The 68,362-nt window shown below is 59.4% G+C and overlaps 2 protein-coding genes across 5 annotated transcripts; one reads left to right on the top strand and one right to left on the bottom strand.

Annotated features, from left to right (window-relative positions):
• Positions 1 to 2,201: 2,201 nt before the first annotated feature.
• On the top strand, positions 2,202 to 13,838 carry MEX3D (mex-3 RNA binding family member D). 4 transcript variants are annotated; one of them, XM_059869829.1, is made up of 4 exons: positions 3,527 to 5,135; positions 5,570 to 5,684; positions 5,889 to 6,108; positions 12,449 to 13,838. In XM_059869829.1, exons 3-4 carry the CDS (start codon positions 5,985 to 5,987, stop codon positions 13,699 to 13,701), a joined length of 1,377 nt encoding a protein of 458 aa, XP_059725812.1. In that variant the 5' UTR covers positions 3,527 to 5,135; positions 5,570 to 5,684; positions 5,889 to 5,984; the 3' UTR covers positions 13,702 to 13,838. The 4 variants fall into 4 exon arrangements, with proteins under 4 accessions (XP_059725809.1, XP_059725812.1, XP_059725811.1 ...); XM_059869828.1 differs by having other exon boundaries at positions 5,853 to 6,108; XM_059869827.1 differs by having other exon boundaries at positions 5,570 to 6,108.
• Positions 13,839 to 29,328: 15,490 nt separating this feature from the next.
• UNC13A (unc-13 homolog A) lies at positions 29,329 to 67,149 on the bottom strand. The gene is made up of 42 exons (XM_059870004.1): positions 67,074 to 67,149; positions 62,186 to 62,215; positions 61,744 to 61,843; positions 61,404 to 61,521; positions 61,099 to 61,222; positions 60,853 to 60,926; positions 60,719 to 60,773; positions 59,983 to 60,018; positions 59,238 to 59,448; positions 56,703 to 57,320; positions 54,987 to 55,080; positions 53,985 to 54,031; positions 52,822 to 52,900; positions 51,199 to 51,270; positions 50,695 to 50,914; positions 49,936 to 50,163; positions 49,612 to 49,753; positions 48,430 to 48,599; positions 47,872 to 47,987; positions 47,605 to 47,768; positions 46,727 to 46,889; positions 44,584 to 44,652; positions 44,383 to 44,472; positions 44,100 to 44,234; positions 43,696 to 43,829; positions 43,174 to 43,259; positions 42,813 to 42,939; positions 42,636 to 42,732; positions 42,369 to 42,512; positions 41,143 to 41,226; positions 40,848 to 40,925; positions 40,488 to 40,576; positions 40,218 to 40,370; positions 39,976 to 40,099; positions 36,750 to 36,788; positions 35,755 to 35,784; positions 34,617 to 34,673; positions 34,390 to 34,470; positions 34,121 to 34,268; positions 31,635 to 31,727; positions 31,399 to 31,558; positions 29,329 to 31,140 (listed from the first exon to the last, which is right to left on the bottom strand). Exons 1-42 carry the CDS (start codon positions 67,093 to 67,095, stop codon positions 30,852 to 30,854), a joined length of 5,190 nt encoding a protein of 1,729 aa, XP_059725987.1. The 5' UTR covers positions 67,096 to 67,149; the 3' UTR covers positions 29,329 to 30,851.
• Positions 67,150 to 68,362: the final 1,213 nt, after the last annotated feature.

Here is a 68,362-nt window from a genome sequence, read left to right as displayed (position 1 = left end):
AGGGTGGGGCTGTTGGGGTGGCTGTGCAGGGCCAGGGTTCCCTGTGAGTCCATTCCAAACTGGTATATTCAAGGATTCCAGCAATAATGCTCCAGCCTGCCAGCTCTCTGAACAGCTCATGGCATGGAGAAGGCAGGTCTGGAGTGGGAGGATTCCCAGGGCTGTGCTGATGCTGTTGGATCTGTGTAAACAGAGGAATTGGGATGGATATGGACACATCTCCATGAAATTGAGCTTTTTGGGGGAAAGCAGAAGTTATTCAGCTTTCTCTGCAACAGCCACAGAAGGAAAGGGCTGGTGGGAGTTCACAGCTGAGTCCTCTGGAGAGAAAGCAGGAGGAGAGGAAGAAGAGGCAAAGCAGGAAGAGAAGCAGCTTGTTAACTGTTTTCATTAAACTTTCTAGCATCTGGAAGATTATGAGTTAGTTGTCAGGTGAGAGGAGGGGAAAGAATTAAGGAGACAGTTCCTGGTGGCTGTTACCTTGCTGGAAAGATCCCACAGAAGTTTCAGGTGTCCTTTTCAAAGTATCAGAATGTGTGTCTGTCCATAGAAGAGTCACCAGCTTGGAAGCACAGAGCCAGCCCATGTGGCTTGTTTTGGGGCCATGGAGAAGCAAGAGTTAAAGTTTCCTGGGATCTGAAATGGGAACAGAGTGGGTGGATTGAAGGGGGGGTTTCTAGCCCAGACACTGATGGTTCCTGCAATTAAAAACAATCCCAAGCCAAACGGTTGAATTAATCCCAAAGACAGTGATTGGGAAAGACAATTCTGTGTAAATGGAGAAAATTAAACTTGAGTGTGATGTGGAGTGGGAATGTCTGGGCATGTGGGGTCTTGGGGGAGCTGGGAATTGGTCTGTGGTTTTTCCAGGGAAGGAGTGTGCTGGCCCAGCACTCTTAGGGAAGGTTTTCTGAAGTCCTGGCTGTGTAAGGGCCCTGTAAAGCCCTGGTCCAGCTGGGACAACGCGGTTGGAGGCTGCCTGGCAGTGAGCCATGGGGAGACATCCACGGCAGCAGGGACCTGCTGTGGTGACCTGGTGGGGAGGGTGATGGGGATCCCTGGACTCGGGGTATCCAGGCACCTGAGGGGTTTGTGGCTCTGTCCGGCAGAACCTGGTGACGCTGCTGAGGGGAGCTGCAGAACAGGGGCTTGGAACCGGACAGTCCCTTCCACCCCGGAGTGCTCGGGGACCCTGCGGAATAACCCTGTGAAATAAGCTGAAGATCCAAGGGGAAAGGGTGGGGGAAAAGACAGAGTTGATGTTTTTCTAAGTTTAGTAACTCGGCGAGAAGGAGGAATCCAGCGGTCCTGGTGCGGGGCTGTGCCACATCTCTGTCCCCGAGTGCCTGGGAGGGGCGGGGGGAGCGGCTGCTCGGTACCGGGAGGAGCTGCCGCCGCTCCGGTCCCTGCGGTGCCGAGCGGTACCCACTGACCTGCTCGCTGCTCTCTGCCGAGGGACGGCGGCAGCGGTGGCACTGCCGGGCTGTCCCCTCGGTGCCCAGTGCCTCCCGCCTCCCTCGGTTTCGGCGGCGCTTTTCAGGCACTCAGCTCCGCTCCGCGATGGGAACAGCCGTGTCTGAGCTGCGGATGGGGGAGGGCGGCGGTGCCGTGCCCCGGGAACGCTCGTGGCCCCGGGGCTGCTCGAACCCCTCGGGATGATCGACACCCCGTGATAGTCGAGATCCCCTTCGGATGCCCGGACGCTCTCGGGATGCTCGGAACCATCTGCGTTGCTGGAGTGTCTCTGGGATGCACAGTACCCCCTGCAATTTTAGGAGACCCCTCCGGGCACGCTCGGATCCTTCCCGGGATATTCAGAGCTCCCCTGGGATGCACAGAACGCCCCAGAGATGCTTGGACCGCTCCTCTCCCCCTGCGATGCTAAGGGCCCCCTTCCCCCCACGCTCGGACCTCCCCCGAATGCTCGGACCCCTCCGGGCTGCTCAGAACCCCCCAAATGCTCGGACCCCCCCCCCCAAATTCCCGGACCCATCGCCCGGGTGGCGGCTCCGCGGGGAGGGCGGGGCGCAGAAGGGCGTGGCTCGGTGGGCGGGGCTGCGGCGGGGAGGGCCCCGGGCCGGAGGGCGGGGCCGTGGCGCGCATGCGCGCGGTGGGCGCGGGCCGGCCCATCGCCGGGCGGGGCGGGGGGCGCAGGGAGGCGGCGGCGGCGGCCCCGGGCAGCGGCACCGCCCCGGCCCCGGCCCGCTGCGCTCCGCGCCCGCTCCGCGCCATGCCCGGCTCCATGTACCAGCCCGAGCCCGGGCAGCCGGCCCGCGGCCCGCCGCGCTGCCTCACCCTGCTCAGCCCGCCGCCGCCCGCCGGGCAGGACCTGCCGCCGGAGCCCGAGCCCGGCCGGGAGCGGGAGGGGCCGCCGGCGCAGGGCGAAGCCGCCGCGCTGAGGTTCGCCCTGGACCAGCTCTCGCTGCTGGGGCTGGAGGGCGCGGAGGAGCCGGCGGGGGGCGCGGGGCCGGGCGGCCTAAGGGAGCGGGAGCGCGGCGGCGGCGGCTCCCCGGTGCCGGCCCCCGCCCCGGCCGCGGGCGCCTTCGGCAGCCTGGCCCCGCCGCTGGGGCCGCCCGCGCTGCTGCCCGAGCCGCCGGCGAGCAGGAAGAAGAGCGTGAACATGACCGAGTGCGTGCCCGTGCCCAGCTCCGAGCACGTCGCCGAGATCGTGGGCCGGCAAGGTAACGAGGCGTGGGGACACGGCGGGACACGGGCACCCTCCTCCCTCGCGCCGCCCGCCGCGATTTGGGGCAGTCTCGGGGCTTTGTCTCCCTGCGGAGGCGGAAACTTAACGGCGACAGATCCGCGGCCCCGAAAGTCGGCCGCGGGTCCCGGGAGCTGCGCTCCGCTCCGGTCCCAGCGAACTGCCTGGAAATAGCAATTAAACTCCATCGGCCCGGGTGGGATAACGCCGGCTGCCCACGGAAAGTTCCCGGGAGCCACGCGAGTCCGTGGGAGCTGCCAGGACACGGAGCGAGGCGAGAGCTTCGCTTTCATTGTAGTTGTGCCTCTGCCCCCTCCCCTCAAGCTCCGTATCTCAGACCCGGCGTGTAAACGGTGCCCCTTATCTCAGACTTCCTTTACAAATCCTACTGATAAATCCGATATAAATGGTCATTAACCCGCTCGTTTGTGGTGGCCGGAGCTCCGCAGGCGGCCCTGGAGCCCCTCGCACCCACCTGTCACAAAGGGACGCCCCAGCCCCCGTCGGGTGGGTGTGCCTGGAGTGGGCTTTGTCTCCAGGACGTACCAAATAAACCAAACTTTCACCTGGAAAAATCAAAAAGAAAAGACCCAGGGCGGAGGATTTAAGGGAAAAAAAAGGAAAAGGAAGGGAGCTGCTGCCTGCAGGGATCCCGGCAGGAATCCCCTGGCAGGGAGCATGACCTCCGGGCTGTTTTGCCCTTGTGGGGTCTGGCACCCCAGCCCTGCCCTCGCCCGGCGGCTCCCAGCCCTCCGTGCCCGGAGGGCTGCAGGTGGGGGTCGGGGGGCTTTTTTTCCAGGGGGGAAGCGGGGAACTGGGCAGCCTCATTGTTCTCTTTGTTAGCCAGAGCCATGCTGTGATGAGCGCGGTGACATCATGCTCTGCGCTTCCCATTGGCCTGCGCTGCCTCCCAGCCGGCCCCGCTTCCCGGCCTCCCAACTTTCCATGCACCCCTCTGCGGTCCCGCCGCCCCGGCCGGGGGTCACCCCGGCTGCCGGACCCCGCCGGGCCCGGCGAGCGCCGGGGCAGAGCCGCGGAGCGGAGCGTGGCACCGCACCCTGCTCCCGGGGATTCTCCTCCTCCTTCTCCTCCTCCTCCTCCTCCTCCTCCTCCCGGGCTGGATGAGACCTGGATTTGGTGGCCGAGCCGCCGGGCTCAGCCGAGCCGCGGGGTGAAGCAGAACCTGTGCCGGAGCTGGGTTCTGCTGGGAGCCCGCTGGTTCTGCCGGGGAAGGGCTGCGTTTGGCCCGGGAGCTGCCGGTCGGTGCCTTCCTTGCCCTGGGTGTTTTTCGGTGTTGTGAGACCCCGGTGCTGCCCTTCCAGCACCCCGAGGAGTTCGGGGCTCAGCCAGGTACCTGCCCAAACACCTCGGTGGAGTTTGGGTGCTCGCTAAGCTTCACGGGCTTATGAAACTTACGGAAAAAAATACTGCCAAAGAAATGATTATATTGGCTTGAGGAGGGCTGCTCGAGGGGCATCGTGTGGGCCTGGAGGTGACCTGGGGCCAGCTGTGAGCTGGAGCTCCCTGTTGCAGCCGCAGCCCCTGGGCAGGAACTGCCCTCTCCAGGGGCTTCCCTTTGTGTTTCCTGCCCCTCTCCTCTCTTGGCCTGCCGGGATGCTGGGAGGCCCCCCCAGTCTGGGGGCCTTGCACTGGGTTTTTGCTGAGGAAGGGCACTCAGCACCCTTGGTTCCACTGTGGGACGGGCAGTGGGCAGCACGGGGCTGGCAGCAGTGGCTTTGTGCTCCAGCTGCTCTCTGTGCCACTGGCAGCTGGAGCACAGCAGGGATGCTCAGGTGTAGCCTGAGCAATATTGAGTTTATTCGAGTAGAGCCCTTCTCACTCACCCTGTGCTGCTCTCCCTCCAGACCTTCTGGTTCCCAGGGCCCCCCTGCGAGTCTCCCACAGTTTTGGGAGCCCCGTGGCAGTGAGGTCTGGCTGTAGAGCTGAGCCTTGGGGTGTTTGGCTGGACCACCATCATCATGGTGACAAAATGTGCCCTGCTGGTGACACTGCACAGCTGGGTTGGGTCACCCAGACCATGTTCCTGTCACTCTTGTCTTTTCCCTCACTGCCCAGCCTGGTCGTGACCCAGGAAGCAGAAATTTGTGATGCTGCCACGCCTGGAACATGGGAAGGGATGAAGATGTGCATCTTGGGTGCCGTGGAAGGGGCTGGAGTCGGGATAAGGCTCAGGATCTCAACTTGGGGTTCTGTTGGGACCCGTCCTGCTTTGCCCAGACCTGGCTGCTGTGGCAAGTGGGGACCAGGGAGGTCCTGGCAGCCAGGACCAGCACACGGATGTCCTGTCCTGTGCAGGCTGAGATGGGACACAGGCACTTGGACACAACTTCTCCTACTTCTTTTCTTCAGTTTCTCCCCTTCAGATGCCCTAATTTAACCCTTTCACAAAGGAGCAGCAGCAGCCCATCAGGTAAATCTTTGTTCTCTAAATCAAATTGTTGTTTTCTTCCCTGAGCTGGAGGAGTTTTTGTCACGAGCCCATGTCTGGATTGGCATCAGTGCCACCACGGAGCAGCATCTGCCTGCCAAGATCTGGTGCCCCTCTCCCCCCTGCCCACATGGCTGGGGTGGGATTCCCTGGCTGTGCCTTTGCCTGCCAGCCTGGTCATGACTCCTGCTGTGGGAGAGACTGGAAAAAGTGCTGTGGCACTGGCTGGAGCAGCGTGGGCTCCTCTTGCCATCCAGCAGAGAGAGCCTTGGGGATAACAGGAGTCACCAGGAGCACGGGGCAGGTGTTGGAGCTGCCCTAACTCTGGCATGTGGTCTCTGTGCTGCTGTGGATTCCTGCTGTGCCAGCTTTGGAGGGGCATTTCCAGCAGTGTCTGCTCTTCCCTCCCACACCAGGTGCCTCCCAATGGATGGAGCCACAGCTCCTCTCCCCATCTGTGACACCTGGGGACTGTCACAGCTCTACAGAAGGAAAGTTGCTGTTTATAGAAGATGCTGGGATGCCTGAAGGGTAAATCCAGGAAAGGATGGCACATGGCACCTCTCCTCACTGCTGGAGTGTGGCTGGCATTCCAGTGCGGAGAGGATGCACAGGGTGACCGTGGGCCCCTCTGTGCCAGCCTGGGCACCTGTAACCTTGCCATGGGTCACAGGAGTGCAAGGAATCCTCTCATTTCAGAGCCCTGGGTTGCTGCTCTCTGTTTTCTCCTGCCAGGTGCCATGTCCCTGGAGGCACCTGGCACATCTTCCTGGCTGCCTCCTCCCAGATGGGTTGTAGCAGAGCTGGGAACTCCTGAGCTTGGTCACACAGATGGATGTGGTTGCTGAAGGATCTGCCTGTGCATCTGAGAGCTGGCACTGGCTGCACACTGTGTCCCAAGGAGAGGAGCCCAGTCTCCCTGTCCCTCTCTTCAGTGTCTGCAGAAGAAGCCAAGGTGTGATGTGCTGGCTTCCTGCAGCAGGGCTGCAGGGATGAGCTTGTTCCTATGTGCAGATTTGGGAAGGAGCACTCAGCAAGGGGAGAGGAGCTGTGCTGGAGGTGCAGCCTTTACTCCTCCACACCTGACCCCTCTCCTTACCCATCCTGTTCCATCTGCTGGGGACCAAGGGGACCAGGAGCTCCAGAACTCTGGATCAGAGGCCAGGAGATGCTGCAGAGCTGGGGAAGAGGAAGAGCCATGGGTGAGGCACCAGAGGATTCCTGAGTTTGTGACAGACACCATCCTCCTGCCTGGTGCCTTCAGAGGCTGCTCCAGAAAAGCTCTGCTGGTGCTTTTGGGGTTTTACCAGCTCAGAGCTGGGCACTGCCAGCACAGACCTCCTTGGTCAAGCAGAGATGTGGTCTGGAAGGGGATGAGCTGGCTCTGTCCTCCTCGTGGCAGGAGGCACCTGATGTGGGAGCAGAGGCTGCCCAGGCTGAGCTGGGATCAGGGCATGGATGAGCTGCGTGGGATCCATCACCGGAGCACAGAGGATGGAGAGGCCCTTCCCAGCCCTCTCTCCCAGTGTTGTACTGCTTCTCATGGGCTCTTGCAGTGGTCTCAGCCCTGATCTGTCTGGGGCTTCTCACAGAGAGCCAAGTTTTCTGTGGTGATGCCAAGTGAGGATGTCCAGGGAGAGCAGCTGCCTTTCCTGCCTCCATCAGCACATTATCCTGGGGAGAATTCCCTGGGTTCTGTTCCTTGTCAGAAATTACCCATGTCCCATCCCAAGGGCTGGTGGGATGGGTTCACCCAGGGCAGTTCTGCAGAGTGAAAAGAAATGGGAGCTGTATGGGATGGGGAGAGGGTGAAAGAGGAGGAGGGCATGGAGCTGAGACAGAGTTTGGGAGGAGTGTCCTGCTCATCCCCCAGTGGGGCTGTCCCTGCAGGCACAGCTGAGTGTGGTGGCACAGGGGGCTGTCACTTGGGGGACACCTCTGGAATGCTTGGGTTTGCTAGCAGCTGAGTGTGGCCATTGGGTGTCAGGATGAGTTTGTGCCCTCAGGGACTCGGAGCTCCACCAGAGATGGAACTGCAGCTGAGCCACTCTCACCCAGGCTCTGGTGTTAACAAAGGGCTGCTGGGGCTAAAGCATCCCTGGGTCTGTGCCCTGTGTCCTCTGGTTTGGGGCTGGTTTTATTTGGATCTTTAGAGCAACTTGGGTGGAGACTTGCAGCAGTCTGGCACTTAGTTCTGCTCTGCAGCCCTTGGCCAGGGGAATGTGTGGGTGCCACCTGCTGCTGCTGGGCTGAGCTCTGGCACTGCCAGGGCTGGGAGCTCACTGGCACTTGCAGGCAGCTCCAGGTCCTTTCCACAGCCCCCTCGGGCATGACCCTGGTCCTGCAGCAGCTTCACAGGGATGTGGCCACCCAGGGTGGAGTGACAGTGTGCTGGGGTGGAGGGAGATGGAGGTTTGCAGGGGCTCATCTGAAATGTCTTGTGCTGGTCCAGATCATTCCAAGGACAAGAAAGATGTGGAGCTGCTGGAGCCAGGCCAGAGGAGGCCACGGAGATGCTGCAAGGGCTGGAGCCCCTCTGCTCTGGAGCCAGGCTGGGAGAGCTGGGGGTGCTCCCCTGGACAAGAGAAGGCTCCAGGGAGAGCTCAGAGCCCCTGGCAGGGCCTGAAGGGGCTCCAGGAGAGCTGGAGAGGGACTGGGGACAAGGCCTGGAGGGACAGGACCCAGGGAATGGCTCCCACTGCCAGAGGGCAGGGCTGGATGGGAACTTGGGCAGGAATTGTTCCCTGGCAGGGTGGGCAGGCCCTGGCCCAGGGTGCCCAGAGCAGCTGGGGCTGCCCCTGGATCCGGGGCAGTGCCCAAGGCCAGGCTGGATGAGTTTTGGAGCCACCTGGGACAGTGGGAGGTGTCCCTGGCCATGGCAGAGGTGGAACAAGATCAGCTCTAAGGTCCTTTTCAACCCAACCCATTCCATGATTCCCCAGCTGCAGTTGCTGGTTAAATCCCAGTTTGCAGTTCAAGTCCATCTGGCTCTGGGGGCTCAGCCATGAGGTGCCACCCTGTGCTGCAGGACAGGGGTGTCCTGCTGGGAGCTGGTGTCACCTGTCCCCGGTGTCCCAGAGCCATCACTCGCTGTGCCAGTGTTAAACACTGCCCTGGATGCAGCCTGGGCAGTGCCCATCCTGCCTGCTCTGAGTCTGGGACCTTTGGGGAGTCCCTGTGGCCGGGGGTGTCTCAGGAGGAGTTTGGGCCTGGGGACAGGGCGGGACAGATTGGTCCCTTGGTGTGTCCCACTGCTGGAGATGGTCTCGGGCAGTTCCTGGTGCTGGTGCCAGCACAGCCTCAGGCAGTGCCTCCCTTTCCAGCCTTTCCTGCCATGGTTCTGGGACAGGCAGGGGTGACCCCCCCCCCACCCCCACCCCAGACCTGCCACGTCCTCTCCTTCCCCTCCCCTGGGAAACCCAGCTCCCACCCCAGCTGTGTTTGGTGCCATCCATGGTCCTGGCAGCATCCAGCAGCCACGGGCTGGGGGCATTTTTCCTGTGCTGCTGGTTTGAGGAGGGTGGAACTGGCCAAGCCAGGCACCCTTTGATTTCTGTCCAAGGTTTCTGGCTTTGTCCCTGTGAAGAGCTCACAGGAGCAGCCAGACAAACTCTTCCTCTCTTTGGTGCTGCCATGGCATGGTTTGGGTCCCTCTGGTGCTGCTGGTGGGATGGAGTGGGGTGAACAGGAGGAGCCTCACTGGGCCATGTCCCCGTGGGATGTGCCTCCTGAGGGGCTTCTGTGTGCAGCTCCTGGAGCTGCCAGTGGCTTTGCATCCTGAAACTGCCACTTGCTGAGGACTGGGTTGGATCTCAGGGAAAGGGCTGGGCACTGCCCAGGCTCCCCAGGGAATGGTGGCAAGGCTGCCAGAGCTCCAGGAGTGTTTGGACAGCGCTCCCAGGGCTGCTCAGGGTGGGGGTGTTGGGGTGGCTGTGCAGGGACAGGGGCTGGGATCAGTGGTCCCTGTGAGTCCCTTCCAAGCTGAGATATTCCATGGTTCTGTGATGCTGCAGAGGATGAAGGGACCTTGGTTGGGCATGAGGGTGGTGCCTGTGGGAGGCACAGCAGAGCCTCCTCCCACTGCCCTGGGCTTGTCCTTGCCCAGCAGTGGAGCAGGGGCAGATCCTACAGCAGGCGCCAGGATAAATCTGGGAGGGGAACGTGGGAGTTGCAGGTGCCTCTCCCAAGACAGCCCTGTAGGAGCTGGCACATGGTAATGGCTTCAGTAAATGTCACCTTCGATGGTTCTGCCCTGCCCCAGTCCCTGGGCCATTGCTGTACTGTGTGTCCCAGCCATAAATCCATCTGCCAGGGCTTGGTGGTGCCAAAGAGCCTGGCTGTGACACCACCCGGTGTGACACCACTTACTGTGACAGTTTTCTTCTTGTCATCCCCAAGGCTTGGCACCCTGAGATTGCAGCACACCTGGGGCTGCAGGAGCAGCACAGCTCCTGTTCCCCCTCTGCTCTGCTGGAGAGCCTGGATTGATTTGCCTGCTTGGGACAGACCTGATTCAACTTCTTGTGCCATTCCAGCCCTGGCTGAGTCACAGAATCCCAGAATGCTTTGGGTTGGAGGGGATGTTAAAGCTCATCCAGTGCCACCCCTGCCATGGCAGGGACACCTCCCACTGTCCCAGGCTGCTCCAAGCTCTGTCCAGCCTGGCCTTGGGCACTGCCAGGGATCCAGGGGCAGCCACAGCTGCTCTGGGCAGCCTCTTTCACTGTAGTGGGTTTCCTCTGGCTGGTTCCAGGCACCCACCAAAGCTGCTCCATCACTGCCCTCCACAAGTGGGCAGGGGAGAGAAAATACAGCAGAGGGTTACTGGGTTGAGATAAGGGCAGGGAGAAATCCCTCACTAAGTATGGACAAGGGCAAAACAGACTCAACTTGGGGGTACTAATTGAATTTATTATTTACAAAATCAGAGCAGGACCATGAGAAGTAAAATAAATCTTTGAAATACCTTCCCCTTACCCCTCTCTCCTTCCTGGGCTCTCCCTCTACCCTCCAACAGTGCAAGGAGGTGGGAATGGGGATCACAGTCATTTCATCCCAAATTGTTCCTGCTGCTGCTCAGGGAGAAGAGTTGGAGTCCTGCCCCAGTGTGGGGTCCCTCCCAGGGGACACAGGTCTCCACACCCTGTCCCAGCCTGGGCCCCCTCAGGGTCCCAAGTGCTTCCAGCAGAGCTGCTCCAGCGTGGGCTCCTCTCTCCACAGGTCTGCAGTCCCTGCCAAGACCCTGCTCCAGCTCAGGCTTCCCTCAGGCTCACAGCCTTCCTTGGGCATGCCCCTGCTCCCCGTGGGCTCCTCCTGGGGCTGCGGGTGCATCTACACCCCTGTGGACTTCCATGGCCTTCACCATGGTTTCCCTGGAGGCCACAGGGGAATCTCAGCTCCTGCCCCTCCTCCTGCCCGGCCCTGGGTGTCTGCAGAGCTGCTTCTATCAGCTTCTAACCCTGCTCTGCTCTAGACCCAATTACAGCTGCTCAAGACCTTTCTTCCTTCTTAAACCCATGATCCCAAGGTGTCCCTACCATCTTTGCTGGGCTGGGCCTTGGCCAGTGCCAGGTCCATGCTGGAGCTGGCTGGAATTGCCTCTGCTGGAGACGGGAAGCTTCTGGCTTACAGAAACCACCCCTGTAACCTCGCTGCTACCAAAGCCTGGCTACAGAAACCCAACTCCTCACCCTGCCAGGGAACAATTCCTGCCCAAGTTCCCATCCAGCCCTGCCCTCTGGCAGTGGGAGCCATTCCCTGGGTCCTGTCCCTCCAGGCCTTGTCCCCAGTCCCTCTCCAGCTCTCCTGCAGCCCTTTCAGGCCCTGCCAGGGGCTCTGAGCTCTCCCTGGAGCCTTCTCTTGTCCAGGTGAGCACCCCCAGCTCTCCCAGCATGGCTCCAGAGCAGAGGGGCTCCAGCCCTTGCAGCATCTCTGGACTCTGCATCTTTCATGTGCTGAGGCCCTTCAGCCTTCTAGGCCTTTCCTTCTCCAGCCTCACAGCTGGAAGAGCAGCCCTGCCCTTCCTCAGGGAGCATCTGGGAAGAGGAGGAGGGGAAGGAGTGCCCTGAGCCAGCCAGGCCCTTGCAGCTGCTTGGCTGTGCCCGGAGGAGCCGAGCTGTTTATCCACAGGGATCTGCAGCAGCCTTTGCCATGGCCAGGGACAAGCCCAGGGCTCCAGTGGAGCCCCCTCCATCCCTGCTGGCTCCTAGCTTTGTGCTGGATGCCCTGCAAAGCTCAGGGCTGGCAGGGGACAGAGTGGTCCCTCACTGCTGTGTGCCAGTGGTCACTGAGCTCAGCTTGGTTAAGCTGTGCCTGGTTTGCAGGGACTTAATTGAGAGTGGATGCATTTAGGGCTGGGGGTGCAGGGAGTGGGGCTGGCTGGCAGCCACAGACTGCTCCTCAGTGGGGCAGAGCAAAGGGGCCCTGGAGGAGAGCTGAGCCAATTGCAGCCCCAGAGGAGTGCAGGAGCCTTTGGCTGGACGATGCTGCCAGGACCAAGGCCAGAGCCCAGGGCTGTGCTCAGGGTTGCATGGGGCCGAGGCAGAGCTGCAGCCCCATCTTGCAATCCCAAAGCCAGCCGTGGGCAGCTCTGCCTGCTGAGTCACGTTCCTCCTGCAGGGGAAGCAGGACTTTCCAGAACAGGCAGAGCAGGAGCCCTGGGAACACCCCTGCCCCAGCCCAGGCACGGGGGATCCCTCCCGTGGGACAGGGAGGGGAGGGGATGGTCGTGTCCCCCACCTGGGGAAGGTCCAGCTCCCCTGTCCCTCCAGGAGTGCATCCAGGGCTGTTCCTCAGATTCAGCTGCTGGCTCAGAGGTGTCAGGCTCAGGACCTGCAGGATCCAAACAGCCTTTTCCTTTCTTTCCATCTTGACATCTTTATTCTCTTTGTACCTCCTTAAACACCTCTGGAGTGAATCCAGCTTCTCACCCTGGCCCTGATGGTGCCCCATGGCTGCCTGCCCTGGCATCTCTGCCCATGGCTGTCACAGCCCTCTGGAGCAGGGCTGCAGGCTGCATTCTGCTGATCCCCAACCCCTGAGGGGCAGAGCAGTGCCAGAAGCTGGGAGAAGCCAGGGCAGCCCCCCAGCACTAAACTATGAGCCCCTATCTGCCTTGGAGGCAGAAGGGACCCCGTTCTCCAAGGGTGTCCATGGTGCAGGTGCAGAGCCAGAGGGACCTGCTGGTTCCTGCTGGTTCCTGCTGGTCCACTGTGTCCCCACCCTGGGTGAGCAGAGGGTCGCCGTGAGGCCCCAGCATTGATGTGTCATTTTTCCCCTTTCTCCTTGCCCTGCAGGCTGCAAAATCAAAGCCCTGCGTGCCAAGACCAACACGTACATCAAGACACCGGTCAGGGGCGAGGAGCCCGTGTTCATCGTCACCGGCAGGAAGGAGGACGTGGAGATGGCCAAGCGCGAGATCCTCTCGGCCGCCGAGCACTTCTCCATGATCCGGGCCACGCGCAACAAAGTCAACGGGCTGACGGGGGCCTTGCAGGGGCCCCCCAGCCTGCCGGGCCAGACCACCATCCAGGTGAGGGTCCCCTACCGCGTGGTGGGGCTGGTGGTGGGACCCAAGGGCGCCACCATCAAGCGCATCCAGCAGCAGACGCACACCTACATCGTGACGCCCAGCCGGGACAAGGAGCCCGTGTTCGAGGTGACGGGCATGCCCGAGAACGTGGACCGGGCGCGCGAGGAGATCGAGGCACACATCACCATGAGGACAGGCTCCTTCATCGATGTCAACGCCGACAACGACTTCCACTCCAACGGCACCGACGTCTGCCTCGACCTGCAGGGCGGCGCGGCCGCCCCGTGGGCCAAGGCCCCGCACCCCGCCCAGCGCCCCTCGGCCGCGCTGCGCAACGACAGCCTCAGCTCCCTGGGCAGCGGCTCCACCGAGTCCTTCTACAGCGGGCGCATGGCGGCCGCCAGCCCCACCAGCCCCTACAGCACCTTCAGCGAGCCCCCGGCCCCGCTGGGCTCCGACGAGTGCGACTTCGGCTTCGACTTCTTGGCCCTCGACCTCACCACGCCCACCACCACCATCTGGTCGCCCTTCGAGCGCTCGGGCAACCCCCTGCAGGCCTTCAGCAGCTGCTCCTCCATCAACAGCTCGCAGAGACGCAACAGCGGCCCAGCCACGCCGCGCCACTCGCCCACGCTGCCCGAGAGCGGGGCGGCGGGGCTGGAGCACCCCTCGGCACGGCGCATCCCCAGCGACCCCGCCGGCGCCCTGGCCTGGCTGCCCGCCCAGGGCTCGCTCTCCTCCTTCTCCAACAGCACCGGCTACTCCTCCTCCTCCTCGCTGCCCGGCAGCATCTCGGCTGCCTCAGGCTCGCCCACCGACTCCAGCAGCTCGGACGGGCACCGCAAGAGCTCCCGGGAGTGCATGGTGTGCCTGGAGAGCGAGGTGATGGCCGCGCTGGTGCCCTGCGGCCACAACCTGTTCTGCATGGAGTGCGCCCTGCGCATCTGCGGCCGGGCGCAGCCGCAGTGCCCCGCGTGCCACGTGCCCGCCACCCAAGCCATCCACATCTTCTCCTAGCCCGGGGGCTCGCCCGGGGCCCCCCCTCCACCCCAACACCACGGCGTTTTAAGGACTTTCTACTGTTGAAATCGAGCTTTTTATTTAATACCAGATGCGATGGGCGCAGGGGCGGGAGGGGGGAGAGGCAGCGGCAGCTGGAGGCGCAGAGGGCGCGGCGGGGCGGGGGGAGGCCGAGCGGGGGGTCGGGAGGGTGGGGGCCAAGGGGCCGAGAAGAAGAAGAAGAAGAAGATGAGGATGAGGAAAGAGGGGCGTGAATTCTGCGAGGAGGAAACTCCGATGTTTACAGAATAGCTTTAACTCTTCACCTGGCTGTGGGGCTGGGGAGGGAGCCCGGCTGTTCTCCACCAGTCCTTCCCAAATACCAGTATTCCGTTTGCAAACTGAAATAACCAGAAAGAAAAGGTCCGGTTGCACTTTTTATTTTAGGACACGCAAGGGTTGTCTTTTATTTTTTTAAAATCATTCTATTATTATTATAATAATTTTTTGTGGTTCTTTTTGTATGTAGGTTGGTTTTTTTTTTTGATGATTCTCAGTGGTTCTATAATTTTTTTTTTTTTTCCCTAATGCAGGTCTATCTTGTATTTTGCCAATGTGAAAACTGCCCAGAAATGTGTGATGTGAGGTCAGGAGGTCATGGAATAAAGGGGGCACAGTTAACACATCATGTCACAAAAACCAGACAGATTTCTATCTCCGTTTTATTTTGGGGTTACTTTGGAGGGTTCTTTTGGGGCTTTTTTTTTCTTTTTCTTTTTTTAGGTTTCTTTGTTTTTGTTTTATTTTTTTATTTTTTACCTCTTTATGTATATGTAGGGAATTTATAGGAAAATATGTACTTTATTGAATAAATTTTAAAAACTAAAATATATTTTATTTTAAAAAGAAAATAACGGACCTTTAACCTTACATGGCTAAAGTACTGATTATATATTTGCTGAGCTGACTTGACGGTTATGAAAATTGTATCAAGAGTTTTATTTTTTGACTTCAAAGCCTTCTTAATAAAGACTTTTTACTATATATGAATCCTTGTGCTAGCCAGTGTCTCCCTGCCTGGAGCCTCTTGGTACCTGTTCACATTTCCTTGGGCCCAGGGAGAAGGTGCCAGCCCCGGGGGCAGGAGCAGGAGCAGAGGGGAGATCTGCCACCTCCCACAGGTGGGTTTGTCCCTGCCCAGACTGGGTGATCCTTCTCTGTCTCTGGCCTTCTCCTTGTCCCCACAGATGTTCCTGCTCCCAGTCCCAAAATCTATCCTTGCCCAGCATGGGCAGCAGGGGAGGGGGGGATTCTGCCCCTGTGCTCAGGTGAGACCCCACCTGCAGAGCTGCCCCAGCCCTGGGCAACAGCAGCAGGAGGACGTGGAGCTGCTGGAGCCAGGCCAGAGGAGGCCACGGAGATGCTGCAAGGGCTGGAGCCCCTCTGCTCTGGAGCCAGGCTGGGAGAGCTGGGGGTGCTCCCCTGGACAAGAGAAGGCTCCAGGGAGAGCTCAGAGCCCCTGGCAGGGCCTGAAGGGGCTCCAGGAGAGCTGGAGAGGGACTGGGGACAAGGCATGGAGGGACAGGACATAGGGAATGGCTTCCACTGCCAGAGGGCAGGGCTGGATGGGATCTTGGGCAGGAATTGTTCCCTGGCAGGGTGGGCAGGCCCTGGCTGTAGGTGCCCAGAGCAGCTGGGGCTGCCCCTGGATCCCTGGCAGTGCCCAAGGCCAGGCTGGACAGGGCTGGGAGCGGCCTGGGACAGTGGGAGGTGTCCCTGCCATGGCAGGGGTGGCACTGGATGAGCTTTGAGGTCCCTCCCAACCCAAACCATTGTCCATGCTCGTGATTACTCACCTCACTTGGACACCCTTGTCCCAGCTGTCACTCTGTCCCCGCTGTCCCCACCCTCTGTGGCAGCAGGGTTTCACTCTGGCCCTGCAGGGCTGGCCAGGCCCCTCAGGCCCTGTGTGGGGACAGCAGGGACCTGCTGCCAGCAGCACCCAGGGCTGAGGGGACACAGGGGCCGTGGCAAACGGGGATCTGCACACAGTGACACCCCTGGAGAGTGGCACCCACGGGCAGTGGGGACACCCGGGGTCCTGGAGCCCGAGCAGGGTGAGGGTGACCTGGAGTCCCTGCCATGAGGGGAGGGGGCCGTGCTCTGGCGGCCTTGCAGTGTCCTGCACCCCTGGAAGGACCTGGAGGGGCCCTGGGTGCCCTTCAGTGGGGACAGATTTGGGGGATCCCAAACAGGAGAGGTCTTTGACTGGCCTCGAGGAGATCTTGGGGTGTCCCAGGCAGGAGGGACGGAGAGTTTGGGGTGTCCCGAGTCGGGGGCGCCTGATGAGGCTTCTTTGTACGCCCCGAAGGAGCTCTTGGGGTGTCCCGAATCCGGGGCACCGAGGTGCCCGAGCTGGGAGGGGTCTTGGTGGGTCCAGCCCCAGAACCCCCAGGGCGGGGAATATAATCCCCTCCACCTCCAATTAGCGGCAATTAACGGCTAATTAAAGAGCGGCAGGTGGGGCAGGGGGAGTGATGACCTTTGAGGTTTACCCTTTTTTTCTTTTATATATTCTCTGTATCCTTTGCACATACAGCTGTTGATCTGCAGCTTCATGCTGTAGCTTAGTTTCACACTTTTCCCAGGCAGAAAGACAAAACTTCCAGGACCTCTGTGCTGGAACTCTGGCTGATGAGAATCACAGACTTTCTGTGTTCAAAGGCACAGACCCCCAAGAGGACATTGCATTTGACCTGAGGCTGTGGAGAAGACTTCCAAAATTCAATTCTCGAACTAAGATTATGAGTACATAGTTTGAATAGAAGTGTGCACTATCATGTGATAGAAAACTTAAAGTTTTAGAATATAGTAATATATATATATATATATATATAACTAAGATAAAAGTTTTAAGTCAGTAGTCTTCTTAACCTTCTTCTTCATGGGTTTGGGTGGTTTTGTGTAATTAGACAGGAAAGTCCACATAGATGATTAGTTATTAGATTAAAAGTAAAAAAGTAAAAATAATTTAAGTGTTATTTCTTAATTAGATAGTTTTTCCTTAAAAGACCTTGCAGAAATAAATACAGAGCCATTTTACAGCTTGTTCATGAAATACTGTAGAACTCACAACTTCTAAGACTGTAATATAGATGAGAACTAATAAACATCTGAGTTCAAACACAAAATAGCCTCTCAAATGCTTCCACTCCCAACCCTAACCCAGGCAGAAAAGAAACAAAAAAAAAAACAACACCTGTTGGTTTGGCTGTCTTGGTTTTACTTAGAAGGTTGAAACCCAAACAGGGATCTTATCCTAAGGGAGTAACCTCCAAGGTGCTAGATCTGGGGAATTACTTCACCAGGGGTTTCTAATTGGAGGGTTCTTGTCAGATATTCTAATTGTAGAATCCATAAAAACTGTCCATGGGTCAGGCCCAGTGTGCATCTTCAGCCTTTTCCACCTTTGTTGAGTTTGTGCACCTGAGGTTCCTCATACAAAGGTACCCTTTGATCCCTCTGGTTGTGTCTGATTTGTGTTTTTAGGGGCAGAGAAAAAGGCATCAGGAGCACTGGCAGCAGCAGTGGGGGCGGTCAGACCCCATGGCTCTGAGGGGCTCAGGGGTCCCACCCACGGTGCTCGGGAGGGAGCTGGAGGGGCTTCACCCCTTCTTGTGGGTCTGGGGGGCTCATTTCTGACCTGGGGGGCTCCACACCCCGCAGCTGTAGGGGCTGTGGGGGCTTGGGTGTCCCCTGGGTCACCTCTGGGCTGCTCAGCCTGTTGGCCTGTGGCACCTTGCAGGGGGCTCAACACAGGTGAGAAGAGAGTCTTGTGTCACCTGAGCACCCACCTGTGCTGCTGCTGGCCCTGCTCACCCTCTGCCCTGGGGCTGGGCTGGAGCTGCTCCAGCTCTGCCCACCACGGACCAAGAGCAGGCACAGGATGGGGCCTGGCTCTGCCCTTGTGCTGGTGTGGCCAGAGATGAGGGATGCCTTGTGAGGGCTGAGCTAGAACTGAAACTGGACAGAGCTAAAGGATAAAGCATGGATTTATTAGGAGGCCTCAACAGATCCACCTTGGGCAGCACAAGAGCACAGCCAGGGCTGCACCCAAGATGAACCAAAATGGTCCCAAAATGCTCAACCGGGCACGGGGTCTCTCCCTGGGATCAGTTCTGCCACATTTGCACCTTGCAGTTCATTGTCCAATTCCAGCCCCAGCCCATCCAGTCCCATCCTTCTTGTTTTTCTCTCTCCAGCCCACGGGGTTTGTGCTCTTGGGCTGAGATTTGGATCATTTGTCCTTGGTCCCCAGCTGGAGCAGGAATTGTTTTGTCTCCCTGCTCTGTGCACGGAGCTCACCATCCCATAATATGAACCCAGACCCAAACACTAAAGCAGCACAGAATGTGAAAAATAGAAAAGCTCAAACCTGAGGCATCAGAGGGAGCCCTCACCTGCCCACAGGTGTCACTGAGTCTGAGCAGCTGGAGCTGTTCAGGATCCTGCTGCCATCCTGTCCTTGGGACACACGGTGACCAGAGGGCAGCACCAGCGTGGGGACAGCTGTGCTTGGAGGGAGGAGAGGACTTGATGCCACCCCAAACTGTCCCCAGAGCTGCACCAGGCCAGGCCTCAGTGACCAGGACTGTCCCTTTCCAGCCAGGCAGCAAGGCCCTGGGGCTACTCTGTGCTCTGCTGGAGGTGTCCCAGGCTGGCTCTGCCACCCCAAAATGTCACTGACCTTGGTGACACCACTGTCCAGGCAGCAGGTGCTGCATGCCCGGGGTGCCCTGGCCAAGGACAGGCACAATCAGGTCTTCAGCTGGATGGTGAGGCATGTGAGAAACGACTGCTCACTTTGTAAAATCATAAAGGTTTGTTAAAACTTGAAAAAAAATTCAACAAAAGGACTAAATTAGGAAAAATTACAGTGTTGGGAGCCCCCGTGACCATCAGCCATGTGCTCCTCTTCAAGATGGATGCTCTGCCTTTTGTACTTCTAGCTCATCCTAAAGTCTTGTCAGTCAGGTCCTTCCTCGCTGTCCAGGGGTGCAGATCGCTTTCTTACACCTTGATTAGAGCTCAGGTGTTGCCATAGTAACGAGCCAACCCTCCCAAATGCCCCAAGGACCAAGGCCATCCCATGACAACAATGAGGGGGAGGACACATTGCAGTAACACAACCATACATCTACAAAACTTCTCTGAACACACACACAATGTTCACCCTTCACTGTGAGAGCCACCAGCTCATCACTCATCTCCAACAGGAGGGTCAGCCCTGCCCTGTGGTCACTGAAGGGTCCTCCACTGGCCTCCTGGACATCTGTGGGCAAGAGCATCTCCCCAATCTCCTGGGCTGCCTGAAAGGACTTGGTCCCTGTCCTGCTCCAGCTGGAACTCAGCCATGCCTGTCCCTGCAGTGGGCACAGCTGGGTGCCTGGGGTGGCTCTGCCTGGGAGGTGCCTTACTCTGGTCTCTGCTGCCCACAGGTTTGAGATGTATGAGCACAACAGCTTTGAGCAGTTCTGCATCAGCTGCACCAACGAGAACCTCCAGGAGTATTTTAACCTGGTGGGAATCGCCCAGGGGTGTCCCCAGGGGTGTCCCTTTGCTGTGAGCCACTGAGGGAGAGCCTTGCATGTCCCTGCTGATTTTGTGCTCTGTGTCCATCGTGGCTGTGCTTCAGCCCCTGCAAGCCCAGGGCTCAGCACTCACTGCTCTCCCCAGAGTGCTCCACACAAAGGGCTGCTCAGGGCTCCTGTGGAAATCAAGGTGCTGCTTGGGGGCTGAGCACCTTTGTCCCCTCCTGGCCACTTCTGATTTCCTGTCTCTGCCTTCCAGCTGGATCAGGAAGAGAATGTAACTGAGGGGATCCCTTGGTGTTTGTCACCTTCTGGGACAGCCGTGCCTGGAGCTCCTCCAGGGCCAGCCTGGCATCCTGGACCTGCTGAATGGGGAGGGCAAGGGGGATGAAGGCTGCTGTGACCACCCAGAGCCCCCCAGGGCCCCCTCTGACCCGTTTGCTTTCCAGATGCCTCAAGGCAGTGATGGGAGCTGGGCTCGGGAGCTGGGCCCAGGAGCTTTCCCAGACCCACCTCAGCAGCTCCCACTTCCAGAAACACAAGTGCCTCATGGATGCTTTCCTTGTGTCCCACTTTGCTGGATAGGCAGGGAATGCTGTGTGTGTGGTGGGCTGGGCAGAGGCTCTACACAAGCGGTGCCCTGTCTGGAGACCATGGTGGCACCTTCTGCACCCTCCCAGGGTGGGAGGTGGATCCTGCTGGGCTGAAACTCCTCATCTGAGGGTAAAACTATGGAAACTGTGAGCTGCTTCCCATCAGCAGCCTCACAGCAGGGCAAGAGAAGCCGTGTGGCCAGCAGCACTTCTGACTGCAGGGACATTTCCCAGGTGCTTGGGCTGTGTCTGAGCAGAGCTCTGCACCAAACTGCTCTGGGAAGCTGCAGGCTGGGGCTGTGTGGGTGCTGTGTGCTGCCAGTGACCAGCACTGTGATGGTTTGTGGAGGAGAACAGGGATGCTTCTCCTCAGGAGCTGGTGGGGCTGCTGTGAGCCAGGTGAGATCTCAGCCTGGTGGGATCCCCTGGGCAGGTGCTGAGCAGGCAAAGCTGGCTGGGCTGTGGGAGCCTGGCAGGGACTGACAGGGCAGGAGGTAAATCCCTGTGTGCAGCCCCACGCAGAGCTGGCCTTGGTCAGGGTACCCTGAGAGCAGAGTCCTTGAATGTCCTGGCTGGGAAGGGACCAAAGGCATCAAGTGCAGCCCCTGGCCCTGCACAGCCACCCCAACAATCCACCCTGAGAGCTCCTGGGGGAGCTCCCAGCCTTGGGGCCGGGACCATTCCCTCGGGAGCCTGGGCAGTGCCCAGCACCCTTGGGGGGAAGAGCCTTTCCCTGAGCCCCATGCCAAGCCCGGGCACAGCTCCAGCCATCTGTGTGTGTGTCAGGAGCTGAGGGTGCTCCCCACTGCATTCCCCTTGCTTCGCCTCCCCCTTTTTGGGATCCACCTTGGCCATGTCCCTGCTCAGAGCCCTCAAGGTTCTTGCTGCTTCCATGTCTGTAAGGTGTTGTTTCTCCTCTCCACCCTCCATGCACCTGGCAGAAGGTAAAGAGCACCTGGGAAGGTTCTGGAGCTCACCTGGGAAGGTGCACAGGGCTCTTCCTGGGGCAGGGAGCAGGTGGGGCACAGCTGGATGCAGCACATCTGGGCTTGTCTCTGGATGGGTGGGTTGTGGGGCTGTGGATCTTGGTGGTGGCTCTGCAGGGACTGCCTGGCTCCCACAGCTCTCTCTGGGCACTCTGCCCTCCTCACCAAGATCTTCCTGGAGGACAGGGATGTCCCCATGTCCTGATCAGGCTGCTCTGGCCACAGGTCCCTCCCCAGGAGCCAAAAGAGCAAGAAGTCCCTCTCCACCAGGAGCTCTGTGTGCCCTGGGGAGCTCCTTGAGCCCCCAGGGGCTCCTGCTGGCCCTCAGCCCCCTGTACCTTGTCCCCTGCAGGTCAAAGCCTCCCTGAGGGGGCTGATGGAGGAGCTGGGCAGCACCACCCCTACATCCACAGCATCAACCCCCACAGTGGGAAAGAGCCCTTTGTGTGAGAGCCTGGCTGCAGGGATGGGGATGGGGAACTGCTGGGGCCCTGCAGCCTCCTCACTCTCTGTCTCTCTTGCACTGCATGGTTTGGGGTGTGCCAGGCTGGCCAGGACCTGCTCTGGATCAGCACCTCTGTGCCCCAGGCTTGACTCCAGGCAAGTGGTGGAGCAGCTCTGAGCCTGTGGGGTCCTGGGGACCATCCAGATCAGCATCTTAGGACACGCTCCAGGTATTCCCTACCCCAGAGCACCCTGGTGCTGTCCCCTCTGCAGCTGTGACACCACTGACCCCCCTCTGCCCCCACAGATGGATGTACCAGAGTTCTTGGAGAGGGACAGGTCTGTGGTGAGCAGAGAGGAGCTGAAGGGCACCAGCATGAACCTGCAGCACTGTCCCTGGGAGACTGCTTCAAGTGAAGCTCCTGCTTTGGGGGTGCAGCTGTGGCAGCAGACCATCCCCTGCAGGTGCTTTCCCTGTGTGCTGGTGCCCAGTGAGACACAGAACTGGGTGAGCTGGGGATGAACTCTGCCTCTAGGGAGCCTGAATGGGAAGGATCCCTCCTGGAGGAGCCTGGGGATGCTGTCCTGGCACTGACTCTCCCTGTGCTGCAGGACCCCAGCAAGTACAGGTGTGGGAAGCCCAAGGTGATTTTGTGGGCTGGCCAGGTGTCTTAGGCTGGAAGATGTTCGTGGGGGTGTGTTCTATTCCCATCTGTCAGAGCTGGGGCAGTTCTCCTCTGTCCATGGGGCAGTTTTCTTTATCTCTCCCACAGCCAACCCTCCCTCCAGGAGATCTCTGCTGTCCATGGCCAGTGAGTGTCCCTGCAGGGCTGATCAAATTCCAGCATCCCATGGGGAGATGCTCCACCCAGGGGAGGAGCCAAGCATTCCTACCTGGATCCAATCTGACGTGGGAACAGCACAGCAGCCTTTGCCCACTGCATTCCCAGAGGAGCAGCTTTCTGCTCCCCTGCATTCCCAGAGGGAGAGCAGGCCCATCTCCAGCAGCCCTGGAGCTCCAGAGGAAAACTCCCCCCTTGTGCAGGATCCCTGCTCCAGCAGAAGCATAGCTGGCACTGCAGGAGGGCTGAGCCCCCCTGGGATGGGACTGTGCCACCACCCTGAGCCCCCCTGGGATGGGACTGTGCCCCCACCCTGAGCCACCCTGGGATGGGACTGTGCCACCACCCTGAGCCCCCCTGGGATGGGACTGTGCCACCACCCTGAGCCCCCCTGGGATGGGACTGTGCCACCACCCTGAGCCCCCCTGGGATGGGACTGTGCCACCACCCTGAGCCACCCCGGGATGGGACTGTGCCACCACCCTGAGCCCCCTGGGATGGGACTGTGCCACCTCCCTGACACACAGAGGGGCAGGGCCTGCTCTGACTCTGGCAGTGGTGGTTTTCTATTAATTTTCCTAGTAAAGAACTGTTATTCCTATTGCCATATCTTTGCCTGAGAGCCCCTTAATTTCAAATTTATAATAATTTGGAGAGAAAGGGTTTACATTCTCCATTTCAGGGAGGCTCCTGCCTTCCTTGGCACACACCTGTCTTTTCCACCCGGCGGCTGTGCTGGAGGAGCACCCAGCTGCAGCGGCTCCTCAGGCCGTGCTGTGCCTGCAGGTGAGCAGGGACAGGGCTGGGGACAGATGGCAGTGCTGCCAGCTCTGGGCACGGGTGGCCCCGTGGAATGGGGGCAGGCTGTGCCCAGGGCTTTGTCCTCCCTCTGCCCAGGGAGACCCCCCCTTGCCCTGCTCTCTGCCTTTTCTATCAGCCTTTGCTGTCCCTTCTCTGGGCTCTGCCGCCCCTTGCTCAGCTCTGTTCCCCCTCCAGGCTCTGCCACCTCTTGCCCAGCTCCCTGTTCCCCCTCTTGGCTCCCTGATCCCTGCCCTGCTCCCTGCAGCTTTCTGGGGATGCTGCAGAGGCCCAGGGCTGCCGTAATGCTGCAGAAGACCCTGGGGATGGTCCTAGGGCCTGTCCCTGCCCCTGTGCCAGGCCACCATCACCATCCCAGCCTTTGCCCCGGGCCAGCACCCAGAGGTGGGAGCCCAGCAGGGCTGGGAGTGCCTGGGTCCCCTCTGGGGGTGCCAGTGCTGTCTCTGCCCCCACAGGTGGCAGCACAGGGCCACGGTGGTCCAGGCCTCTCTCTTGGTCCAGCTCTGCACCAGGGCACGGAGATGGAGGTGATGCTGCTGCAGGGGCTTTGTGCTGAGCACCTCTTACCTGGCCCTGTCCCAGCTGCCTCCTGGGCCTGGGGCAGGAGCTGGCTGCCTGATGTGGGTCCCCAGGAGAAGCTGTGCCTTTGTGCCCCTGGATCCCTGTGCTCCTCTGTGACATGGGGATGGCTGGGGCACCCTCCCGGGTGCAGCCTTGCAGCAGTGCCATGTGCCAGGGACAGTTCTGGCGTGTCCCTGTGTGCCAGGGACAGTTCTGGTGTGACACATTCCACTCTGCTGTGCTGGCAGTGTCCCTTTTCACTATCTGTGTTTCTTTGCTCTGTCACTTCTCTAGTTCTGGGGGTGTCTCTGGGGATGAGGGGGGTGGTGTGATCCTGTCTGGGACTTGGAGGAAACAGGGCAGGGTAATCCTGCTGTGGGGATCAGCCTGGGGCTGGGGAAGGGACCCTTTGTCACGGCTTTAGAGCCCGTGGGGGTGGCAGGTCAGGGAGAGCTACTCTCCCAGGCCTGAGCTCTGTGTGGGGGCATCCCAAGGCTCAGAACTCCAAAGAGATGGTGGGAAATGGGCTCTCATTACAGAGAGGCAGGCTCTGAGTCCATGGGGCTCTCGGTGATGTGACACACGGGGGTGTGTCCCTGTCCCTGTTCCCAGCCCTGCCTGATGCTCTGTTGTCTTTTTCCCAACCCGGAAATGAAACTCGAGATCATTTTAGTAAGGAGGTAATATAAGAGCAGATCTTTATTTTCTCTATTCCATCACAAAGGCCTTCAGAGGGAGTCATGGAAAGTTGTCCACAAAAGCCCAACCCCACTGGGATGAGTACATATTTGTAGATTTTAGGAAATTAGCATAATTGATTAAAAGCACCAATTAGGAAGACAAGTGGTGATTCAAGTCCAACCCCTCCTCTGGAGCCCCCTGCCTTGGTACCAGCTGTGCTTTGTCCATGAAATGTATCTCAAAGAGTTGTTCTCGGCCTTGGTTCCCAGGAAGGACCAAGATAGCACAAGGGGGCTCAGAACTCTGGAATTTGTTTTGTCTTTCTGCTTGGGGAAAGGCCATGGAAAAGTACTGGGAAAATGAGTCACTAATACAATAGGCTACAGAGTTACAGATATTTGTGTGACAAATACAGATAACGTAGAAAAGAAAAAAGAGGCAAAACTGAACGGCCCCAGCTCAGCCCCTCTCCTCAGGCCCAGGAGAAGCAGCAGCTGCAGGAGCAGCTCCTGGGGCTGAGGAGCTGCAGGGGCTGTGGGATGAGGTGCAGCAGCTGCAGGAGGACACAGCCCGTGATGGTCCAGCAGCTGGCACAGCTGGAGAGGCGCAATTGGAGAGGCACAGCTGCCTGGGCCAGGAGGTCAAGGAGCTTGGGCAGGTCTGTTGGGGGATGCTCCTGCTCTTCTGGGGCTCCACAGGGCTCTCCTGGGCACATGTGGTGGTCCCTTGGGGGAGTGCACTGGGCAGGGCTCAGGCTGTGCCTCCCTTCTGCCTCCCTGCAGTGCTTGGTGGAGATGGAGGCTGGGAGATGGATGCAGCTGGGGAAGGAGAGCCCTGATCCAGCACACCTTGGAGCAGTCACAGAGTCGGAAAGGTAAAAAGGGGGTCTGACCCCCTCATCCCCCTGGGTAAGGGCAGGTCCTGCAGGCTGGGTGTGTCTCTGCACAGCCTCTCCCGAGGGGTCACGGCATGGCTGTCCCCACAGAGCTGTGGCTGTCCCCACGTGTGCTGTCCTCACAGAGCTGTGGCTGTCCCCACGCGTGCTGGCTGTCCTCACAGAGCTGTGGCTGTCCCCACAGAGCTGTGGCTGTCCCCACGTGGGCTCTCTGTCCCCACAGAGTTGCACCAACAGCAGAGGCAGAGGCTGCTGCTGGAGCCTGGTGCAGAAATATCCCCACCCGGAGCAGGACAAGGAGAACCTTTGGGATGAGGTTCTTCCACAGGACCTGGCAGGGAAACTCCAGGCAGCCCCTTCCTCGGCTGCCCTGGGCTGGGGCTGCACCCAGACACGGCAGGGTGTGCCCAGCCCGTCCCTGTCCCTGTCCATGTCCCCACGCTCTGCTCCAGGCTGTGGAGATCCCCCGGGCACGCCCCAGCCTTGGGGCTGGAGTAGCACATCTCAGTCTCCTCAGCAGGGAGTGAGGAGAGGCTGCTTCCACCTTGGGGCAGTCCCCATCTCACCATTGTCCCCTCAAAGGCAGCTGCAGGACCCGGTGGGGAGGGACCTGAGCAGCTCCTGGGGGACACCAGCCTCATCCTCCCTGTGAGCTGCCCCTCACCACCTCCCCACAGCCCCTGGGGAGCTCCACGGCCCTGAGACCCTCAGCCTGGCCTTCCCTGGCTGCCTCTGAGCCTGGGCTGCCCCTGGGCTGCTGCCACTGTCTCATTTCGAGGGGTCTGAACCCTCTGAAGCTTGGGAAGGCTGTGAGGGTGGGGGTTCAGCACCTTTTGAGTTTTCAGTGGGTTGTTTGCCCACCTTTTAATCCTTTGAAGCTAAAAGAGGTCTTTGCATGTAACTCTGGCCTTGAGACTGTTTGCAGGATGCTGGGAGGGAGGTCAAGGAGGGACGGAGGTGTGAGGGAGCTCTTTAGCCCCTAGAGAAGGGGTGGTCAGCAGGCTTGGGACAGACTTACCTGCTTCCTATCAAGACAGGGAGGATTTTTTTGAATGACCTGGCTTAGCTGATGACATCAGACTTTAACTCCTCAGCCTGTTAGGGTAAGGAGTGCTGGCAGCAGTAATGTCACCAGCTGGAACAGGAGCATTTCTAGAAAGGTTTGGTGCAGTTAATCACAGTTGGGCTTCTCTTGAGCAGGAGTGAAGAATTGTACACTCCTCCCTGAGCCACCTGTGCAGCTCCAGTTAGACACTGTCCCACAGCATCCTCTCTCAAGGCATTCCTCTGAGGAACTGCAGTATCTCCTGAAGCCAACCTCCTCTTTCCTCATAAACAGGATCTATTTCAGGAGCAGATGAAATAATCCCATGAAAATGCTGTGTCCTGGTCTTGAGTTATAATGGCTTTGGGAGCCTTAGGACTGAGAGGTGCATGAAGGTTGTAGGATGAAGGGTCATCAAGAGTCCCTCAAGTCCCTCAGAGGGACTTGGATTTAAATTCAAGAACCCAACTATTTTCCACTCTGTGACTGAGGTGAGATTTGATGGTGGGAAGATGGACCAGTAATAGCCAATCCTGCCCTCTGGGAAGCCATTTCACCTTGTCCTGTCCCTGCAGGCCCTGGTCCAAAGTGCCTCTCCAGCTCTCCTGGAGCCCCTTTAGGCACTAAAAGGGGCTCTGAGATCTCCCTGGATCCTTCTCTTCTCCAGGCTTAAAGGGTTTTGGTTACACCAGGTCCTGCTGCCTGGGAGGGATTCAATTTTCCCACTTGAGGTGAGTTTGGGTTTTCCAGTGCTCAGCATTGCATCCCAGAGCTCACAGACCAAGACCAGCCCCACTCAGAGCTTCACTTGGACTTCCTGAACAGGGTTTGAGGGCAGCTCTCTCATGGACTGCATTTATTGTCCTGTTTACAATGGGCAGCTGGTGCATAAATTATTATACTGCTTAAATTGCTGTTAATCAACTCCTGTGAGGATCATGGGAAATAAAAGTAAATCATAAAACATCTTCCCCTCACCTCTCCCTTCTCCCCAGGCTCAACTTCCATCCCAAATTCTCCACCTCCTCCCCCACAGCTGTGCAGGGGGATGGGCAATGGGGGTTGTGCTCAGTCCATCACCCCTTGTCTTTGCTGCTCCTTCCTCTTCCTCCTCCTCTTCCTCTTCCCCTGCTCTAGCCTGGAGTTCCTCCCATGGGTCCAGCCCTTCAGGAGCCTCCACCATGGACAGATCCCTGAGGTTCTGCATGATCTGCTCCAGCCCCAGGGGCTTGCCCGAGCACAGCCTTTGCACAGGCTCAGAGCTCCCTCAGGGCACATCCCCTGCTCTGCTCAGGCTCCTGCGGGGGCTGCAGTCCATCTCTGCTCCCTGTGCACCTCCCTGGGCTGCAGGGGCACAGCCTGTGTTACCCGGGCCTCCCAGGGAACTTCTGCTCTCTTTTCACATAGGCACAGGAGCCCCATGTGAAACTATGATGATTAAAGTAATTAATCTAGAAAACCTTAAGAAATGGTGTATCCATCAAGGATCACTGGAAAAAAATACAAGAGCCCAAGAAAAAGGGTGGGGTTGGACTTGAGCTTTAAAGTCCTTTTCAGCCTAAGCCATTCCATGATTCTAGCAAAGCCTGGTGGTTGCCCTACAATTCTCAAGGGTGAAGCAGGACTCTGCCAGAGCCCAGGAACAGCCCCAGCTCTCTCTGCAGGTCATCAGGGCCCTGCATTCATCAAATCCACATCAATCCAATTTACTGGGGAAAGTGTTTTGATGGACTGTGTCAAAAGTCTCACAGAAGTCTGGGCAGGTGCCATCAACAGCTCACCCTTTATCTGCTGATGGAGTCACCCCATCAGGGAAGGCCACAAGACCAGTGAGGGATGGCTTTGCCCTCCATGAGGCTGTGCTGGCTATCCCTGATCACTCCCATGCCTAGGAATTATCAGCACTGGGCAACCTCCCAGGACACATCTGTCCCAGCTCTGCAGCTCCTCCCCAGGGGAGGCACAGGGCCAGGGGCTGAGTTCTGGGACAGGGACAGGGACAGGCGGCCAGGAAGGGCTGGAGCTGGGCCAGGGCTTGGCATGGAGCTCAGGGCAAGGTTCTTCCCTGTGAGGGTGCTGGGCACTGCCCAGGCTCCCCAGGGAATGGTCCCAAAGCTCCAGGAGCGTTTGGACAGCGCTCCCAGGGCTGCTCAGGGTGGGAGTATTGGGGTGGCTGTGCAGGGACAGGGGCTGGGATCAATGATCTCTGTGGGTCCCTTCCAGCTCAGGAGAGCCCAGCATTCTGTGTTCCTGCAGTTCCATTTAACACCTATCTGTAAAATAATGAAGCCACAAGGGCTAGCTTCTTAGCCGGATAGCTGGTCCCTCGTAGGGTAAGCGCCCCAGGCAAGCAGTCTCAGGGCCAGATACCTCAGCCCTCTGGAGGCTGGGGTGCCCTAGACCAGACTGCGGCACAGCCGTGACCCCTAGCAAGCTTAGTGATTGTCAGCTCTCAGTGAAAATCAGCTCTTTTATGGTTTCAGCTCTTAGCTTGCTCGTAGGGGCTGTGGCTGGCCGTGGCTTCTGGAAGGCAGATAAAGGATGAGAGAGGGAAGGCGGCTACAGAAAATTCCACGATGGTTTATTCTGAGGGTCTCGTGAAGGGTCCTGAAGCTGCTCTTCGAAGGAATGGGCCAAGACAGCCCCTTTTATAGGGTTAGGGAGGATTGAAAACTGACCAATTGTAAGGGTTAGGGAAACTAGCCTATGGGGTCACAGAGAGATAAGCAGGCCTGGAGGACCAGAGTGAGGACTCCTGGTTCAATTCCTATGACTCAGCAAATACCTATCTCTAAACATCCCTCCACGGAGCCATAACCGGCCCTGTGTCTGCTACACCTATGCTTGGTTTTGCAAAGGTGCCCTCAGGGAGGCTGAGTGGCAACAAGGATCATCCCTGGGCTATTGATCCTTGGAGCTGATTAACCTTGGAGCTGGTTGTCCTTGGAGCTGGCTAACCCTGGAGCTGGTTATCCTTGGAGCTGGTTAACCCTGGAGCTGGTTATCCTTGGAGCTGGTTAACCCTGGAGCTGGTTATCCTTGGAGCTGGTTAACCCTGGAGCTGGTTATCCTTGGAGCTGGTTAACCTTCGGGTTGGATATCCCTGGTTTTCCTTTAAAGGTGGAAGCGCTGCACTGAGGAATGCCCCCAGGTGCCCATCCCCTCGCAACTCCCCATAGGAGCCACAGTGAAGGGTGTGCTTTTTAATGTCAGTTATAATAAAATATTTTTACAGAGCCCAAAAAATTCAAAATAGTGCAAAACATCTCACTGTCATGCATCCATGGGAGCCGCCGCGGTGGGCGGGACAAACACACAGGCATCGGTGACACTGTGCTACAGGAGCAGGATTGGTCAGTTCAATCACATGCCAAACAGGACGCTCTGGGGAGGGGGCACAGGGCCAGGGCACCACGGTGGGGCTGCGGGGCCGAGCCCCAGCCCGGCCACGCAGGAGCAGCTGCTAGAAAAGGGTGTAAACACTGAACAGAAACGAGAGAGCAAAGTGAAACCCCCTGGTCCCAGGCAAACCCTCGAGACAAAGGAGCGTGGGAGCCGTTTGGGGTACCCTGTTTTGGGGTGGGAGGGGGCTGAGAGAGCTGTACTGAATTGTGGGATCATGAGGCCTCTGCCTGCCCCAGACTCGCAGCAAACTGGCCAGCTGGGGTGGCCACCCCAACACCACACACCCAGCCTCCCACGCACTCGCACGAGACATGCACACCACTTAGCACACAGAAATGGTGCTCACTGTGGAACTGGGGGACACAGAACTGGTGCTTACTGGGGGACTGGAGGGAGGGCTTCTCTGGGGTGGGGTGGGAAGGGTTTTGCTTGCGCCAAAGAGATCCCATGGGCTGCACTGCTCAGGGATGACAGTCCCCACTGGCCAGAGCAAAGAGGAACGAGTCCCTCTGCTCAGGTGCCCTCAGCCCCTGCCTCCCCAAGCCCTGGCATCTTGTGGGGGGCAGTGGGGTAGCCCACGGTGGCAGCAAGGCAGGGAAGACAGGATATGGGCCGGGGGCTGCTCCCGACCCTGGTGATGCTGCTGCCAGCCAGGGAGGGGACCTTGTGCAGGGCCCGTGGGGGCTGCACCCACCAACCCAACAGCCCCAATAGCCCTTCCAGGGGCAGGACACAGCCTGTCCAGCTGCCCTGTATGTACAGGTATTTACATATGTACACCTATGTGCTCAGGGCTGGCAGCTGCCCTGCTCTCAGGACACATCAACACGCTCAGAGATGGGAACAAGGGGCCATCACGCTGTGCCAGCCACTCACCAACACCCACATATGGCACAAGACACACACACACCCCCCACAGCCCTTTCCTCATGTCACTCGGCGGGGTGTGGGGCTGGGTGGGACAGTGGAGGTTCAGAGATGAGCCACTGGGGTTCCTCCATCTCAGACAGGCTGGGGAAGGGCAGACGGCACCCCTCAGCCAGGCTCAGCTCCAGTCCCTCCCTGCAGCCCCCCCAACACCAGCACCTTCCTGCGGGGTGTGCCGGGGCCCGGCTGTGCTCAGCACCGCAGTCAGCCAGCCATGGTGGCAGGGGAGGGAGGGGAGGGTCTGTCACTGCAGCCACAGCACCCCCTCCCCAGTGCCGGGGCAGCGACGCCTCTGTGGCCACTCCTATGGCTTATACACGGCTGGAGGATCCTGTCAGGTGCCGGGAGCGGGGGGCGAGGGCTGGGGGGCCAAAGGACTTTAACTGCTGCCCTCTTCGGCCGAGCGCGTGTCCGACTTGAGCTTGACGAACTCCTTGGCCACCTCGTCGTTGTTGCGCTGCGAGAGGATGCGGAGCACGGTGAGCCCGGTGTCGTCCATGTGGATGCGGCGTCCCAGGGGCAGCCAGCAGGCGCAGCCAGGGCGCTGCAGGATGTCCCGCAGCTGCAGCACGGCGATGCCCACGGTGCGGTCCTCCCGGGCGAAGCAGTAATCCTTCACACACACCTGCAGCTCGTAGCACTCGGGGCCCGTCTCCGTCCCCAGCGTGCTGAGGGGGGCAAGATGGGGTCACACTTCACCTCTAGCCCGGCCATCTAACAGCCCCTACGTGGCTGCTGTCCCCACCTATAGAAAAGCCTTTTCCTTTTTACTCCTGCTCCCCTCTCCCTGCTTCTACCAATGAGAAAATACCTAAAACATCCCATCGGGGATGAACAAACTCTCTGGCAAACCCCAGGAGGTCCCCACGTGCTGGGGTCACTTCCCCCAGCCTGTCCCCACATCCCCAGCCCGTGATGCCACTCACAACTGGAAGCTCTCGTTGTATTTGGGGGCCCAGCTGTTGTTCTTGGATTTGGTGGCGAATTTCCTCTTCTTGTCACTGAGGTGGGGCCCGATGATGTTGACCTCAATGAAGGGCCGGAAGATGCCCGAGGTCTGCCACTTGAGGTCATTGGCAGCCACCACTGCAAGGAGAGGACAGGTGAGGCTCACAGAGCACTGTCACCTGCCAGACCCCAGCACCTGGCCAGCAGGACCCACCTTTGACGGTGACTTTGTGCTCGCCACTGCTGGGGTGGGTCAGGAGCTCCACGTGGATGGACACCTCCCCAACAGGGTCCTCCACACCAGAGCCTGTGACAGACAGAGGGAGGAGATGGAAGTGCCTGTTTTCCCAATGTTCCTGACATGCCCTGCCCAACACTAACCCCTCTGAGGAGGCAGGTCACCCACCGTGGGGTGGAAAGGGGTGGGCATTAGGGTGTGTCCCAAAGGGTTGTGGGCACAGCACTGTGGGTGCAGCAGCTGTGATGGACATGGCAGGACACCCCCAGCAGCACGCTGCCTCTGCCACCCCACCCCTGTGAACCCCCCCTTGCTCAGGCAGGGCTGAGGGGCCTGTCTGGGATGGGGCAGAGGACAGTGGCCCAGCTCCCTATGCTCTGGCCACAGAGTGGTGACAGTGTCAGGGGCACAGCCCTGGATAGGAGGCACCCAGAGCCCTACCAGCGTCTCGAGGCTGACCCGCCCTCTCGTACCCCTCCATCCCAGGGACCACACCAAGCCCAGGGGTCCCTAAGCCTGGGGACCAACAGGTCAGCCCACCCCACACCACGCCAGAGCTGTGCATGCACCCGTGGATGAAGGACAGGGGTGCAAGGCAGAGGGACTCTGTGGGTCTGATGGGGTGACAGAGATCCAACAGGGCTCAGTGGGCAGCTCTCAGGGTGGGAAGAGCAGTGGAAGGAGGATATGTCCCCACGTGTCACTGAGGGTGCCAGACCGGGCCAGGGCTGGCGATGGCACATTCCCCTCCATTCCCCAGCCCCGCCCCCGCATGCTGAGCCGGGATGGAGGGGATGGCGGGTGGGGAGGGGGGCTGGGCATGGAAGGCCAAGCGGGAGTGCAGCCCCGGCCCCCAGCAGGGTGTGATGGAGGCCAAGCAGGGCCCGCGGGGGGCTCATTCCCTGCGCCCCAGGACAGGCAGACGGAGCGCGCCGAAGCAGGGCTAGTAATGGTCCTTAGGGCAGCAGGGTGGGCAGGAAGGGCACATGACGTGGCACGGCCTCCCCTAGGGCCACATGTCCCAGGGGGAGGTCACGTGGGTGCAACAGTGCTGCACCAGGCAGCAGCGCTGGGAACAATGTGGGGTGCCCAGAGCATGCGGGCAGACGCCCCTATTCCCACAGGGACAGCCCCCGACCCGCTCTGGGGGTGGTCAATATAGCTGAGCACAGTTCCTCCAAACGCCCCCCAGAGCAGCCCTGGGAGTGGCAGTTTGCCCATTCTGGGGGTCCCCAAGGCCGGCGATGCTGGGGGGTCCCCAGGCCAGCCCAGCCCGCTGTGCTGGGACTGTTACTAGCCCAGGCCGGCGGCAGGCAGGTGCAGGGGTGGGCGAGTAGCACACGTACCCTTCTCAGGATAAACCTCTTCACTAAGGGTAAACCTAATCCCTTTCCCACCATGAACTAGTGGGAAGGAGAGAGAAAGAGACAGAGACGGCACAGAGTACACAAAGAGAGGAGGAAGGAGATGAAGGAGGAAGGAGATGACAACAAAGAGAGGAGGGAGGAGATGCAAAAGAATGGAGGAGAGAAGAGATGAAGAAGAGAGATGAGGAAGAGAGGACAAAGGAGATGATATATGTGGGGAACAGGAAGAGTGGGGGGGGGGAAACAAAGAGAAAGAGAGATCAGATCTCGCAGACAGACTGACGGGCAAGCACCCGGACAACACTGCAGCAACACAGGAATGCCAGGCACCCCCAGCTCCGAGTGTGGGCTCCTGGGGACAGGGTACACCCAGGGGTGCTGGCACCCACCAGACCCAACCCCACGCCCCCAACATGGCTGGCACAGGAGGCACAGACAGGACAGACGTCCCTTGAAGGAGACTCACGGACAGCAAACGCACGTCCCACTCCCCGAGGACGCAGACAAGCCTGGCTGGGGCACCCTGCGGTGGCCTGTGACCACCACCAAGCAGCTCAGGGCCCTCCTCCAGCAGCCAAGGGACAGAACAAAGGGCAGAATTTAGAGTTGAGGGCTGATCCTGCCCTGGAAGGTGCCCAGCATCCTGCACTGCACCCCAGCACACCAGAGCCCAGATCAGGGGCTTGGGTACCCAGCATGCCCAGGACAGGCCCTGGCACAGCATCCAGATCCCATGGACCCTGTGACTGGTCTGTGCTGGGTGCCTGGGGCCATCCAGAGGGGACAAACACTGTGACACCTGGCCAGAGGGAGACCTTCCCCCCACCCACAGGCCCCATTTCCATGCCAGTGAAGCAATGCCCTGGCACTGGGGACCCACTGCTCTTGCTGGTGGGGAACTGGGGAGTGCCAGGCTGGTGCTGGGCACCACGGGCCCCTCTTCACCTGCAAGGCACAGGAGGAAAAAGCCCTTTCTTTCTCCACCCCTCTCTTCCCCACCATGAGCCTGGCTGGGGCCCCCAGCCCACTGGTACAGAGCCAAGGTGGGTCCTGGCCACGGGGCAGGCTGGGGAGGACGAGGGCAGCGTGTCCTACCCTGTGACGACTGGGTCTGCACGAAAGTTTTGATGAGGAGGTCTGTGGCCTGGGTGTAGAGGGACAGGGCGTAGCGCAGCGACTGCAGGTCAGGGCTCTTCTCCAGGAACGTTTTCTTCAGCCCCACGCCGCCAGCATGGAAGTATTGCTGGAGGGGGAAAGGCCTCAGGATGCTCAGAAGTTCTGTGAGGGTCCCCCTGGTTGTCCCCATGCCTGGGCCTCAGGGTCAGAGCCTCGTGGGCACCCCAAATGCCCCAGAGTGCCCTCACCTTGATGGTGTCCAGTGCCAGCTCCACGACGGCACACTGCTTTGGGGTCAGGCTCTTGGCTTCCTCACGCACCATGTGGTCCTGGGGGACACAGACCCTGCTCTCAGCACAGCACCAGGACCCCGCTGACCCCAGCCCAGCCAGCAAGGGGGCAGTGGTGGGGTCCTGGCAGCAGTGGTACTGGCACTCATCCTGGAACAGAGTGACCCCAGCCCCCCAGCCCTCACCTTCAGCTTGGAAAGCTGCCCCAGCTCCTTGGCCGCGTTGAAAATCATCTGTGTGCCCTGCAGAGAGCAAAGAAACAGGGACAGCCACAGTGAGCAGCCAGGCTGCAGGTGGCATGACCAGGCTGGGCACATCCTGCCAGAAGCTTCCTGCAGATCCAGAGGCTCCTCCAGGCTCCAGGGGACAGCAGCCAGGAGGGTGACACAGGTACCAGGCTGGAAGCCCCAAGTTCTCAGCACAGCTGTGAGGCTGCAGGCTTGGGGACCCCAGGGCAGGACGCCACCCTGGCATCACCCTTGACTCTGCTCAGCACCAGCAGCTCGACCCAAGAGTCCCATCCTGCTTCCTGTGCTCCAAGCACCTGCTCCAGCATCCAGCAGGGCCTGGCACAGCAGGGCACTGACCACTCGGACGTCACACACAGTGGGAGCAGAGCGCCAGAGTGAGGGACAGTGGGCATGGGAGGACGTGGACCCCACAGCCACCAAACAGCCCCTGGCCACATGGAGCCCTGCCCAGCCCCAGCAGAGCCAGGGAGGTTCCCAGCCCCTTCCCCCAGGTGGGAGACCTCTGCCTGACCTGTGCCCCCGCCATGGCAGGGGCCATGGGGCCATTCTGTGGGGCCCACAGGCACAGCAGCCCCCTGGATGGGCAGATCGTGCTTGCTGCCCTGGGCTGGCACCTCTGACTGGGCTGAGCACAAGCTCTCCTCCTCAGCTCCTCCAGTGTGCAAATGCAACTGGATAAACTGGGGCCCAGAGACCTCCACTACCTTCCCTCTCCCAGCACCAGTAGTTCCAGTCCCTCCCAACACAGGAACCTCAGCATCTCTCCCATTAACCAGTACCTTCTACAGAGGTCTGCCCCCTCCATGCCCACATCTGGTATGCCCCCATTAACCCTTTGTGCCCACCCCTCTGCCCACCCAGTTCTGTCCCATTAATTCTACCCTCAGTGTTCCCATCTTCCCCAGTCAGTGGACAGGCTGGGAGCAGGGGACACTGGTGTCCCCCAAACAGAGCACAACAGGACACTGTACTGAGCTGAGAGTCCCCAACCCAGAGCACAAGGGACAAGGGACAAGGGGAGGGAAGGGGAGAGAGCAGTGCCAAGTGGGGAGCAGAAGAGCCATGTCCTTACTTCAGCGTGACTGGGCAGCTTCACCCTGCTCTGGAAGAGAACAGCAAGGGACAGTTACTGGTGGCCCCAGCAGCATTTGGCCGCGGCTCCAGGCCCCCCCCCCGTCCCCTGGCCAGGAGGGCTCTGGCCTGTACTCTCGTCTGGCTCTGCCCAACTCTCTGCTGGTGGCACTGGTTGGGCACCAGCTCACAGCTGCAAAGGCTCAGCCCCTGCCCGCGCTGGTGGAACTGAGATGAGTGTGTCAGGTCTCTTCTGAGGATGGGCAGGTTTGCTCCCCACCCCATTAGGGGCTGGGAGATCAGAGGGAATCAGCTCACCCAGCACACTCAGCAAACTGGGCAGGAGCCAGTGTCCCCCAGGAGAGGAGGGGGAGCCGCAGGCATTGCCCAGATGGATACTGGCATGGCTCTTCCCAAGAACCAGGATCTGGGGAGCAGGCTGGGGTCACTGCTGCCCCCCCCCTAGCCAGGGCAAGAGCCCATGTGCTGGAGGAAAGCCCTTGGAGCAGAGCTGGGGCTCAGCAAGGAAGGGGGAGCGGGCTCAGAGATCCAGGGGATCCCAGCAGCCCCGGGGCCCTCACTGTTCCCAGCAAGGCCCAGCACAGGGGGTCCCCTCTTCCTGAGCCCCCCACAGTGGGATGGGGGTGTGTGGAGGGTCTCCCATGCACAAGGTCTCACCCCCTTGCTGTCCCACCAGGCAGCTGGTGCTGAGGGCTGTGGGGCAGTGTTCCCCACGGGGATGGGTGACACCCCACATCTGCCCCACGGGGACTGAACTCCACAGAGCCCCCACTCCCTACCCCGGGGACACACAGAACTGGGGCTGTCCCCAGCACACAGCACAGCACACCTCACCACAACACCACGCAGGCAACAGCACATCCAGACAGCACGACAGAGGAAGCACGGACAAGCCTGGACCTGCACAGCAGGCGGGTGTGAGACCACGAGTGTGGCCCTGGGGTGGTGACACACACGGAACCCACAGCTATTTACCTTCTCTGTCCCCTTGCCATGTTTTCTCAAGAGCGTGCCCTGTAGAAGCAATGTCAGAGGTTGAGTGTGGGGTGGGGGGACAGCATGGGACAGGACACAGGGGCACAGGTGGCAGAGACATCACAAGCTCCTGAAGGATAGCCAGTGGGGGACTGGTCCCCACCGGGATACTCAGTGAGGGCCTGGTGTCATCAGGGTGCTGGATCACCACTGGAAAGCAGGATGTTGCACTGCTGGAGAACTTGTCCTCACACTGGGACACTGCTGGGACGCAGGGATGCTGAACCTATGAGGATGATCCTTGATGGGATACAGAGATGCTGAATCCGTGAGGGATGATCCTTGCTGGAATACAGGATCCAGCTGTGTGTGGGCAGGCTCTGGTGCCCCCACACATCCTGCTTCAGCTCTGGCAGGTGCTCCCAGCACTGGGGAGGGAGCAGGGAGGGAGTAGCTGGGATTTGGCTTTGGCACGCAGAGCTCTGGTTTGTGGAGCTGGGCCCAGTGTCAGCCCCACACTGGCCCAGGAAAGAGGAACTGTGTGAAATGAGCCACAGTGCCATGTAGGGATGTGCTCAGCTCTCAGCACGGACTGCTGGAGTCAGGAAAGGGGAGCATGGAGTCAGCTGGCTGGAAAGCCTCAGAAGGAACAAGCAGCACAGGTACAGCCAAATAGGGCTTCCAGGAGGGGTTCTGGCCCTCCTGGATGATGGGTGAACAAGAGGAGCTTGTCCCACACAGAGCTGACACTGCTCTGTAGCCCAGAGCCTCAGCAAAGCTGGGACATAGGGCTCCCACGAGGTCCCCATGAGGTCCTCATGAGATTCCCATGAGATCTGAGGGGATACTCAGCCCCAGGCTGCCCCCAAGGCTTCCCCAAATGCTGCTGTTGGACACAAAAAGTGTTGGGGGACAGCAGAGGGGTGTTTGTCCCTGCAGGGATTGACACCAGCACCCAGCAGCTGGCTCCCGCTGCTCTTCCTGCACAGGTCCTGGGTCACAACAGGGATGGGGACAAGACTGGAGTGGAGGGGAATTGCCCTTCCCTTGCCCCCAGGGGCATAAACCCACAGCCACAGACTGGTCAGAAGAGGACAGAAGGAAACTGCTCAGTCAAAGCCATGCAAGGACCCAGCAGCAATGCCGAGAAGGGAACCAGCAGTCCGGGTTCCCAGGATCACATCCCGACCAGGGAAGGAGCCTCACGACTTTGCCAGCAGCCTGCCCCAACACTGAGCCCCCGGGCCAGGGACCACCGCGTCCCCCGAGAGACTTCTCCTCCTCCTGGCAGGGAAAACCTCTGCCCTCAACCCCATCACAGCCAGACCCCAGCCAGGGCCTCGAGGGGAAACTGAGGCACGAGGGAAAGGACGAGCAGCCCTGATTGCAGGCACACACGCTCCCTGCTCGTGCCTCCCGCGGTATTCCCCCCCTCAGCACGGAGCCCAGGTTTGGCAGTCCCCGATGATATGGCACTGCCATCAGCGTCCCCTCCCACCCCATCACTCCCCCTTGTCCCTCCCCACATCCCGGCACTGCCAATCTGTCCAAGGCCTCTCCACCCACCACATCCCGGAGGGGCTGGCATGTGCCCGGCCAGGAGCCAGTGCCAGGCAGGGGCGGGGACCAGGAGCTGGACCAGGTCAGGAGCCAAAGGAGGGTGTGGGCAGGGCACGGGCAGCCACACAAGACAAAAACCGGCGAGGCCAGGACCGACACAGAGCGGACAGACAGACAGACAGACAGGGAGCTGCCGTACTTACAATCATCTGCCATTGAGAGGCGAGAGGAGCAATTGGAGAGAACAACCGTGATGTGAGTGTCCGCCCCCGCCTCCTCCATCCTCCCCAGCGCCAGGCCTGGCTGCCCCCCACCCCCAGCAGGGCCACGGCTGTCCCCTGGCCGCAGCACTGAGTATCACTGCCCTGCCACTGCACCTCAGGCTCTGCACAGCCCCCGAGGAGCCCCAGCCTCACCTGCCCAGTCCCTCCTGACTGTGGGCAGGGAGCTTTAGCACAGGGGGGCTCAGTTCCAGGGACCCCAGTCAACACTTGGCTCTGACATGGACCCCCAAAACACCAACCTGTCCAGCCACCCTGTGGGCTGGCACCCAGGGACACCTGGGCAGGATATCCCCTGCCCAAGGAACCAGTCCCAGCACAGCTTTCTCCAGGGACTCTCTGCCCTCAGGAAAATCACCCAACAGAGCCACATGTCCATGCCCCCTCCTCTGCCCTAGGACAGACCCCGCTGTCTTGACAGCCTGGCTGGAAAGAGACTGGGATGGGGACTGGGATGGGGACTGGGACTCAGTGGCACCAGCATCCCTATGAGATTTGGCCACCTTTGGCCAAGGGTGTGTGAGCCCAGTCAGAAGTGACACGGGGCTGACCTGAGCCAGGCTCAGGGCTGTGACACGGTGACAGTGAAGTGGCACCACTGAGGGCTAACATGTCACCACCATGCTGTCCCTCACAGACACAGCACAGGAGCTCCACAATCCCAGAAAGGTGACATAAAGGCTGACAGCTCCAGGAACTCCAAGGAGGAGCCTGAGCCCAGCTTTGTAACGGTGACAAAAGCCACCAAAGAATGACAGGTGTGTGGCTGGTTGAGAGCATTCAGTGTCACCCTTTCCTGTCTGACTTCGAAGGAACCACTTCAGAAAGCTTCAGTTGCAGGGGTGGGGCAGACAAACAGCAATGTGATATGGCCTCAGAAAGGGATCATTCTTGCTCTGCTTTCCTAAACCCCCCAGGAGCAAGGAACAGCTCAGCCCTGCTGGGGAATATGTCTCCCCATCCTCATGAAACCCCCAGCCTCTCAACAAGGCAAACAGACAGCATCTCCCCATACTCCAGGAGCCCCTGGATTCACCTCCTGGCACAGAGAGTATGCCCACAGCCAGTGTAGATCAGTGTGGCATGGGATGCTGTCCCAGCTCTGAGGGAAGGATGGATAAGAAAGGGCCAGTGTCCCCTCTTGATGCCACAATGGAGGTGGCAGGAAGGTCCTTCACCAAAGCCAACCAAGAAGGTTCTGGAGCAAGGATGACCTATCTCTCTTCCATCCTTTCCCTGGCCAGGAGCTGGACATGAGTTTGGAGACATCAGTGAAGTCCCCACCCTCTCACATGCCATGAGGGCACCTGGCCAGCCATGTCCCACACTGGCCCCAGTCAGTCACCTGTGTCTCAGGGTCCCTGGTCCCTCTGCCCATCACTCACCGTCTGGTCTGTGAGCGGGGGTAGGACGATGGTCTTCTCCATGGTGTTCATCACCAGCTTCCAGAGCTCCTTCAGCACCCGCTTCAGCACCGTCTTCTCGCAGATCTTGGCAAAGAGTGTCAGGCTGCGGGAGGAGATCCCATGTGTCACCCCTCCCGTGCACCCAGACTCTGGAGGTCCCCCACACTGCCTGACAAGGCCAGGAGGGGCAGAGTGGGGGTTCCAGCTGCTTCCACGCTCACTTGCTGTCCAGCAGGTCCATGATGGGCTGCAGGACGTTGTCGGCGTCCTGCGCGACGCTGCTGCAGGTGCTGGCGGGGACGTTGCCGGTGCCCTTCACCTGGCTCAGGATGTCACCCATCTGCTTCACACACTCCTCAATGTGTGGCTGGAAACTGGGGACCACAACACACAGGCAGCTCAGCATATCCCCCCCAGAGCCCCTGGACACAGCTTCTGGACCCCCAGAGCTCTCCTTTGCCCACTGCCCCTGCCCTCTCACCCAGCTGTACCTGGTGGCAAAGACTCGGCTCAGATCATCCAGGACGTTGTTAAGTTTCACCTGCAGTTCCTTAAGGATATCACTGGCTTCTGTGTCCAGCTGCAGGAGGAACAGGTTGTTGAAGCTGACAGGCCTCCTGAATCAGCCCTCAGGGAAGTTTCTGCATCCCAAATGCATCCCTGGGCAGGGTGAAGCCCCTTTCCAGTCTGATATTGTGAGAGAGCAGGGTGCCATGGAGTGGGACAGTGTGAGCCCACACAAGAGTGAGGAAGGGGTCTGCTCTCAACACCGGGGAACTGGGCACAGGGGGAAAGGGAATGATCCAACCCCCCAGAGGGCTCCCTCCTGTGGCCTCCCTCCCCATACTCACATCCTTCCCACCCATGGCTTCAAACATCTTCTCAAGCTGGACACGGAGCTGCTGGATGTTGTTCATCAGGATGCAGGGCTGGAGGGATGGGATGGAGGGGGAGGTCAACACCAATAAATAAGGCTGGGACAGCTGCCCACAGCCCCAGGACCCTCCCACCTTGCACTGGGGGTTGTGAGGACAGGGATGGCACGGAAGCCACCCTGGCAGTCTGTCAAGAACTGCCATCAGCAAGGGACCGACCCACCCTGGGGTTGAGGTGACATGTGGGGACAGTAAAAGGGAGGTACATCACCACTTTCTCCTTCTCCTTGGAGCAGTAGGAGGCAAAATCCTTGGAGATGATCTCAGCGTACTGGAGCAGCACATTGCTGATGGTCTGCAGCCAAACAGGGCACCAAGGAAGACACCCAGACAGCAGCAGCAAAGGGTAAGAAGGGAGAGAAGGAAACCATGAGTCCAACAGCAGTGAAACAACCTCTGGATACATACAGGGAGCCCCCAGACCCTCTGGCCTCATGGATCACAGAATCATGGAATCATTAAGGTTGGAAAAGCCCTATAAATTCAAGTCCAACCATCACCTCAGCACGACCACCATGTTCACCACTAAACCATATCCTCAAGTGCCACATCCACATGTTTTTTAAACACTTCCAGGAATGGGGACTTCACTGCTGCCCTGGGCAGCCCATACCAGGGCTGGACAAACCTTTCAGCGAAGAAATTTTACCAACATCCAACCCAAATTTCCCCTGGCACAACTTGTGGCCATTTCCTCTCATCCTGTCCCTGTTCTCTGGGGACAGAGCCTGACCCCCCTGGCTGTCGCCTCCTGTCAGGGAGTTGTGCAGAGCCAGAAGGTCCCCCCCGAGCCTCCTTTTCTCCAGGTTCAGACTCCCCAGGTCCCTCAGCTGCTCCTGGTGCTCCAGACCCTTCCCCAGCTCCGTTCCCTTCTCTGGACATGCTTCAGCCCTTCAATGTCCTTCTTGTAATGAGGCACCCCAAACTGACCCCAGGATTTGAGGTAGGGCCTCAGCAGTGCCCAGCACAGGGGGGTAATCACTGCCCTGATCCTACTGGCCACACCACTGCTAGTACAGACCAGGTGCCATTGGCCTCCTTGCCCACCTGGGCACACATGGCTCATGTTCATGCACCAGGAGCCACACACATGGGCATAGCCACTGGAAGTCAGATCCAGCACAGCTGGTCTCCATGGGCTGCTCCAGCACAGCTGCAAAGGCAACAGCCACCAAGCCTACATGCAACTCCCTCTTACATTGCAGCAAGATGAGATTTAATTAATCTATATTAATTAAGCAAATAACTTATCAATTATCTCGTAATTAATTAACTAATATCCTGTGCTAGGAGAGCCAGGAGTGTTCCAGTGTGTGTTGGTAGCATACTGGCTGCCCATAGCTGGATGGAGGGGGCACAGGTAGCCCAGGAGCCCCAGGCAGGGCTGGCACTGGGGTCCCAGGGGTGGTGCTGACCCCTGCCCTGGCAGGTGCCCACCTTGGCAAACCGTCGCATGTAGTGCCCCACAATCTGAGGGTCAGGGCACTCCAGCTTCTTGATGATCTCAAAGCTCTGGTTGAGCTGGGAGAAAACATCCACCACAGAGCAGGAGAAGAGCGCATGCTCCGAGGTCTGCTGGAACTGTAGGAGTGAGACGAGGTGTCAGCAGGATGTGTGGGGGAGATTTTGGCCCCAGTCAGGACATTCTGGGCATCAGGGGACAAGCCCTCTCCTCTGAGACTGCACCCCTGGTCCTGCTCATACCCCATCCTTCTTGTCCCGCTCCAGTGCTCCGTGCAGGAAATCCCGTGACACCTCTTCATTCTCATCCAGCCACTGGATGACAAAGGGCTCGAACCAGCTGGAAGAGAGACCCACCCGTGGTGAGGCCAGCAGCCCTCGTGGTGCCAGTCCCCTGTCCGGCCCCAGGGCTGCACTCACGCGGGGTACTCGGGCACGCGGCTCTTGAAGGAGGGCAGCTCAGTGACGTACTCGTTGTATAGCCACTTCACCTTGAAGTGCAGGTTCATGTAGTCTGCGCTCTTGCACAGACGGTGCTTCTCATGCTCTGCATGGGGAAAGAGCCTGGGGCTCACTCTGAGTCCCAAATCTGGGGCGTGGCTCCCCAGGGGCAGCTCCAGGGTGAAAAGGTTGAAGTGCTTCTGGGCGGGGGGGGGTAAGCTATGCATGGTGTTGATGAGGAGATGAAATGGGTTCGCCCAGGGAACAGGTGAGGTGTGAGCTGAGGACAGCTCCTGCCTGGTTCCCTCCTCCCTGGCTCAGGGTGGCAGGTGGGACTCACCCTCCATGGCGTACTTCATGTCCTGAGCAAAGAGGTTCCACATCACCTCAGCGCTGATCTTCCCCACGTTCAGTTCCTGGGGGAACCTGGGGCGAGGGGAGAGTGTGAATCACAGAATCATTGAGGGTGGAAAAGACCTCCAAGGTCATGGAGTCCAACCTGTGAATGATCCCCCCCTTGCCACCTAGCCCAAAGCACTGAGCGCCAGATCCAGGCCTTCCTTGGACACCTCCAGGGATAGGGACTCCAAACTTCTTTGGGCAGCCCCATTCAATGCCTGACAACCCTTTCCATGAATTCTTCCTGATGTTCGACCTGAACCTCCCCAGCACAGCTCTATGAACACAGGGTGAATGAGCCCTCCATGTGGACAGACATCCCTCACACACCTCCCAGCAGTCTCAGCTTTCCCATCTATAGAATAGATGTCATAACCAGTTCCAAAGGCCTCAAGATCCTACTGCCTCCATGTGGGCACCCTTTGTGGGCACAGCAGTGTCCCCTTCCCCAGCACCTACTCACTGGTTCAGGCAGGGTGTGTAGGAGTTCTTGTCTTCCTCAATAATGGAGACAATCAGGGTGATGAGCTTTGACCAGAAATCCAGGTTTTTGATGCTGGGGCCCTGCTCCTCAGGGGGCACCTCACCTTTCTTAGTCTGGAGGGGTAGGGACACAGTGGAAAATTTGGTCACCCCAGTGCAGGGATCTACTTTGTGTCAGGGCTAACAAGGGAGCAGGAGGGAATACCCAGGAGGCCCCATGCAACTCCCTTTGTCTGTACTGATCTCAACCCCACAGCTCCAACTCCTAGGCCTGGGGATCATTCTGCACAGAACTGAGCACTCTGGAGAGGGAGCAGGAGCATGAGGAAAAGGAGAAGGGCATGGGATGGGGAGGTCAGTGCCCAGCATCCCCTGCCCACGCACCGGGTCGGTCTGGTACTCGCGGCTGTAGAGCTCGTGGCAGTTGTTGAAGATGTACTCGTAGGTGGAGTTGAGACAGGCCTTCACACAGTCCTTCACCACCTGGCTGGCTCGTGGGGGGCTCTGCAGCTCCTGGACCTGGTGTGCAGAGTGGGCATGGTGTTTGGAGCACCCCCAGACCCCACCCAGGAGCACCACAGGCCAGCATAACCCCAACCCACAGAGAACCAGGGCCAAAGGGAGTCAGATCCCCTGAGGGACAGGGAAAGTAGGGCCCCAGCAGTACCTTCATCCGAAAGAAGGTGATGCTGGTCAGCAAATCCACTGTGGACTTCAGGTCCTGCAGCCGTTCGGGGCTGCTGGCAGGGAAGTTGTTCTGGAAAGGAAACAGGGGACTTGCCCTCAAAATTCACAAGGGCAAGTGAGGGTGAGGGAGCAGCCACCTGCTGCTTCAGGTGGGGACACTGAGGCAGGGCAGGCACCTTACCCGGTACATGGAGAGGTCGATGCGCAGGGAGTTGTGCAGCTGGTCCAGGAGCTTGACAAAGCGATCTTTCTGTGGAGAGACGCCCCGGGGGCAGGTGAGCAGGGGAAAGGCGGCAGGGACCGATCACCCACCCATCTTTCTCTGCTCTCAGCTCAGCCCTCACTCATCCCTCTCCTTCCTTCCTTCCTTCCTTCCTTCCTTCCTTCCTGAGCCCTGACTGGGCAGGGCAGGACATGTTTGCAGAGAAGAGCACCTCCTTGCTGGTGGCTGGGGCTCATTTGAAGCCCTCAGCAGCTCCTGGGGCACATGTGGATGTGCCAGGTGAGGTTCAGGATGGAGAGGTGACACCACTGTCATTGCTGGGAGGCTGACAAGCTGCTCTGTCTGCCCTGTCCACTAGAACACCCCTGAGCCTGCACTCAGGACAAGATCTGGGAGAGGGGCTGCAGGATCAGCAGCCCCTCAACTGGGGCTTTCCAAGAGCTCAGGAAAAGGGGCAGAGAAAGCATGTGCAGTGCTGGCCTATCTTGAGGGTAGCCCCAGGAGTTGGACATTTCCATGACTCCTCACTCACCCCACTGGGCTGCATCAAGGGACATGGGCAGGGAACACCCCGTGTGGGGGTTCTCCACTGGGGCTGAGGGGCTGTAGTTCAGCTCAGCCCAATTCTCACCCAGGGAGCACAGGGCAGAAGGATGCAAATTCCATCTTGGGTTGTGGATTGGATCAGGGGTCACAGCTGATGGCAAAGCAACTCATCACAGAGTCCCAGACTGGTTTGGGTTGAAAGGGACCTTAAGGACCACCTTGTCCCACCCCCTGCCATGGGCAAGGACACCTTCCACTATCCCAGGTTGCTCCAAGCCCTGTCCAGTCTAGTCTTGAACATTTCCAGGGATGAAACAGCCACGGCTGCTCTCAGGTCAACCTCAGTCCTCACTCCCTCACAGGGAAGAATTTCTTCCCAATATTGGCCCCAAAATGTTGTTGGGGAGCATTTCCCTTTGCGTTCCTGCTGGTGGAGAGGCTTTGGACAGCCATGTGGGCCTGCCATAAGAGCCCTGGGCTCCCCCCTCAGCACTGGCTATACAGGTCAGGGCTGACCCGCAGGGCTCTGGAGAGTCCGGAGCAGCGTCTGAGTCCTGGACAAGAGCACAGGGGAGGGATGGGCAGCGAGCCCATGGCTCGGCCATGGCCACAGCCTGTGCTGGCCACTGCAAACCTCCGGCGCTGGCGGGGATGGCCCAGCCGGGCCCTGGGCCGGGCCGTGCGTCCCCAACACCCAAGGAGCGGCTGCAGCACTCTAACACTGGACACGACGGTACTCAGGGTTAAAGCGACACGGCCGGGCACTTTAGGACCCAACCTTAGGCTCTCTAAAAAAGAGAAAGAGACAAGTTTTTAAAATTCTCCATGTCAGAGAAAAGGCGGGTTTTTGGTTTCCTTCTCCTGCATGATCCGGAGGCACAGCTCTCTCGGCTCTAGCTACCCCCTGCAACAGGAACGGGGAGGTGAGCCAGAGCTGCCCGGAGCTGTGCTTGGCCCTGGCTGTGTCCCTGGCTACCCAGCACATTGCTGCACCCGGGGCTGGGCACTGACCCTGGCTCAACCCATGCACATCCAGAGCAACCATTTCCTGCTTCTGGAATGGCACGGCTGGGGGAGCCAAGGTGAGGGCTCAGCCCCTCCTCGTCCACATCCCCGAGGGGCACCCAACCCTGCCACAAACTCATTCCACTTGGCACACAGTGGTGCTGGCACAACCGGCTGAGTTTGCAGCAGGCTGGGGTTCCCCAAAGCCCACGAGGCTGTGCAAGACCTCCCAGGAAGTGCAAGGGTGGGTCATGGTCACATGCTTCTGATTTTGCCACCAAGGTGGCTCCCCTCCTGGAAGGCCGCCACTCAGTTTGTTCAGGCTCCCATAATAAATAGGGGAGCAAATTTAGCCCTTCTCCTGGGAAGGTGGTGGCTCTTTTCCTTCCTGAAGTACAGGAGCGGGATGACTTTTGGGGCAAGCAGGGGCTGACCCCACTGCTGCCTGGCTGCAGTTTGGAGAGGGGTGTTTTGCACAGCTCGTTTTGCTTCCCAAGCCCCCCACCCCCTCCCAAAGAAAGGAGAGAAGAAGAAAAGAGCGTTTACGTACCATGGGACTTACCCCGAAATTGGAGGCGGCAAAGCGGTCAGAGGCGTTGGCATTGCTGGAGGCCGTGGTGTGGGCATAGTAGGCGTTGATGTTGGCCAGCAGGGTGCTCATCACCGCAGGCACACCAGGGCACATGTACTTGGAGGAGAGGCAAGCAAAATGCCTATGGAAAGAGGTGGCAGCAGAGAGTTAGGGCCATGGGAAGGGATGCAGGGTTTGGGGTGCATAAGTCATTGAATCCCAGAGCATCCCAAATTGGAAGGGACCCACAGGGATCATCAGTGCAGCCCCTGTCCCTGCACAGCCACCCCAACACCCCCACCCTGAGCAGCCCTGAGAGCGCTGTCCAAATGCTCCTGGAGCTCTGGGACCATTCCCTGGGGAGCCTGGGCAGTGCCCAGCACCCTCGGGGGGAAGAACCTTGCCCTGAGCTCCATGCCAAGCCCTGGCCCAGCTCCAGCCCTTCCTGGCCTCCTGTCCCTGTCCCAGAGCTCAGCCCCTGCCCCTGTGCCTCCCCTCGGAGGAGCTGCAGCCCCCAAGGAGCCTCCCCTCAGTCTCCTGTGCTCCAGCTGAAGGAGCCAAGTGCCCTCAACAGCTCCTCAGCCCCTTCCCCAGCTCCATGTCTCTCCTTTGGGCACTCTCCACCAGCTTTGGATCCTTCTGATTTTGTGGTGCCCAAACTGGACACAGGACTTGAGATGAGGCTGTGCCAGAGTGCGTTGGGAAGGGGAAGGATGGGTGCACAGGTTTGGGGCTAGTCTGCACCCATGGCAGGGAGGTGAGTGCCAATGGCAGCAGGAGAGGAAGATGGGGACAGTAATCCTTCAACTGGGGGGTGGGTGCAGCTCCTCTGAACCAGACTGGGGCACAGGACTCACGTCATGGCCTGGTAGATGGACTCCACCCCATAGCGCATGGCAAACTCATCCACAATCTCCTGTGCTGTCTCATCAAAGTAAACCTTCCAGGCATCATCCCCCTTGGCATCGGGGATCTTCACCACCCCGTTGTTTTGCAAATCCGTCACAAAGTGGAACAGGTTCTGGAGGTACAAATGAGTCCTGTCAGCTCCCCAGGGCAGGTGGTGGCAGGGTGGCACTGCTGGGGAGGGGGCCATGCCCCCTGTGCCTGTCTGGGCTGCTCACCTCATGCAGGCAGGTGTACTGAACATGGTAGGGAGCCACCTTCTCCTCGCCCTTGATCTCCACGCTGATGTGCAGCCGGATGGCTCCTGACACTGCAGACTTGTCTGTGCGCTTGTCTGTGGGTGCAGGGAGAGAGGGACAAGGTATGAGGCTTCCCTGGGGCAACCCTGCTCACTGCCAGCCCCAAAGAGAGGCACAATGCTCTAGCACAGGGCCAGGGCTGAGGGGACACCCAGCAGGGTGCGCAGCCATGCTGGGGTGTGATTTGGCCACATTTCCAGCCGCTAGACTTGGCCTTTCTGTGTCTCGGTTTCCCTTCTGCAGGAGGCTGGTGTTCTAGAACCTCCTGGGTAGAGGGTTCTGAAAATGACTCTGGGAGAACACTTTATCCTGATGGCTTTTGATATTAAATATTTCTAAGAGCAGACCCTGCTGCAATAGCCTTCAGCCTATAGCTGGCAGCACTTCCCCCTTGGAGTCCAGGGCAGGCGGTCCCAGGCTGAGCAGGATGTGGCACCCCCTGAGCCCAGGGCGAGGATCCCAGGCTGTGCTGCTCACCGAGGTTGTACCAGACGTCCATCTCCCCGCTCAGGGTCCGGACCTCGATGATGGTCTGGCCCAGGAAGTCGTCGGATTCCCTCTTGAAGCGCTGCTTGACACGGGACTTGATGTCATCATCCTCGTCCCACACACGGACCTTGATGCGGTCAGAGGAGTTGTGGCACTCGCTGGGGAGGTGACAAAGGGCAAGCCCCAGCATGAGCAGTGAAACCTTGTCGGAACTCAGGACATCCCTCTGGGAGTCCGGAGTTTCCTGGGACCCTTGCCAGGGGGCTCGGAGACCCTGGCACACAGCCCAGAACACCAGTGGGTTCGATTATGAACCACGGAATAACTTGTCACCTTTATAGAAAGAGATAAAAGCCACAATAGTGTAAATAGTGTAAGAATAAAATAATTACAGAGTCTAAATGTAGGTTTTAAGATTTTTGGTATAGGGGTTTCTGGTGACAAGATGGAGGGATTTGGGCGTGTCTAGCCTTTCTTTTTCTTCTCTACCTCCATCTTGTCTGGTGATGTTGGCACTTTTAGATTGGTCTAAAGTAGAAACTCACTGTCTAATATAGATGATAGGTATTGGAAAATAACTGTAAATATTGTACACGTAGTTTGTAGTATATAAAGATAACACCGCCCTGGAGGAGAGGGAGGAGTGCCTCTGGCTGTCCTGCCAAACGGATCTCGGCTGGACAGGGAGAAAGAACTTTATAGATAAGATGCAATAAACAATCTTGAGACCGAAAAAATGAAGAGCCCTGACTTCTTCTTCAAGCACCGGGCTGGGAAAAGAAACTTTCGAACTTTAGTCGGGGTCACTCTGACCAGCTAGAAAGAGAGACCCCGGCAAAACCTCTCCAGCTACTCCCCATCACTGCTTCCCAAAACAAAAGGGACTAGTACAAAGCAGGAACCAGGGAAGAGAGCAGATGCAGGGGCACCAATCCCCTCCCAGCAGACTCTATGCCGCACCCTGGCAGCTACAGCACAGCCTGGATCAGCCCCTGGAGTCACACCCTCATGGCATAAAACAGAACCCCAAGAGACCCCAGCACCTCAATGGGAGCAGGATGAGGCCCAGCTGGCTTCCCCCACCCTACTGGGACATGGCAAGAGCTAGCACAGCCTGGCACAACCACGAGTAGTCAGGGAGGGGAATGGGGAGACCGGGGATGAACTTACAAATGGAAATTCTCCTCCCAGACTGGGTTGAGATTGCCGTAGATAGTTTTAGTCCTTTTTTTTGTCTTTCCAACCTGGACAGTGACATAGGGGTCACTGGAACCTGTCTTATCCTTTGCTTGCAGTCCCTGGGCACAGACCACTGCAGCACAGCACAGCACAGCAGAGAGAACAGACAGAGAGATGTCAGTGCCATGGCCACACGAAGATCCCCAAAACAGGCACCTGTGTCCCCCCACAGGCTGAAGCTGCCTGGCAGAAAGAGAGGCTGAGCAATGGGGACATTCCTATGGTCCCCAAGACTGAAGGTGACAAGCTGCCTACCCGTGATGCTGATCTTGGCCGACCATTTGGAGGTGCCATCCAGGACGCTCTGCTTGACCGCCTTCATCTGCTGTGTGTGCGTGGTCTTGTTGACCCCAAACACCTCCTGGATCAGCTCAAATATCTCTGGTTTGTTGCGCTCCCGGATCTTCATACGGTCCTTGAGCACCATGATGATGTTCTGGGTCCGGTCCTCTGCTCCATGCTTGGAGCTCTTCTCTGCTGCTCCTGGGAGAGGACAGGCATGGGTGAGATGGGCTGGCGGGCACGTGGCACCCAGGAGAGAGACAAGAGATCTCACAGCTTGGCATGGTGGGCTTGGGGAGAGGGACAGGAGGAAATGGCCTCAAGTTGCACCAGGGAAGGTTTATGTTGGGTATCAGGGGAAACTTCTTCCCCAAAAGTGTTGTCCAGCCCTGGGCCAGGCTGCCCAAGCAGTGGTGAAGTCACCCTTGGAAGTGAGCAAAACACACGTGGCTGTGGCACTTGAGGACACTGTTTAGTGGTAATCACAAGGGTGCTGAGTTGATGGTTGGACCTGATAATCTTAAAGGTCTTTTCCAGCCTTAACAATTCCATGGTTGTACAATTCCATGCATGAATTAATACAAACCTGGAGGGATCTATCCCCAGCCCAGGATGAGTCTGCTCTGCCTACTACTTCTCCCATGCCCAACTCAGGAGCGGAGCTCTCTGGGGCTGCTCCCTCCTCCCTCTGCAAGGTGAGAAGGGATAAGGCTGTGGGCCCCAGGTCCTTACTCTGCAGACAGTCAGCGTTGAGCAGGTCCTGGCACTTCTCGTGGCACTTGACGCCACACTCGGCGCAGCGCATGCCCTGGCGGGCAATGCCCCACAGCAGCCCCTCACACTCGTAGCAGTACGTGGGGGTGGTGGCCGTCCACACCTCAAAGTTGTGGGGCGTTGTGCAGGAGATGGGGTACACTAAGGCTTGCAGGGTCTTCTTGTAAACATGGTTTTTCTGTGCAGGGACAGGGGAGAGAGGGGGAGAAACGCTGAAGCCGGGCAGAGGATGCACTTGGGGACGTTGATTTAATGGTGGCGATGATGATCTTATAGGTCCTTTCCAACTCTAATGATCCCATGACTCTATCCCCAGGGGCTGCCATGAGCATCCCGGATGCTCAGGCATCGCCAGAGGATGCTGGTGGAGCACAGACTCTGCACCTCCACTGCTGGCTGGGACCCCCCAGCCTCAGTTTCCCCCTCCCCATCATCCCCAACCCAGCCCACCCCAGCACCTACCAGCTCCTCATTGTTCAAGGTGCTCGAGGCCAGCGCAGATGTGATTCCTGCTTTCCTGGACTGGACCAGGGACTGTGAGGAAGAAAGAGAGTTCCCAGATCCAGCAGACAATGAGAGCTCCCTCTTACACCCCTAGAGGCTGTGAGACACCCAGAACAGAGCCCAAATCCAGACAGGGAAGGAACCTGCTGCATGGGGGGCAGTGGGGACAGCCCAGCCCCCACTGATGCCAGCACTACTGTGCAGTGGGACTGGAACCAGTGCAGCAGCCTATGACATTCCCAGTTCAGCGCCAGTGGGGCAGAGCCTCTCACCATGTGTCTGAGACCCCTGGGGAGATGGGGTGGGGGGCACTTACCATGGCCTGTGGGCAGCCAGGGCCAGCAAGGGGGGAATAAAAAGCCATTAGTGCAAACACTTCCCAGGAGAGCCCCTGCCCTGCCAGAACCAGTGGGAATTGGGGAAATGTCCCCTCATCCAGCACTGAGCAGTCCGTGGTGGGGGGACTGTGTCCCCAAGCCACAGCACTTGTTACAGCCTGCAAATCCCAGCAGGGAAAGGCAACAGACCCCCAAACCCCACACACTGCCCAACCCATAACCCCCCACCCTCAAAACACCAACACAGCACAGTGCAGAAGCATCAGCAGCTGCCCAAGAGGGCTGGAGTGGGGCACCAGGTTGGGGACAGCAAGGGGATGGGGGAATGTGGGGAGACGGGTTGGGAACAGAAGGATGGCACCCCAGGGAGGGCACACAGTGGAGATGACAAGGTGTAGAGAGGGGGAAGGAGGGGAAGGGCACCTAATTCTGGGGGACAAGGGTGTCTTTGTTTCCAAAATTGCTGTCTCTTGTCAGCAGGAGTGGAAGGGGGGACCAGCAGAGTGACCCTGTGCAATAGAGCCCAGGGACTGGAGGGGACCCCATCATGGGGGGCCCATACACTGGGGGTCTCCAGCCCCATACATTGGGACAGTAGGGACAGGAGCACAGGGTCTGGGCAACTAGGAAAAGCCATTGCCAGACCTCCCCTGGTACAGGGCTCTGTCTGTCCAGCACCAGTGAGGTCCAAGCTGCAGGGACAGCTTGGCACTGCAGCTGGGACACAAAGGGACCAGGGACACAGCACCAGTAAAAAAATGGGAAACCAGATACAGCCCTGGGAAACCTCAGGCTGATGCTTGGTGTAGGGACCAGACCTCCGTTAAAGGGAAGCACCCTCGGGTAGGGAGAGCCCAGCTCCCCACTGCAAGGAGGGCCAGGAGCCCCCCCGGGCAGTGTGGGACGCCCCCGCCCCCTTTTGGCAGGGCTGGGGGCAGGAGGGCTGGCCGGCAGCCCCAAGGGCGCTGTCTCTTTAACCCCTCGCACCGCGCTCACCAGATCGCTGACTAGAGGGAGAGATTTGCGTCCAGGCTTAATGTCGGGCATGCTGTTAATGCAGCGCAGAAACCTTACAGCCGCCCCCCTGCCGCAGGGAAGGCCCAGCCAGGCCACAGGAAAGAAAACAGAGAACACAAGCCATGTTAGAGGCAGCTGGGGAGCGGGGCACGGGCGGCGCAGTCCGGTGGGGGGCAGCAGGAGCAAAGCTGGCAGCTGTGGGGGCGTGCCTTGGGAGGAACCTCACCAAATCGCTAACTAGGGGGATGGGTTTTCGCTTGCGAATGTCCGGCATGCTGTCTATAATGATCAGCCCACCACCAGGCCTGCAAGAGAGAGGAGAGTCAGCGGGCAAGGGGAAACTGAGGCAGGAAGGGGCCCCCTGCTGTTGCCCCATGGTCACTCAGCACTTCAGAGAACCACGGAATGGTTCGGGTTGGAAGGGACCTTGAAGCCCATCTCGTTCCATGCCCTGCTAAGGGCAGGGACACTTTCCACTAGATCAGGTTGCCAACCTGGCCTTGGATACTTCCAGGGATGGGGCAGCCACAGCTGCTCTGAACAACCTATGCCAGGGCTTTACCACCCCCACAGGAAAGGATTTCTTCTCAATATCTAGGACTTGGTGAATATGACTGCAAAGCAACCCCTGTGTGGCCAGGGTCCCACCCATGGGATCCCCATCCCCACCACCACCCCAGCCAGGGTAGGGATCACTGAACTAAAAACTAAAGGAAAAGGGATTTTGGTAAAAAACTGATTTTTCGCCACATGAAGCTTAACCATGAAGTGAAACCCAGGAGAAAACCTGCCCAATTGGCTTAGTCAGCTTTGGCTTTGCAGTGTGAGGCTGCAGAGCTGGGGTTCCCTCTGGGACCCCAAAGAGGAGCACTGAGCAGGTAAGCTTCAAGTTTTGCTGCAAGGGAACCCAAGGCAGGAATGGAACTTCACAGCCCTGCTGGAAAGAAATCCCTGGAGTGATCTGAGGGTTCTCAGGCAACCTACCAGCTTCTGCATGTCTATGTCCATGGCAGGGCTGTCTGCGAAGGCAAGACAGGACTGAGATCTCCAGCCTATCCAGGTGAGAGGCTCTGGATTCCCCATGACACTACTCCATGAGGGAAGCAGGAGTTGCCACCCCTCCTCATCCCCATCTCAATTCACCTCCTCGCTCTCCTCCTCAGCAGCAGCTCTTAGGGTCACAGAGCAATGTCATGTCTGCTGGCTGCTCCAAAAGCACTGACCAGCCCCAAAATTCAGCTCCAAAAGACTGGCCTCCCTGAATGCCCACAGCTTGGCAACCCTTCCCCACACAAGCCCATTGATGCTGAGCTCATTAATCACATCCTAATGAGGAGGGGGGCTGAGATCCCAGGGGGCAGAGTGCACCCAGCTTCCCCTTGTACTCACCCGCCTTTGAACCACAGGGATTTTTCTCCATCACCTTCCCCGCGGGCCTGGAACACAAGGGACAGTGTCAGGGCACAGCAAGAGCCACCAGCATGGGGACAGCCCCCCAGGGCAGTGAATGCTCACAGGGAAGGATGAGCAGGGTGGGCAGAGAAAAGTGTGCTCCAAAACCAAGGGGGCTCTTCCCAGCAAAGAGCCAGCACTGGGAATAAATCTCTTTGGGAGGCTGACCTGGGTGAGCAAGTGGGTGGGCTTCAGCAAAGGGGATGAGGCTGGCAAAGCAGGGGGCATGGCTACACTGTGTGAAAATTCAGGGCTTGGGGGAGTGAAGAAGCATCACAAAAGCTCAGCAGGTCCTCAGGGACCCACAGCAGTTGGGAAAAAGAGCAGGGAAAAGCCAAAGCACATGGAAGAGGGTGTGTGTGCAGGGATCATCCAGCAGTGTCAGCTACCCCTGCAGGCAGGGGATTATTTTAGAGGAGAAGGGCAGAGAGACACCATTAGCCCTCCTTCATGGGCAATCCCTGAGCATACACGCACACACAGGGAAGGCACACACAAGGCTGGCAGGTTCCAGGTGGACATGCTTACCTGCAGGCAGACTACACCCCTTCCCTGCAGGAAGGGGAGATGCGGGTGCAAGGGCCATGGTGGTGGACAACTGAAAAGACAAGCTGTGGGGAGGGGGACCGAGACCCCGGGGAGCGAATCCAGAGCCAAAACAAAAAGAAAAGATGGAGGATGGAGTCTAAAAACAAAACAAAATATTGTCAACTCAGCCGAGGGAAGAGGATGGGGGTCTCGCACCAGCACACACATGCAGCACACACGGGGGATCCTCAGCACTCCCAGCCCCTCTGGGGCATCCCACTTGGTGGCAGTGGGGTTGTGGGCACCACTGTTGGCAGCACCAAGTCCGTGGATGTCCCTGGAATCTGCCCAGGTGTGGAAAGGGGCTGTGCCCCCAGCCCTGAGCCATTGCAGTGGCCAGGGGGTCCTCACCTCCTGCAGCTGCATGCAGACCTTGTTGAAGGCTCTCAGCCAGTTGGCTTTGGCTCGTGCTTTGGGGTCCTGCACCTCCTCTTCTGCTGGCTCCCTGCAAGCACACACATCCCCTGTCACCTCCCAGCACAGCACCACGGAGTGGGGAGCAGCCCCCACACCCCCAGCAGGTCTGAGGCTGCAACTGGGGGCTCCTGATGTGCCTTGAGACAGTGTGGCCATGGCAAAACTGCCTCTTGGTACCAGGAAGGACTGAAAAGGCAGGAGTTCCTGCTGCAAAGGGCAGCCACAATCAGGGCAAAGCACTGTGGAGAAGCCAGAAGCTTCCCCACTCTCAGGAGACCCTGCCCTGGGCACCTAAGTGACAGTTGGTGACAGTTGGTGACACAAGCATGTGAATTAAACATCCTTTGCCCCCCATCTCCCCAGCACAATGTCCTCTAGCCACTTCCCACCACAGCTTCCTGGGTAAGGAGCACTCAACACCAAATGGTTCCAAGCCCAGAGAAAAGTGTCTGCCTGGACATTCTAAGTGTTGTGGGGTTTTTTCTCCTCTCCTACAAAATCAAGACACGGAGGAAAAGCAAAGAAATGCTCCAAACATATCAGTCTCCTGGAGAGCCTGGTGTGATGCAACACTGGAGAGAAGAACCCAGAACCACTTTGGGAAGAGGCCATGGGCCTCTCAGGAGATGAACCTGCTCAGACCTGGGGGCTCTGTCTCTGCTAATCTGGGATCCTCAGAGCAAACCTGGGATCCTCAGAATTAACCTGTGGTTCCCAGTAGTAATCCACAGTCTCCAGTGCTACTCTGGGGTCCCAAAAGCTAATTGGGGTCATCAGTGCTAATTTGAGGCCCTCAGCACTAATCTGGGGGTCCCAACACAATTTGGGGTTCTCAGCACAATCCATGGTCCTCAGCACTAATCCACAGTCCCCAAATCCTAGCACAGGACCCCTAAGTCCCCTGCCCAGTGGGTAATGCAGGCAGACATGACCTGAGGCCCTCAGGTTCCTGCTAGGTCTTGGGCCTAAATATCCAGTTTTTTTAAAAACAGCTCATTACACATTAGTTTAAATTTGAGATTCTCCATTCCTGGTGTGTAATTTAAACTAAATAAAAGGCTGAAAAAGCCCATCACAACAGTTCACCTCTGTACAGAGGAGTGACACTCACTGAAAATGGAAATGATGAATAATGATATTTGAATAATCTGTCCCCAAGACATGAATTATTCACATGCTGCATCAGGAACCTGACCACCAATTCATTCACTTGTACAGCAGAGGAGGCCATGGATAAGCTTATATCAGGCCTAGGGAGAGGACTGACTTCTGTAAAGTAAATCTCCTCCTCTGACCAACCTACACCCAGCGTGCCAAGAGCCTGTGCCAGAGGAGAGGAATCACAGCCTCGAGATCCCAGGTTATAAACCTGCAGCCCCAGCAGGTTCTTGAACACTTTGAGCCATGCTTAGCTCAGGGGGTGGCTGGGCCCAGGCAGCATGCCAAGGGTGCTGGCTCTTGCCTGGGTGGCACAAGGTGGGCTTCCCCCACCTCGACGGCTCAGGCACCTGGAAAAGCTCCAGACACAGCAGAAGGTCCCTGGTCCTGCGCCAAGCACTAGCACCACCCCTGAGCCACCTCCAGAGCATCCTCAGTGCCTCCAGGCACAGTGCCATCCCAGGGACACCACAGGACAGCTTCCCCTCGTACCTCTCAGCTGGTTTTGGGGGCTCAGTCTCCAGGGCTGCCTCTTGCAGGGGAACTTCCTCCTCTGCCCGCTGGGCCTGGAGGGCCTCAGGGGCTTCCTGGGGAGCACAGGTGTCCTCCTCCTTCCTTTCCTCTTTCCTTTCCTCTTTCCTCTCCTCCTTCCTTTCCTGCTGCTGAGGCTTCTGCTGTGGGACCAGATGGGGTTGCTGTTGCTGCTGCTGCTGCTGTTGCTGCTGCTGCTGTGGCTGCTGTGGCAGGGGTTTCTGTGGTGGTGGGTATGTTTCATGCTCAGGGGGTTCATAGGTGTCCGGCTCCCGCAGTTCCTCCTCCTCCTCCTCCTCTTCCAACTCATCTTCCTTGGGGTAGCCTTCCTCAGTCTCACTGTAGTCCTCAATGAACTCTTCCTCCTCCTCCTCCAGGTAGAGATCATCATCATCCTCCTCCTCCCAGCGTGGCGAGTCCTTGCGGTAGCTGACGGAGCTGTGGCAGGAGTGGTAGGAGTCCCCGTCCCTCTCGTCCAGCTCCGAGTCCCTCAGGCTCTCGTTCTCGAAGTCCTCGCTCAGCTGGGAGCTGCCCTGGCTCAGCTCGGCCGACGAGGCATAGCGGCTGCTCCCTGTGGGGCTGAGGGGCAAGGGGACACAAGGACAGGGCTCCCATGGGTCCGTGTCACCCCAGGCAGAGCCCCAGGGCCTGCACCAGGGGCGGGAGGATGTGCAGCTCCCACTGGGAGCATTGGGCTCCTCGTCCTAGGAGCCAAAGGCACAGAACCAGGAAATTCCGTCGGCTGGAACCAGCCCCCCCAGCAGGGGCACTCCGAGCTCCCTGCCTGTGCCTGGGCTGACAGTGGGGATGGGCTGACAGTGTCTGTCTCCGGGGCTCACCCCAGCCAAGGGTGGGGGCAGCAGCACCCCCAGCCAGATCCTGCCTCCTGCTGCTGCCATTCACCCTGTCCTGCCCCTGACACACAGATCTGTCACCCGTGCTCCACACAGCCCTCCCAGGCACCCCCACCCCAGGACACACCCTCAACCCCCTCACTCCTCTTGACACCATCCCTACCCGGGGGGGCCCTCTCTGCTCTTGCTGCCAGGCCAGACTCCTTCCCCCACCCAACTGCCCTCCCAGCCCCCTCCTCTCACAGCTGCCTGCACTGGAGGCCCGCATGGGCCCTGTGGCCCGGGAGGCTGCCAGGGACAGGGCAGCCCCGTGGCTCCGTGGGGACAGGCTGACAGAAGCAGACATGCAGACAGGACAGGGACATGCCGAGGAAGAGGCCGACACCACGTCTCCAGCACTGGCAGCCAGGGCTCAAGGGGTGCGTGAGAGGACAAAGGTGAGGGGCTGGGCTGAGCAGAGCCCAGAGTGGCTGAGCCAGGCTATGGGAAGCCAGGGGACACCACAGGGAGGAGAGTGTTGGGGGATGGCTCAGGCTGGTCCCAGCTGGGAGGGGTACTGGCATCATCCAGGTACCTGGGGAAGGAGCACTTGGGGCACAGGGATGCAGGAGACAGAGTTCAAGCTTGGAAACCTCACACCTCCCCATCCTAATCCTGGCCAGAGCTGAGAGAGGGACATTGCAGGATCCCAAATCACTGCATGAAGCTTTTGCCCAGACAGGCACGCCCTGGCAGGTGACCAGGAACAGGGAGTAGCATTTAAGTCCCCAAGGGCCCAGTCCCACACCTGCTGACACAACAAGGAACTGGCAGCAGTGCTGCCAGACAGTCACAGTGCCAGCAAGCAGGACCAGGATGCCGGGATGTCACCCCATGAACTGGGGTGCAGCTGCAAGAGGGGCTGGGGGAACACCTGGAGCATCCCAAAGCTGTCCCTGTAGGAGGCTGATTCAGGGCGGGGAGGGTGGCACAAGGCCGCCCTTGCCAGGACTGGTGTTGGCCTCACCATGGCTGCAAGGACCGACCACAGCACTCTGCGACGGCACACGGCACACGCACAGGTAGCGACCCACCTATCCGATAGGTCTAGGGACCGCCTGCTCTCAAGGGAAGGCTGGCGGCTGGTCCGCCTGCTCGACTCAGAACCGGACTCAGCGTCGCTGCGTCCGATTGCGGCAGAGTCTACACTACCATAGCGTCTGCCAGGGGAGGAGAGGAACATGGTCAGCGAGGTCCCACCGCCACCCGCCACCCCCTGCTGCCATGGGGACACTGGCAGGGAGGCTCTGTCCACCTGGATGGGGCTGGCACTTTGGGCTGGGCTCTGCCACGTCTGTGTCCCCAGCCACCCCACGCTCCACTGTCCAGCTCCCAGCAGGGACAGCCAGGGGCGGGGGGCCCCAAACCCAGTGAGGACAGAGGAGGACAGTGTCCCAAAAGAGCCTGAAAACTTCCCAGAGAGAAGGAAAGGCTTGGATGGGGCTAGCACCACCCCGCTCTTCCTCACCTCATCCTTCCCTCTGTCACCCACCGCACTGGGAGCGCCATCCCTGGCGTCACCCTGGGGACCTGCTGGCCTCTGTCACCTGCGGGGGAGGTTGAGAGAGCCAGGCCCAGGGTGAATTGGTTGTGGCCACTCTACCTGATGGGAGCCTGGTCCGAGTAGTCCATCTCGTAGCTCTGCATGGAGTCAGTGTAGGAGTCGCGGGAGCTCTGCTGCTGGTGCCTCATGGGGTACTGGTGCACGGAGGCGTTGGGCTGGGACGTGGTGTAGTAGGGTGGGGGAATGCTGTTGCTGGTCTCACTGCGGTAGTCACTGTCCCGGTCATCCACGGTACTGTCGGGGTCATCATCTGCAAGGGGCCACAGTGAGTGAGGCAGGGGATGGCCCAAATCTGCCCCCCACCCTGTACAGACCCTTTCGTGCCACCACTCTGTCCCCACCGCTGTGGGACCATGCTGGGGAGGTGGGCCCAGGGCAGGATGAGGGGCGAGCTGACATGTCGTCAGCACAGGAAGGGTTTGGGGGGATGAGGGGAAGGTGGAAGGGGAATTTGGGACATACAGTAGGGGGAAGAGGATGGGGGCAGGAACCCTCCCTCTGCCCCACCCCACCAATGTTCCACCACAGAGGCAAAGCCCGAGCTGCTCATTGCCTCTGGGACACCCCAAGGGCACAGAGCTCCATGGTGCCATATCCCCACCAGCCCATGGGGACAGCCGTGCCCAGGACAGGGCACTTGGTGACACTGTCCTCACCCAGTACAGTCATGGCACAAGACCACAGGCTAGACCCAAGCTCCAGGTTCTCTGAGCCCTGGGCCAGGCAAAGAGGGGTGTGCTGGGGACCCTCAGGCTGGGAAGAGAGGAGTGGGCAGGATACTTACTCTGCTGTTCTCCCCAGCCAAAATAATTCCAGTTGCCTACAAAGAAAGGGGCAGAGACAATAAAGATGGAGGCAGCTGGTTGGAAGGAACCAGCATCTCCCAACCAGATGGGTTGGGGACACTGCCCTGGGGACAGCATCCAGGATAGGGCACACTGGCACTGGACACTGCCTGGGCCTGAACATGATGATACCAAGCTGGACTGCAGACAGTGCCCGAGGTAGGCATGGTGTCACTGACCCAGGCTGTGGACAATGCTATGGCCAGGCATGATGGCACTGACAGGGGACGGGGCCTGGGGTTGGGCACAGGGGCACTGAACCATACATGCCCCTGGGGTGGTTACAGAAGGGGGAACTGAGGCATGTGTTGGGACAAACTGAGCTGCCACCCCAAGTGCCTCTGCAGGGCTCCTATCCAGCAGCCCCCAACACCAGCCTGCTGCCCCTTGCCCCAGTGGAACTGTCCTCATCAGCCCCATTGCTCCTGTTGCTCCCCTCCACCCACAGGAAGGCTCAGCCACTGTGGAGCCGGGAGACAGCAGAGAAACACTGGCAAACACAGGAAGGACAACAGGAATGGGGATGGGGACAGGGTATGGGGTGAAGTTGAACCCCACTTGGGTTGGGATCCAATGCCCCAAAGCAGATGTGGAGCCCACCCCTTACAATTCCTCAGTGTGGAGAAAGGAGGGTGTAGGGGTCCCACAGCGGGGCAGGGACAGAGCAGCACTTACAGCACTGTGAGCCATGCACAGGCAGAGGCTTTTCCTGCTCCTCCTGGAAGGCATACTGGGGAGAGAGGGGCTGGTGAGGGCTCCTGCTGGCAGCACTGCCCCTGTCCCCTCACCCCAGGCCTGGCAGCACTCACATCATCCTGGTCCCGCATCGCGTTGAGCTGCTCCAGTTTCTTGGCCCAGTACCTGGCCTCCTCCTCAGGGATATCTACGAGGGCAAAGACCCCAGCTGGTGCACAGACCTCCCCAAAATAGCCCTCAAGCTTTTGGGGCCACAGGATCAGACCCTCAGCCTCATCTCCAAAGCTCATGAGCACCCCTGGGGCTGAGGGTAAGGAAGGACATAGGCTGAGCCTGGGGGCTGGGGATGGGGCACCCACCCAGCGGCAGCTCAAAGCGCGTGTCGAGGAGGATGCGGTGGAATGTCGGATCCTTGGTGCCGGAAATCTCATTGTCAGTCATGATGACCTGGGAGTCAAGTGTGAGCCATTCCCCAGGGCCCTCCTGTCAGGTAGAAATGGGGTGAGGAGAGCTCCCAGACCCCCATTTTGTTTCCCCACAACTCCAGCACACAGGGTGTGGCCCCAGGCAGGATGGGGAAGGCTCTGCTTGGCCCAAAGGACAGCTGGGGGTGGCACATGTCCCTTGGGGTTCAGCAGGGAGATGCCTGTGCCTGCCTCCCTACCTCATTGGACTGCCTGATGGTCCGGAGGGGGATCCACACCGTGCCCACCATAGTGTCCCAGATGAGCCCCTTGTTCCAAACTTCCACAGTCAGGCCCAAGTCCAGCCGATTGATCTCACTGGGAACAGGAAATGTATCAGGTTACCCCCATGAAGTTAACCCCCCTCAGGTCTCAGCTGCCTCCTGGGACCACCCCAGCTTCTACCTGTCCCTTTGGGCCCAGGACTCAGGTGAGCCCCTCAGATCTGGGGTCAGGGCAGTGGGGGACTCCCCGTGTTCTTTATGGGGGCAAGGGGGAGCAGCAGAGATGGGGGAGCTCAGGGGACCCCTGGACACTCACAACATGAAGTCCTGCTCCCAGGAGGGCAAGTTGCCCCGCACTGCAATGGTCGTGCTCTTGACATTTTGCACCTTCAGGGTCACATAGGTGTTAAACTTCTCTGTGGGAACAAGCAGAGGGTGAAGTGACCCCCAGTGTGTCCCCACTCCCCAACACTGCCCTCTGCCACTCCCCAACACTGTCCCCCGGCCACCCCCACACACACCTCCCTCAGTGCCCCAGTCCCAGGAAGAATCCTACATCTGCCAGGGCTGGTAGGATGTGAGCCCCATGCTCTGTCCAGGGCACCCCCATTTGTGTGTGTGTGTCCCCAACTTGCCAAATGATGCCTCCAGAGCTAAGGGTCCTCTCGACCCCCTTCCCCAGCCCCTCCTCTGATCCTGTCACACCCAACCAGCCCAAGAACCCCCCAGCCTCTCTCCTCAGGTGGGGTCTCACTTACCTTGGGGCCCATCATACTTGGCCTTTTTAACTGTGGGGACAAAGGGAGGGAAGAAAATCAGGCTGAGACCCTGGGGAAAGGCTGGGGAATCCCCACCAGGGTGTCAAGGGGGTGGGAGGACCCCAGTCCTGGTTGACCCCCACACCCCCCCAGCTGCCAGGTGAGAAAAGTGCTGGGACCCCCCATGCCAAGTGAGGGTGAGGGATCAGATATGAGTTGGAGGTGGGCACCAGAGGGGAGAAAATGCTTCCCCAAAAACCTGCTACTCTGGGAAAGCTTGCAACCCCAAATGACCAGCCTTCCTCTGGCTGAGGGGGTGTTACCCCCCCTCACCCCACATTTTTGACTTGGGATTTATTTGGAGAAACAGATGATGTTACCACCCATATCCAGAGGAAAACCTGTGGCCTGGGGGATGCTGTTCCCACTCGACTCCCATCTGGGTGGCCCAGCAGGACCAGGGTTAAGGCTCTCCCAAACCACCGACCCACATTTCCCACAGGAAACTGGGTGGGTCAGGGGCTTGTAACCCTCCCTGACCCAAAACAGCCCCAGGGATGGAGGAGATGCCCCCCCAAAATCCTATACAGCCCCAAAACACACCCACTGCACCCCAACCCTGTCTCCCCCATGGGGGCACTGTGGGGCTGGTTCCCATCCTGCCCATTGTGGGGGGCAGGGAGCCTCTGATCCTGCTTAGCTCCACGGGAAACCCCCCAGTTCTGGCTGACACCCCCCCAGCTTTACCCCGTTGGGTGGGGGGAGGTCCCCAGCTTTTGGCTGCGGGGGGGGGGCAAGGGGAGCCGAGCACAGCCGGTACCGACGCTGTCAATGCCGGGGGGGGCGACGGGGCCCAGGGGTGTCCTCGGCGCTGTCGGGAGGGGACCAGGCGGGGAGGGAATGACACAGCACCCGGAGAACGCTTAAATGACGCGGGCGCCAGCGGGTGCAGGACCAACGTGACCGAGCAGGGATGAAAATAGCCCTGGCGACATCAAAGGTAATTTGATTTCGGGTACGTGCCACTCGCCAGCCGCTTATCACCCGCCACCAGCGCTGGAGGGGACGTGGGGCTGCCGCCAGCGCCACGTGCCTGGCAGGGCTGGGAGGAGGCCACGTGGCACCAGACACCTCGGGGAAACTGAGGCAAAGGAAATCATCACCTCGGAAAGCAACTGGGGACCCTGTAACTCGGCTGCCTGCCCTGTGCCACCGAAAGGATGACACGCTGGGTGGCTTTTTGCCCCAAGGAAGGTCACCAGCGACGTCACTGGCAGCCATGTTCCCAGAGAATCACAGGGCTCCAGAGATGGGGAATTCACACTTGGGGGATTGGCACAAAGCTCCGGGATCCCAAAGATTCTCGAGTGGCACCAGGTTGGGAGCCTGGGGGCTGCCTGGGAATGGCTGGCACCACTGTGTGTAATGATTATGTAAATTAAATAGAATGTATTTGTACATTATATTATACATGTTATAAATTGATATTATCCTATTCTAACAGAGCATTTGGAGCCAGAACCTGCCTGTGGCTGACAGGGATCCCCCTTCCCCCGGGCCCAGGGGCACCCACTATTCTTCACCAGATGCTGCTTCCAAAAAGGAATGGGAGAGCAGAGGAAGGAAAAGCTCCAAAAATACCCGAGCTGACAGGAACAAACAATTACCCAGGGAACACGTGGCTTTCCTGGCTGTCATCTCCTGCCAGGGAGAAGTCCTGCTGTCACCATCTGCAGGAAGTGCTGCCCTCCCATCCATCAAAGGGTCCCTAAAGCTGGCACAGGGGTGGTGAGTCCTGGGGTGCCACCCTGGGGCTAAATTCAACCTGAGTCCCCAGGCAAGGAGCTGAGGACAGTGTGACACTCATGTGACATCAACAAGCTGGGGTCTTCCCAGCCTGGGGTGATCTGTCTCCTCTCAGGGGGTGTTGAACAGTTGGGGAAATTGAGGCAGCTGGCAGAGATTAGGCTGGGAATGGCATGAAAACTGGGCTGGGCTGTTGGCATGACCCAACAGGCCTGTCTGTCTGTCCACCCCTCTGCCTGTCCACACATCCACCCTGCTGCCTGTCCATTTACCAGTCTCTCCACCCACCCATCCCTCCAGCCATCCACCCATCCATCTTGCATCCATCTTGCTGTCCATCCATCCTCCCACCCCTCTATCCATCCATCCACGCCTTTGTACTTCCTGTCTCTCCATTCACCCATCCTTCTGTCCGCCCACCCACCCTTCTGTCCATTTTCCTGTCTCTCCACTCACCCATCCTTCTATCCATCCATTTGCCTGTCTGTCCACCCACTCCCACCACCCACCATTTGTCCATCTCCTGTGCATCCATCCCTCTGTCCATCCATTTACCTGTCTCTCTGTCCACTCCCCTCCCTGTTCACCCACTCATGCCTCTGCCTGTCCACCCCACTCTGTCCACTCACTGGTCTCTCCACACACCCATCCCTATGTCTATCCCCCCACATATCTGTCTGTCCATACCTATGTCCTTCATCCAACTCTCCGTCCCCCCCTACATCCATCCATCCATCCATCCATCCATCCATCCATCCATCCATCCATCCATCCATCCACCCACCCACCCCTCTATCCTTCCTCTCCCTCTGTCCCTCCACCCCTCTGTCAGTCCACCCACCCGCCCCTCAGCCTCCGTGATCACGTCTCCCATCCCCTTCATGCATCTGTCCCTCCGTCTCTCCATCTGTCTCTCCAGATGCCCATCCGCCCGCCTGTCCATCTGTCCGTCTGCCTCCCGCCACTCCAGACACCCCCCCCCGTCCCCACTCACCCCACACTCCCAGGTCACTCCAGTGCCTGTCACACAAGGACACCCCCTGGCATGAAGCCCCCCAGGAGCGGCAGGAAAAGCTGAGGGGAGGTTTTGGGGTGGCACCCCCGCCCCCGGGACCCCCAAAAATAGCATGAGAAGCGTGACCAGAGAGTGGTGACGGGGCACTGGGGGAAGCCCCAGCCCACTCGGAGGTGCTTCTCAGCAGCCACCTCCAGCACCACCGAGGATGTCACCACATGTGACAGTCCTTTAAGTGGCAGTAAAGAGGCACTCCCCCTGCCAGAGGGGGGGCTGGCTGGGGGGGCACACAGGGGCACACCAGCTGTGGCACTGCCACCAGAGAGGGGGCTGTGACAGCACCTCAAGGACACGTCAGGGGGTGGAAGGGGGTACAGCCCCCATCCTGATGAACTCAGGCAGCACCAGGAGAGCCCCATTTTCCTCCAGATTTCGCCTGGGGTGTGGGAATCCCAGACATTCTATGCCCCCCCTTGTCCCAGCTGTCACTCTGCCACCTCCATCCTATGACCCCAAGACAAACAAGTGCTACCCCATCCCCATCAGGATGTCATAGGGCCTTGAGAAGGGGGTAAAGGGACCCCCTCCCAACTTCTGTCCCCCCTTACTGAGCATTCAATCCAAACTGACCAGCAAGGCTGAGGCCAAGCCTGCCGGACTCATTTGGGCACCGAGTTGGGCAGGGTTCAGTGTGCTGGGATCCCCGACCTGTGCACTCCCCCAGTTCATCCCAGTATGGGGTGACCAACACCAGATCCCCTAAATGGGGACACAGCACCAGACCCCCAGGCTCCTACCCTGACCCCCCCAGCTGCCCTGACTCCCACCAGCATCCCCATGCCAGGTTGGGCAACACCTGCAGGGGCACAGGGGGCTGCAGGAGGTGAGGCTGGGGCTCGGGCTGTAATCTGAGGGGGGTATTTAGGGGTTCACAGAGGGAAGTGGGGAAAGTGTGGGATTTGTGGTGCATGGGGTCTGAGGGAGTGAAAATGTAGAGCTAGATAGATGGGGATGGATGATTTTGGGGGGACTGAGAGAATGTAGAGATGGATGGATGGGGATGGATGATTTTGGGAGTGGAGGGATTTTAGGGGTTGGGGTGCTTCAGGGTGTAATTGGGGGTTGGGGATAGATGTGGAGTGTTGGGGGCACAGATGGGGTGTTTTTGATGAGGGGGTGGTTGGGAATGCAGAGGGCTGCATCTGCAGGATGGGGGTGCCTGAGGATAGGCGTGAGGGGTGGGGTCCTGGGGGGTTGGGTAGGGGGATATATGGGGAGAGATGCGATGGTGGGGGGGGTGTACAGGAAGGGGTGTCTGAGGGGTGAGCACGGTGAGGTCTGTGCTTGAGGGGAGTGTGGGAAGAGACGCGAAGGGGGCAGGATGGAAAGAAGGGGGCTCCGAGGGGGCGGCAAGCTGGAGAGGGTGGGGTGGGCGGCGAGGGGGGAGCCCCCTCCCCACGGCGGGGGAGGGCAACGGAGGGAGCCTGGGGGGATTTTATAGGGGAGCCCCCTCCCTCCCCGGCAATGGAAAGTTATGGGGGCAGCTCCCGCCCCACGGCGCTGGGAGGTTATGAGGGAAGCTCGGGAGTTGTTCCGGGGGGAGCCCCCTTCCCACAGCGGGAGGGGAGCCCGGGAGGGTTCCGGCGGGAGCCCCGTTCCTCCCCTGCCGTCCCCATGGGGCTGAGAGAGGCGCGGAGGGAGCCCCGTCCCTCCCGGCGGGCTTTTGGGGTCAGGACCAGCGTTCGGGGGGATCCCGGGGCGTTCCGGGGGATCCCGGGAGGTTCCGGGGATCCCTGTGCGGGCAGGGCGCGCCCACACCCCCGCCCCTCCCCCACCTCCGCTCCCGGCTCCCGCGCCGCGCGCGCGCCCCCGCCGGTTCATTCATAAATCCACGCGCCGGGCGCTCGTGAATGAAGCCGTTCCCACGACCCCCCCGCCTCACCGCCCCCTCCTGCCCGCACTCCCCGCAGCCCCGCAGCCCCGCGCTCCCCCCTCTCCGCCCCGGGCTCCGCTCCGTCCCCGCGCGGGAGGCGCCCCCCGCCCGGCCCGTGCCCCGTGCCCTGGTACCTCCGACGCAGAGCAGCGACATGGCGGCGGTGTGGGCGCCGGGGGGCGCGGGGGGCGCGGGGGGCCCTGGCCGCCGCCCGGCTCTAGCGCGCCGCCATCTTCCCTCAGCACCGCGGACAGCGCCTGACGTCACCGCCGCCCCCGCCCGCGCGGCACCGCCCCCGAGCCCCGCCCGGCGCCGGGGCCGAGCCGGGTCTGGGGTCCCGGGGGGGGGCTCGGGGCGCGGATCGCGCGGCACGGCTCGGCACGGCACGGAGCGCGGAACGTTCGGCTCGGCACGCCACGGCACGGCACGGAGCGCGGAACGCACGGCACGGCACAGCACAGCCGCAGCGCCCCGCGGAACGGGCGGGGGGGTCCTGCCCGAAGCGGGGGACGGTGCTGTCCGGGGTGGGTCTGGCTGTCTCGTACAGCCCGGGAGGTTGTGGTGCCCTCCTTTCCCTGGCAGGGTGCGGTCTGGCTGGGCTGGGGGAGCTGTGTCCAGCCCTAAAGGGGGGTGGTTTTGGGGTGTAGAATTTACCGCACCCCCCCCACCCAGGCATGCATCCCCCCCGGGCCATGCTGGGCATGTTCAGAAATGGGTCTGAGCAGGTGGGGCACACTGTCGTTGTCAACCCCCATTGTTGTGCCCTCTCTCCTCTTGGCCACCAAATGTGACATCCCAAAAAATGCTCAGATCTGGACAGCGATCCCAGCTCAGGGGCTGCAGAAGCTGCCATGGTCCCAGACAAGGACCAGCACCCAGCTCCAGATGTTGGCCCTCATGGAAGGGGTCCCACATGGGAGTAAAGCAGAGACCTCCACCTCCATCACTGGGGACATGAGCTCAGACAGGGCTTCATCCTGTCCTTGTTTGCCTCCTCTTGCCATGGAGCCAGGTGATGGGCTCACACTACCATCCTGCTGATCCTGGTGGCTCTTGCAAAGGTGTCACCACGTACTCCCATGCGATCATTGCATCTTGCAGGGACCAGCAGAAAGCCGCATCAGGAACACCAGGGGGAAAAGAAACTCCAAGGGAAACTGAGGCACAGAACAGCAAGGGAAGATGTGCACACAAGGGTACCTGTGGGACTGAGTGCCCTGGCCTGACCCTCACGCTGGTCCCTCATCACTAATGAGTGGTCCCAAACAAGCAGCAGGGCCTGACCCTCCCAGAGCAGCCCCAGCCCCTTGACAGCGCAGTACTGGAGCCACTGGTGGCAGGAGATGTGGCAGCTGGACATCCATGTGTGCCCTCACACACCTGCACACCCCCCATTACCCCCACACGAGCACAAAGAGCCCCG

The sequence above is a fragment of the Haemorhous mexicanus genome, chromosome 29 (genome assembly GCF_027477595.1).
Source record: "Haemorhous mexicanus isolate bHaeMex1 chromosome 29, bHaeMex1.pri, whole genome shotgun sequence".
In the NCBI taxonomy this organism is placed as follows: domain Eukaryota; kingdom Metazoa; phylum Chordata; class Aves; order Passeriformes; family Fringillidae; genus Haemorhous; species Haemorhous mexicanus.
Note: the sequence above shows the minus strand (reverse complement) of the source record. Positions and strands in the feature narration are given on the sequence as shown.

Bases quoted from the DNA above. Each gene is read 5' to 3' on its own strand.
- MEX3D (XM_059869826.1), top strand. From the start codon at position 2,231: ATGCCCGGCTCCATGTACCAGCCCGAGCCCGGGCAGCCGGCCCGCGGC. The intron at 2,682-12,448 runs GTAACGAGGCGT...CTTGCCCTGCAG, and splicing joins CGAGATCGTGGGCCGGCAAG to GCTGCAAAATCAAAGCCCTG.
- UNC13A (XM_059870004.1), bottom strand. From the start codon at position 67,095: ATGTCGCTGCTCTGCGTCGGAG. The intron at 61,522-61,743 runs GTGAGTGTCCAG...TCCTGTTCCCAG, and splicing joins TGGGAGCAGGACTTCATGTT to TGAGATCAATCGGCTGGACT. The intron at 35,785-36,749 runs GTAAATAGCTGT...GTTCTCTTCCAG, and splicing joins ATGGCAAGGGGACAGAGAAG to AGCAGGGTGAAGCTGCCCAG.